Genomic DNA, 72089 nt, shown 5'->3' with positions numbered 1-72089 from the left:
GAGCCATTTGAACCATTTGAAGTTTGAAGCAGAAGGCACAACCAAATCATCATCCTCATGATCTTGAGTGTGACGTCGCTTGTTTCTCACTGTTACGGGTTGTGTCTTGGGGGCAATAGGATTCTGAACCTGTCACGGAGGGAAAGGTGGAAACTCATTTACACGATTATCAGAACTGGCATTTTGTTCATTATGATCTGAAGTAGAAGTAAGTTTCACGTCGGAAGTTGAAGGTACAAGATCAGTAACCGTCAATTTGAGACGCTGCGTTAATGATAGATATAATATAAAAACCCACTGTGGGCAATTATACCACACGTGTCCACTTTCATTACACAGGATGTATAGGCGACACGAGCGCGGTAACCACACACTTGTAAATGTGATGGAATATTGCGTTTGACATGCACTTCCACGGAACGAATTCCACTACAGCACCATAATCTGTGTCCAGTAGACCAACGTTCACGACAGATATTTTTCACGTTACCATAAGGAGTCAATATGTCCTTTAGAAAGCTGTAATCAACCTCCAGAGGACGGTTAAACACACAAACATTGGTATAGTTAATGTCAGAATCTGGGAATGACACCATAATAATGGAATTATAGCGTTGCTTGAACGGGACATGAGAACCACATTGCGAGAGTAATCTTTCAACGTGAAGGGGATCCATAAATTTCGCTTAAAGCACGCACTCGTCTGCGTCAAAATAAGCGGTGTGGACCTTATCAGAGTTCACATAAATTGCATCGACAAACCAATCGGGGATTTATAGAGACCCGGGCTTCAGGTGTCGCGTTGTTTTATCTAAAGTAAAGCTCACATTACCTTTTCGTGGAATGCACGTGGAAACCATGGTAGCCATAGCGGAGCCGCCGACGCCGCAGCAAGTAGACGAACATAGACAGTAAGCCGAAGCGGAGGCGTTACGACTCACTCGGAAGACAGAACAACACTAACAAGGAAAACTTCACACAAGCGACGCTGGAGCATGTGAACTTTTCCGTTCGGCTATCGAAGCGCTACTGACCATTGGTCCATGCGGTGGTATCGTAGTTCAAACTGACTGCGAGGAACAAAATGAAACCGTACATTTTCACAGAGCAACGTAGCAACCATTTCCTTTACCCCAGTTTTAACAGGAAATCTATACTTTGTTGAATATCCTTATCATCTATATATGAAAACAAAAGATAAAACCAAAGAACATACAACGTTTATTAGTACATGGTATAAAATTTATTGTAAATCGATTTAGAACTGTTCGAAATTTTTGATAGCAAGGTCAAACAACGTCTTGTTTTTATTTACTAGTACTGATTAACCCTCTTTCCCTGTAGCGTATCCAAGTTACTCTCAGAATTTCGAACTTCTTCAACCATTTTACGTTGATGGACGCTCTTCCCCAGTCGACAAATCGATCGAATGTGTTTTGATTTTCCTTTAGCATTGCAGCCACTATGAAAGCGCAGCGTCAGAACTGCTTCTTTGGTTGCTCTACATTTTCGAACGCCCAACTTATCGTCATCTAACACATTCACAATTTTCTTTTCATTCTTCTGTCTACTGATCTTGTCTGTAACTTGCTTGCACGACCTGTTAGCTCATGGTGCGATAGGTCTCGCACTTACCTGTTCTTGCTCCATTCGTAATTGTGCAGATGTCTGATGGTATGTCGCTAGTCTCATTCTTGTTTGTTCTCAAGTCTTTGTAAGCTCTATTGAATTCTGAATCTATCATTGGATCTCCTGCCTCTTCTATATCGACTCATGGTTGTTTTCTATCAGGTCATCAGACAATTAATTCTCGTCATTTAGGTCTGCAACAAACTCTTTTCGCCTATCCATTTTCTGCTCTGTGCTATTGACGGAATTGGTATTCCACACGTAAACTTGCCGCCATTGCTTTTAATTACACCGAAGGTTGTTTTTATTTTTCTAGTGCTAAGCAAAACCTAACAACGATCTTTTTTTTATACCTTTTGAAATTTTTCTGGAGCCATTTCTCCTTATCTACCCTATACTTCCTATATATTTCATTCTCTATATATTTTTATGTATTTCTGTATTTCCATCAATACTTTTCTGTTTCATTCTTTTCTCAATCAACTAAAATACTTCTTCTGTTATCCAAGGTCCCACTGTCGTTACCTTCCTGGTATCTACGTTTTCACTCCTTCATCTGTAATTGTTCTTTTTAGAGATGTCCACTAGTCTTCAACTGAACTGCCAAGTGTGGCATTTCGTAACGAATTATCCGTATTATTAGGTCTCAAACGCGTCTCATCATTCCTCAGCACTACGCTATCCCACTTTCTTTCACAATGATTCCTTAGGATGTGTCTCTTAAACTTCAGTCTGGTCTTCATTGCAAATATATTTTGGTCTGAGTCTATATCTGCTCCTGTATACATTTTACAGTGCTATATCTGTTTTTCCAGTTCACTGACCGTGACGTAATCCACCAGGAATTTTCCTGTGTTTCTAGGGCTTTGCCTAGTATACCTCCTTATCCTGCTATTCTTGAAGAGAGAGTATCCGCTATTACAAACTGAATTTTAATGGAGAAATCCTTCTGCTACAGTAGAATTCAAATCCCCTAAGCTTATTAGATTTTTATCTCCATTCACATAGTGAATTACCCACGCAAGATCCACACATATTTACTCTTTCTCTTCATCTTCTGCTTGGGACGTTGGCATGAACTGTTCTTATTGGAGCTGATTTGCTGCTTAATCGGACTTATTTAGTTCCGTCACTGAACTGTTCACAGTAACTTGCTCTCAACCATAACATCCTATTCATAATGAATCCTACTCCGGTTATAGCATCTCCTGTTGCTGTTGATATCACGCTGTACCTGTCTTTGTCTTATTTCCTTTTCGTTTTACTGGCGAAAACTGTATCTCGATTGAACTTTTGCATTTAGCTTTACAGATTTTCTAGCTTCTCTACCACGTTCAAACCACTAACACTTCACACAACGTCCTCTAAATTGTTACCCTTTCGTCGCTTATTCCATCTTTTTCTCATGATCAGTTCCTCTTTAACACTCCCCTCTTGCATATTCTAATGGGATCTAGTCCGGAATCCTCTGCTAGTGGATAGATCATCATGATGCTTTGACAATTAGATGCGACATATTCTGTGGATACACATTATTCAGTGTTTCCATTCCCTTCCCCATCCTCACGTCAATCGCAGCTGATTTCCCACCTTTCAGGGACAGTTTCCCAGCCCAAGGACAGCATAGTGCACTGTACCTCTCTACACTCCTTCACCTACTTTGATGAGCCCGTTAGCACAACGAGGGTAACTTGGTATACAGAAAGTCTTGAGTCATTATTGCTGATTATTTTCGTTCAAAGTGTATTTAGTGACTGCTTTCGAACACAAGACGTTTTGATAACCAGCAAAGACGCTATCTCTAGAATATGGATCATAACAACGTGAAATTTGACTTATTAAATTTTCCTGCCATACTCTATTGGCGCAAGTGAAATTAAGGTATTTGCTATACACTTTGGTGTTGAAATATGAGTGCACAATCAGTACTGGTTGCACAGCACACTATAGATTTGGTTGATTTACGTAGTTTGGTATAATAATGTTTGAGTTACATTGGACAATTGCTAGTTAGTTATAACAGTATCAATTACGCTTGTACACCAAATCCAGTAATTTCATTTCTGTTAATTATTTTCATTAATTAAAACATCAATGAAGACACGAAGATGATGGAGGTCCTCTCTAGCGCCTGTTATAAATTAATTATGTGTAAATTTCCAAATTAGGGGAAAAACATACTGTAAGTTCTATGCTCTTCATAAAAACTATTCTCTGCACATTGATTAAGTAATTTCATAAATGATGTGAAAGCTAGAGGGACATAAGCGGACGATTGGCTTTTGCTGTTGAGAAAATGCGATAGGTTGCACACACTTGCTCTCAGATATCATATCTATGACAGAGCAGTTTACTAGAGCACACCTACTTAACATCATGTTCAAGAACGCCATGTGCACTTATATTGTTCTATACACTGACGCATCCTGCGTAGAAGCTGTTACACTGTTGCTTCCCACAGAAGGAGGAACATTCTGAGCGGAACTGCACGCCTTTTGTGTTCACAATCTTCAGTTGGATGGCTGGAGGCAACTGAGTAGTAGCATCAACTCGAGGGGGCCGGTATCGACTCTCGAACGTGCGTCGACAGCTGCGCCACTGGAGAACAATTGGCAGCTCGTGTGGAGGGACGGGTCCTCATCAGGCGGCGCCTCCCCCGGCGGCTCGAGGCGGCCACCAATCACCCCCCACCCCCTCCGCCACCCACCTCCTCCACCGCCCCCTGCTCATGCTCACTGCGTCGCACAGACAACACCGCCCGCTGTCGTGGCGCCGTCCCCGGCTGGTCGCCCCACAATGTCTGAGCGCCTGCGGACAAGCGTCACGCGCCACTGGCATTGTTTCTCCATCTTTTGCGTCAGACTGCCGTCACTGTGGGGATCGACGTATAGTTCCACGGCACGTGTCACTTGCAACTACTGGCTGTAGCATAATGCTCGTGCCTTTTCTCCACTGACACTCTGTAAGTGAAAAGCAGGATTGTTCGAGGAATGCTGTAATGGAGGATCCACATACGTAAATGTATCGAATTATGGGTGTACATGATCCGATATATTGCATGTTATTTGTGTAAGTATTGTTATTCAACAAGCTCCGCCTTTATAAATGAACTCTCAGTGTGATCAGTATACCTATTTAATATATTCCAGAAGCAGTACACTTATGACTATATTCGTATTTTACTTTCAGGATATGCTAAGCGCTCTGTACACAAATGGGTTTGGTGTATAAAAAGTTGTCATAAAGTTACAGTTCGGAGACCGAGAGGTCCAGGATCGATATGCCTATCAAGTAAAATCTCCATGAGCGTTGAGGAAATCATCCCACTGGTGCACTAGGTTGAAGATACCCATTTGGTAAACCACTGTGTCCTGCTGTGTGATGAAGTTTGTAATTGCCTGCTGCACATCCCTGACCGACAGCATAGTTCGATTCTTCAGTGCCTTTTTCAGTGGATCAAAGGCGTGATAATCGCATGGAGAGAGATCAGAACTATAGGTCGCATGCTCGTGCTCACTTGAGCTGGTCCGTAATGGATAACTTTTATTTTTTTGTGTCAACAGTCTTACGACTTGTTTAATGCGGCCCACCACCAATTTCTCTCCGTCGCCAACCCCTTCATCACGGAGTAGCATTAGCACCCTACGTCCTCAATTATCTGCTGGATGTTTTCCAATCTCTGTCTTCTTCTACAGCTTATGTCCTCTACAGCTCCCTCTAGTACAATGGAAGTCATGCACAGTATCTCCTTATTCTTTACCTTGTCACTCCACCTAATTTTCAACATTCGTTTGTGGCACCACATCTCTAACAGTTCGAGTCCCCTCTGTTCCAGTTTTCCCAAAGCCCATATTTCACTACCATACAATGCTGTGCTCCAACCTTACATAAGCAGAAATTTCTTTCACAAATTACGCCCTATGTTTGACAGTAGTTGCTCCATCCGTCATTGGTTATTTTGGTACCTAGGTAGCAGAATTCCTTAGCCTCATCTATTTCATGACCATCAGTCCTGATGTTAAGTTTCTCGCGGCTCTGATTTCTGCGACTTGTCATTGCTTTTGCTTTTTTTTTCGATTTACTCTCAATCCATATTCTCTAATCATTTTATTATCCAATCCATTTAGCATATCATGTAATTTTCCTTCACATTCACTAAGGACCTTGAATTTTAATTCCACTCCTGAACCTTCCTTTTATTCCCGTCATTGCTTCTTCGGTGTACAGATTCAACAGTAGGACCGAAAGACTACATCCCTGTCTGACACCCTTTTTAATGCGAGCACATCCGTCTTAGTCGTCTTCTCTTATTATTCCCTCTGTGTTCTTGTATCAATTGTATATTACCCGTCTATCCCTATAGCTTACCCCTATTTTTCTCAGAATTTCGAACATCCTGCGCCATTTTACAATATCCTACGCTTTCTCTAGATCGACAAATCCTATGAACGTGTCTTGATTTTTCTTTAGTCTTGCTTCCATCATACACCGCAAGGTCAGAATTGCCTCTCTGGTGCCTTTACCTGTCCTAAAACTGAACTGATCGTCATCTAAAACACTCGCAATATTCTTTGCCAATCTATCGTATATCATTCTTGTCAGCACCTTGCATGCAGGAGCTCTTAAGTTAATTATGCGAGAATTCACGCACTTGTCAGCTCGTGCAGTCTTCGGAATAGTGTGGATTATATTTTTCCGAAAGCCAGGCGGTATATTGCCAGACTCAGACATTCTACAGACCGCCGTGTATAGCGAATTTGTTACCACCTCTCCTAATGATTTAAGAAATTCTGATGGAACGTTAGTGATCCCTTTTGCATTATTTGATGTAAGTACTCCAAAGCTCTTCTGATGCTAATAGTACATTCCCTATCTCCACTAAATTGACTTGTGTTTCTTCTTCTATCACATCAGACAAACTTCACCGTCATAGAGGCCTTCAGTATACTCTTTCCACCTACTCGCTATCTCCTCTGCATTTAAGAATGGAATTCGGATTCCACTCTTACCGTGACCACCCTTTCTTCTAATTTCATCTAAGGTTGTTTTGACTTTCCTGTATGCTGAATCTGTCATTCCGACTATCATTTCTTCTTCGATTTCTTCACATTTTTCGTACAGCCATTTCGTCTTAGCTTCCCTGCACTTCCTGTTTATTTAAATCCTCAGCGACTTATATTTCCGTATTCCTGAATTTCGTTGACGTTTCTGTACTTCCTTCTTTGATCGAACAGCTGAAGTATTTCTTCTGTTACCCATGTTTGGAGTTGCCATCTTTGTACCTTTGATTTCATTTCCAGCTTCTGTGATTGTTCTTTTTAGAAATGGCCATTCCTCTCCAACTGTACTGCCTTCTGGACTATTTCTTATTGGTGTATGTACAGCCTTAGAGATCTTCAAATGTACACTCCTGGAAATGGAAAAAAGAACACATTTACACCTGTGTGTCAGACCCACCATACTTGCTCCGGACACTGCGAGAGGGCTGTACAAGCAATGATCACACGCACGGCACAGCGGACACACCAGGAACCGCGGTGTTGGCCGTCGAATGGCGCTAGCTGCGCAGCATTTGTGCACCGCCGCCGTCAGTGTCAGCCAGTTTGCCGTGGCATACGGAGCTCCATCGCAGTCTTTAACACTGATAGCATGCCGCGACAGCGTGGACGTGAACCGTATGTGCAGTTGACGGACTTTGAGCGAGGGCGTATAGTGGGCATGCGGGAGGCCGGGTGGACGTACCGCCGAATTGCTCAACACGTGGGGCGTGAGGTCTCCACAGTACATCGATGTTGTCGCCAGTGGACGGCGGAAGGTGCACGTGCCCGTCGACCTGGGACCGGACCGCAGCGACGCACGGATGCACGCCAAGACCGTAGGATCCTACGCAGTGCCGTAGGGGACCGCACCGCCACTTCCCAGCAAATTAGGGACACTGTTGCTCCTGGGGTATCGGCGAGGACCATTCGCAACCGTCTCCATGAAGCTGGGCTACGGTCCCGCACACCGTTAGGCCGTCTTCCGCTCACGCCCCAACATCGTGCAGCCCGCCTCCAGTGGTGTCGCAACAGGCGTGAATGGAGGGACGAATGGAGACGTGTCGTCTTCAGCGACGAGAGTCGCAGCGACGCACAGATGCACGCCAAGACCGTAGGATCCTACGCAGTGCCGTAGGGGACCGCACCGCCACTTCCCAGCAAATTAGGGACACTGTTGCTCCTGGGGTATCGGCGAGGACCATTCACAACCGTCTCCATTAAGCTGGGCTACGGTCCCGCACACCATTAGGCCGTCTTCCGCTCACGCCCCAACATCGTGCAGCCCGCCTCCAGTGGTGTCGCGACAGGCGTGAATGGAGGAACGAATGGAGACGTGTCGTCTTCAGCGATGAGAGTCGTTTCTGCCTTGGTGCCAATGATGGTCGTATGCGTGTTTGGCGCCGTGCAGGTGAGCGCCGCAATCAGGACTGCATACGACCGAGGCACACAGGGCCAACACCCGGCATCATGATGTGGGGAGCGATCTCCTACACTGGCCGTACACCTCTGGTGATCGTCGAGGGGACACTGAATAGTGCACGGTAGATCCAAACCGTCATCGAACCCATCGTTCTACCATTCCTAGACCGGCAAGGGAACTTGCTGTTCCAACAGGACAATGCACGTCCGCATGTATCCCGTGCCACCCAACGTGCTCTAGAAGGTGTAAGTCAACTACCCTGGCCAGCAAGATCTACGGATCTGTCCCCCATTGAACATGTTTAGGACTGGATGAAGCGTCGTCTCACACGGTCTGCACGTCCAGCACGAACGCTGGTCCAACTGAGGCGCCAGGTGGAAATGGCATGGCAAGCCGTTCCACAGGACTACATCTAGCATCTCTACGATCGTCTCCATGGGAAAATAGCAGCCTGCATTGCTGCGAAAGGTGGATATACACTGTACTAGTGCCGACATTGTGCATGCTCTGTTGTCTGTGTCTATGTGCCTGTGGTTCTGTCAGTGTGATCATGTGATGTATCTGACCCCAGGAATGTTTCAATAAAGTTTCCCCTTCCTGGGACAATGAATTCACGGTGTTCTTATTTCAATTTCCAGGAGTGTATGTCATCATTCCTTAGTACTTCCATATCCCACTTCTTTGCATATTGATTCTTCCTGACTAATCTCTTAAACTTCAGCCTACTCTTCATAATTACATTGCAATCTGAGTCTGTGTCTGCTACTGGGTACGCCTTAGACTCCAGTATCCGATTTCGCAATCCCTGTCTGACCATGTCGTAATCTAAGTGAAATCCTTCCAAGTGTACCTCCTCTTATTGTAATTCTTAACTGCACTATCTGCTATTACTAGCTGAAATTTACTACTGAACTGAATTAGTCTTTCTCCTCTCCCACCTTGTCCCAAGCCCATATTCTCCTGTAATACTTTCTGCTGCTCCTTTCCCTAGAGCTGCATTCCAGTCCCCCATAACTATAAGATTTTCATCTCCCTTCGCGTATTGTATTACTCATTCAATATCGTCATATACCTTCTCTGTCTCTTTATCTTCAGCCTGAAACGTCCGCATGTATACCTGAACTATTGTTGTCGGTGTTGGTTTGCACTGAGTGGCTCTAGGCGCTTCAGTCTGGAACCGCGCTGCTGCTACGTTCGCAGCTTCGAATCCTGCCTCGGACATGGATGTATGTCATGTTCCTAGGTTAATTAGGTTTAAGTAATTCTAGAATCTGGGGACTGATAACCTCAGATACCTCAAATATTAAGTCCCATAGTGCTTGGAGCCATTTTTTTTTTTTTTTTGGTTTGCTGTCGATTCTGATAAGAATAACCCTATCACTGAACTGTTCACAGTAACACACTCTCCTTTGAATTTCCCTATTCAGATTTTCTAGTTTCCCTACCACATTCAAGCTTCTGACATTCCAAGTCCACCTCGATGAACGTAATCCTTTCGTTGCTATTCATTCTTTTTCTCATGGTCACCTCCCCCTTGGCAGTCATCTCCCAGAGTTCCGAAAGGGGGACTATTCCGGAATCTTTTTACAATGGTGAGATCATCATGGCACTTTTCCGATTACAGGTGACATATCCTGTGAATACACGTTATGTGCCTTTAATGCAGTGTTATCCATTGCCTTCTACATCCTCATGCCGTTGATCATTGCTGATTCTTCCGCTTTTAGGGGAGTCTCCTACCCCAAGGGCAGGAGAGTTCCCTGAACCTCTGTTCGCTCCTCCACTCGTTGTTGACAAGGCCGCTGGCAGAATCAGGGTGACGTCCTATGCCGGAAGTCTTCGGCCGCCAATGCTGATTACTTATGTGCATTTTTAACAGAAGAGATTGGTATCAGTGGCTTCTATTGCTAGACAATAAATAGCTTGTAGTAGTACTTAGGACATGTATACATATATTTTTTTATGCAAACATGCATGTTTTTAAACGGAATAATGCCTATTGACATTAACAGAGGAGGGTAAATTAAAAGCAGGGTAAATTAAAATGTCAGTCGTGTCTGTAGCGATATTCTAGTGTGACTCGTATTCTGAAAAGTATCAACACCAACACGATTTTGTGCCAGTCAACCTGCGTAGTTATCAGTTACGATGGTGTTATATTTGCTTATAGTATGCTTGTGTGTTCATTGAGTGCACTGCGAACTGCTAGTCAGTTAGTGTCTCATGGCCATGCAGTAGGTTGTGAGCGGACGACCTAATTTACCAACGCAGAAAAAGGTGACACGCTCGTGGTGTATGGAGAGTGTAGGAACATACAGTTCGTTGTTGTACAGTGTGTGGAGCAAGATATCCCAATAGACGTCTACCATTTCAGAAATTAGTTATCAGCCTCTTCAACCAGTTATGTGTTACGGATAGTGTAACACCTAGACAACGTAATAGAAGGAAAAAAGTGAGGCAGAAGAAGGTAAATTAATGTTGTTGCTGCTGTTGCATTGATCTGCACGTTAGCTGTGGCAGAATTTAACAAGGAAGTGGCATAAGTCGAGCAAGTGTCCTACACATTCTCCATCGATTAGATACCAACCCTATCACATATGTCTCCATGACTAGCTTGCGTGGAAAGGATTATAAGGATCGTCTACTTCTGTACATGGGATTTAAGACAGGAATCTCCAAATGTATCATGTATCTTGTTTAGTGATGAAACCACATTTCCCAGTTGTGGACAGGGAAACCGCCAAAACATGCGTTATGCGTCTATTTACAATCCTCGTTTGCTATGTCATGTAGAACGTCAGCGATCATGGAGTGTAAACGTGTGGTAGGGGATACTGAAGCAGCAGTTCATAGTCCCATGTAACATCGGCAGAACCCTGGACGTGCATAAGTATCGCTACCACCTTACAGATCATCTTGCATGGATGCTAGAAGACGTTCCTCTGCAGATTAGGATTTACCTGTGGTACCAAAATAATGGCAGTCCAGCCCATAGTGCACGAAGAAGTACAGCATGTCTTTACAAATTATTTCCAAATCGTTGGATTGGAGGACCTGTCTGTAGCTTGGCTCGCCCATTCACCAGATTTGACACTTGCAGCCTTTTTTGCAGTGGGTGAAGCTGAATGAAGCTTTCTACAAGAACATACCAACCTCACCTTATGATATGCAACAACGTATTACTTAGGCCTGCTCCTACATCTCCGCTGAAATGCTTGTATATGTGCAGCAGTCGTTCGATATGAGATTGAAAGTGTATATTGTAGCTGCCGGTGGCCGTTTTAACACAACCTGTGATGGGCAATTATCCCGTTACTGGTCAGAAACGACATAATTAGTGTATGAACTTGTGTTGTTCTTTAGTGTATGCTAACACAGATAGTGTGTAAACGTCGGTGTGGGAATTTTTCAGAATAGGATAGTTTGTAAGTGACTCGCATTAGAATCCTGTAACAAACACCACTGGCATTCTAATTTATCCTATTTGTAGCTTGTTAATTTCAATAGGCTTCCTCTCATTTAAAAACGTCTATGTTTACACAAAGAATGCACTTTCTAAATATTATTACACTATGTTGATTGGCTAACAATACGAGCCTATGCCTATCGATACACTTTTTGAAAACCACACATCAATATCACTTTCCATTTCCGCAATATTTGCAGTGCCAGTTTAAAATGATTCACCCAGTATATCCTCATGGGAATGCCGTTACTCTGAAGGAACGCCCTCAGACGGAAATTTCCCCATGGCCCCTTATGCTTTATACAGGGTGGAGAAAAATTTTGTCACGAAATTTTAACCTTGGATACGTGATGGAAGTAGAAACAACATTTCTAATGTTGTGTAGGTCGACAACGCACCATTTTTAAACCCCGGAAACTTGGCGCCACGCGCTTTAGTTTGCCATTTGATTGTCCTGTTTCCGATCGTAGGTTGACGGGCAGAGCCATGGTTGTCGGTTCACATGTACAAACGTCCCTCGCCCTCACTGCCCCAACGTAATACGCTCACGTGTCGAATAGGTCTTGCTGTTTGTCTCCACCTCCACCGGACGTAAGCTTCGCTTCGCAGCACACACACATCACCTGCAATTTAGTAATACAGTAATCATGGTGGCACAGTATTCGTTTGAAGAACAACGAGATATGATTTTCAACTCAATAAACTTTACCAACAGCCGCATGCTTTCGGTTATTTTATTTTATTTCAAACGCAACCAGTTTTGGCAATTCATTTTGCCACCATTTTGCGTTCGAAGTAAAATAAAATCACCTAAAGTATACTACTGTTGGTAAAGTTTATTGAATTATAAAGTACGTGCCAGCCTACGTTCCCTGGCCGTGATGGACCGAAGCAGACAGGCAAGATTTTTGTTTATAGAGTAGCCGACGGTACAGAGCATGAAGCGCGACGGTTGTATGAGTAACGGTACCCAGCAAGATGCCACCCACGCCCGCAAACGTTTATAGCAATTCATCGGTGACTTGGCGAAACAGGCTCGTTAGCGGGATATCACGGTGATGCTGGAAGACCTCGAACACGACGATGGAATGCTGCATTTGAAGAGACTGTTCTCGAGCGCTTCGAGGGAGCACCTACGACAAGTACTGGAGCTGGTGGTGGACTCGACATGGGGGTCACTCATCTGTTAGTCTGGGAGGTTTTGAGGGATGATGGCCAGCATCCATTTAGTTTCCACGATGTCCAAGACTTAAATCCTTTGGCGGACTATGAACACAGGCTAGGTTTTTGCCAGTGGTTTCTCCGACGTGTTGCACGACATCCCGACATAGCCGCCTTTGTGTTGTTTACCGACGAGGAAACTTTCCACCTGGATGGCCTTTACAACACTTGAAACGTTCGTTACTGGTCAGGGGAAATCGTCACGTTACGTACGTCCACGGACACCAGGAACGATTTTCGCTCAACTTTTGGGCAGGAATTTTGGATGATTGGGGCGATCCGTCTACCTCCTCGACTTAGCGGGGCAAATTACCTTCACTTTTTGCAAGAAACTCTACCCGGCCTGGAGGTACGGCTACCCATGTGATTGCAGCATAATGGGGCGCGCGCACACCTCGTAACAATCCTGCTGTGCGCGGATATTTAAAAGAACTCTTCGACGACCGGGTAATTGCCAGAGGATATTGCCCCCTCGATCATCAGACCTCACGCCACTGGACGTTTCCAAGTGGGGATTCTTCGAGGCTCTGGTTCATCCACCTGGAAGCGAAGCACCTAGAAACGAAGAGGAATTAATATAACGCATTCAACATGCAGCCAATTACATCAGAGTAACGCAAGGAATCTTTGAAACAGTTCGGCAAAACACCTTTCCACGTTACCAAGCTAGTGTCGCGTCAGAGGGTCGCCAGTCAGAGCATCTACTTTAAGTAAACGATATCCTAGTGTAAGTAGGCTGTTTAGGTTTTTTTATTGGTAACGCCGCCGCCAGGTAGCGCTCTGTATAAAAATCACTGGCTGTGCCGTGTGCAGTCTCTGGCTGGTTTGCATTGTTTTCTGCCATTGTAGTGTCGGGCAGCGGCAGCTGGATGCTAACAGCGCGTAGCGTTGCGCAGTTGGAGGTGAGCCGCCAGCAGTGGTGGACGTGGGGAGAGAGATGGCGGAATTTTATAAATTTGTAAGAATTGGTGTCATGAACTGATATATATATATTATGACTATTAAGGTAAATACATTGTTTGTTCTCTATCAAAATCTTTCATTTGCTAACTATGCCTATCAGTAGTTAGTGACTTAAGTAGTTAGAATCTTTTATTTAGCTGGCAGAAGTGGCGCTCGCTGTATTGCAGTAGCTTGAGTAACGAAGATTTTTGTGAGGTAAGTGATTTGTGAAACGTATAGGTTAATGTTAGTCAGGGCCATTCTTTCGTAGGGGTTTTTGGAAGTCAGATTGCGTTGCGCTAAAAATATTGTGTGTCAGTTTAAGCACAGTCTTGTATAATTTTTCAAAGGGGACGTTTCACTAGCTACGAAAAAGACCCTTTTCAGGGTTGTTGATGTGTTTGTTCGCGTTACTTCTTAGCATGAGACTACAATGGATGTGTCGGGACCCCTAAGCCCACACACCGGAAGGCTGGCGTGCTACCAACGAGAGTGCGGGTAGTCTCGGATACATCGCGATCTCCGGCAGGCAAGGCGATCGCGGTCATGCGTTGTCCAGAGCATCCGGCAAGAGGGCAATCCCGCGGCCAATCGGAGCGCGCTGTGCCAAGATGCCGTAGTTTGAAAACTGTACGTTGTCGACCAACACAACATTAGTAATTTTGGTTCCTACTGGCATCATCTGTCTAGGGTTAAAATTTCGTGACACAATTTTTCACCAACCGGTATAAGCCACGTATTCGTGCAGTGATCGGTAACTATGATGCAAAGTTCACAAACAAGAGTAAAGACAGGTGTATTGACAAATACGTCCTCTGGAAATAGTCACTGATGAACTAAATAATTAAGAACACACTCATCGCGAGACTGAATGCCGCCGGAAGGAGTTGTGTGAACGTGACGACGTAAGTATATAAGTGGAACAGTGTCGAATGGGGATGAAGAGAGCGTTATAATTAAACTTTCGGTACTTGAGCCAGTTTCGATGGAAAATTATATGTCGTATGGGGACCCAAAGGAATGATGTTCAGAATGTGTTCTGCAGGGTTTGCGTTCTTATAAGAGTTAGTGGCGTGACTGTTTAGCCATATGGTGATTAAATGTTATCATTTTGCAATTTTTTGAAGACTCACACTATGTCACAACATGTTCATTACTGTGTAAGATATTTTGCTACGAGGAAATCCACCACCTTTGGAAACGTTTGAACTAGTAGACACAAATTGTACTTCATAATGAATGTGGTATAATAGTATCAGTGGAGAACATCTTGCAGACGGTGAACCAGCTCAATCGAGAAATTAATCGAAAGTGTTAAAATCGGTAACAGCATTAAGAATGACGATGTGCAGTAGAATGAGACATGGTGTACCTCTTAATCGCTATGGGAAGGAAATTTTTTTTAACGCCCCGGTCGTACCCTTTAGAACTACCCCGTCATTTGCCTTAATCGATGTAGGGAATCCTAAATCTGTATGACTGGACAGTGAGCTGAACCGTAGCCTTTCAGATTGCGAATTGAGTGTGCAGTGAACCATCTCGCTCAGTCGCTCTTGAAGGCGTACCCTTATATACAACATGTAGTGTTCTCTCAACTAAAACACGGATCTGAGTTAGAATTCTAGATCAGGATAAGACTTTAAATTTTAAGTGGTCACACCCATTTATTACAGAAATAAGTGTGTGTGTGTGTGTGTGTGTGTGTGTGTGTGTGTGTGTGTGTGTGTGTGTGTTCCGTATCTGCTCCTAAACCACTGGACCGATTTTAACCAAACCTGGCACACAAATCCTTTGCCGTCAGACAACAATCGCTGTTGGGGCAAGAATAACCTAATGATCATGGCGTCATAAATAATAAGATACGTGAAAAATTGCTGCATCATGTGTGACTTTCTAATTTCTTGCTATTAACTTTATTCGCGACACATTTCGCAGACAGTCTCCACATATGCCGCTAAATGCAGTTACATTATGTCAGGCTGGGCTGGAGAAGAACAAGATGATTATCGTGATGTTCACTATTGGAAGACGGTCACCAACAAATCACCAGCACGTATCGACCCAAATAAATCGAAGGAGCCATTTCTGTTTTTTGATGGCTTAGAAAGCGGTGGTGTTCTATCAACTAAAGTAGAGCAAGAGAAGCATTGATTATTACTTGACGGTGCAGAAAAATAAGTCCCACTAGTTGCGTACGAAAATATTAAGCCTTACCTAAACTAGGTACGATAATGAGGGAAACGCGTAACATTTACGTAAACATGCCACTCTTACCTAATCTTCATTTAGTTTGCTGGATCTCGGCTGTACGTTACATCAGCAGTAGTGTGCTAAAGAAATATTCGGAGGTTCTCAGACGAGATAATTATACTGGTGAATTTTAACCTGTAAGGTTGATCAGAAGTACTGCCCATGAGCGACAAAGTCGTACGTATTTAGATGAATTTCGTCAGAGGTACTCATAAAGAGACTATACACCAATCGTATTTTTGTAATTTTTTATATTTGTGGTGCGTGAACTTCAGTGAATTGCTGATTTTTGTGCATTTCGAATAACTTTCGAATAACTCCACCAGGCATTCTCTAATGAACACATAATATTCCATTTTATGAAAAATGCACATCTTATTTCTAATTACACACCACCCACAAACAACTAGTTTTTATTGAGAATAGAAATTATAAATTATTTAGCGTTTATAAGAAAAAATTAGTAAAATTGTTTCGATTTAAAAATCACATCTTGCGCTTCGCAGACACGTTCATATTACATGAAAATTTGCTTAAATTTTTTCAAAAGCTAGGATTCGAACTTGGAATTCCCAAACTACAAGCAAGCATTATACCACAGAGCCACTCCACTCACCGAAACAGGAAGCTTCAGTTAGGTTATTACAGACACAAGGGATACACAGGAAACTTTTAAGTAGATTTTCTCGAAATTATTTTATTTCTGCATCGTTCTGCATTGGAATATTTATTTTTGAGTTCTGAAATTCATGTACCAGAAATAGAAAAAAAAAGTGCGACTGGGATGCAATCGTCTTGCAACGTAGAACTACTGTCGTCTGCTAACTTATAATTCATTTAAATAATGTTAGTAAGTGAGCTGCACGAATTTTAATAAGTAATATCTGATTATTACAAGATTTACCTAAATCCGCCTTTTCTCTCTATTCGTATTTTTGAATACACCAATCTTCAGAACACCAGGCGAATTTTCATGGGGTTACCACTTCAGGCTAGCTTAGGCAACATATAGGGTTTAATTAATCAAAATCGGATTAGAGAGAAACGTTATCGTAATTTAAAATTTTATCTAAAATCTTCAGCTCAGCTTGGTAATTCGTATGTTTAATAACCAAGAGTACTGTCACCAAACAACCAATGTTAGCTGTTTCATCTCAGTAACAGATGCGTTTTGGGCAGTTTATGTAACTGCCAGAATTAAGCGCCACATTCTTATCTTTACGAATAGAAACTAACAGCGAATTTACTTGGTTGGAATATACAGATTTACTGCATTCGCTTTATGCATTAAAACTTAGCGACATTTCTTTGCTTCTTCCGATCTGTTTTGTTCATATTATTTGGTAGAAAAAAGTAATTTATCTAGATTCCTTTATGCCTCTCGAGCGTACTCAATTCATTTTGTTTCTTTTATTTTTTAATTACCAGAGCAGCTAAAAGACTGAGAACTGTGTAGTCTCAATACTCTGATGAAAATCTTGAGACTTACTGCAGCTGAAGAACATTAGGCTTTAACTCGCTCTTTGGAAACTGCTTCCGAAACTGCGATCGAGAGCGTCATGCGTAATCGCATTATCTCGCTGCTCCTCAGAGCCCTTCGTTCACTGAGGTTAAAGCTACTTTCCTCCAGCGAAACACCATGGAAACGGAAATAATGATGGGATGTGGAGCTAGAGAGTGAGTTTCTATGCTTCAAATCCCACTTATTGCTAACAGTTTATCATTCCACTTTAAACTTTTAGCCATTCCCAGTGAGTTTAATTCATACTATGACCATAAAAAAAGTACAAAACCAGACATCGTGTGTTGGGGATATGGACCTTAGAGTCAGTTCCTTTTGGTATGGCCAGCCTCTCCCGTGTTAGTGAAGTGAAAAAGCCATTCGTTCATGTCCCCAATAATACTACTTCAAACATTACATATAATTCTAAATATACAAAGTTTCAGGCAGCGCTCTACATAAATATCAGGGCAACCCATCTGTTTCTGCGACAGTATTATAATATTATAATAAAACAACCACTTCCCTCCTAAACTGGAAGTAATAAAAGCAGCTTCAAAAATTGGTTCATATGGCTCTGAGCACTATGGGACTTAACATCTATGGTCATCAGACCCCTAGAACTTAGAACTACTTAAAACTAACTAACCTAAGGACATCACACAACACCCAGTCATCACGAGGCAGAGAAAATCCCTGACCCCGCCGGGAATCGAACCAAAGCAGCTTCTTCCTTTCTAAAATCGTTTTGTACATGTGGTGGTACTTTTTAGTATATTTTGGTGTAGTTTATTATACATCTATTGGAGGACTATAATGGAAATTATAGCCGAATTTTCAACTTTTGAAATTATTGGCGTCATTTGAAATTTTGCTAGCGATGAATTTTATTTGCTCCCCTCCTACATTGGTGATACTAAACTTTCTGTGATGATAGTACACATAATCAGATTCAGTACACTTTATGTATTCCAAAACTGTTGTAAAGTAAACGTTATATGTTCTTGCATTTCAGGTGCATTTTTTCAGATACTTTAGAATATTGTGACATTTGGCACCGATAGTAAGTGAAGTAAAATAATAACATAACCTCATCTAGGTCTCAATTATTTGCAATAATTTTCATCGATTACATTTTTGTAGTGACACATTACCTTCGCATCTCTCCCCTGGCACTTAATTATATTTCTCAGTCATGTTTGAACATTCCAATCTGGCCAAAATATGTATCTCGAAAACGACACTGAGATACATGCGTAAATATTGCACGTGATGTTGCTGATATAATTTGCAGACATTTCAGAATACTGCGAGATTTATGAAGAACTATAAATATGGAATAATATTTATTTAAGCCTCTATTGTGCCTTACACCAAGTTTGATCCATAAATCGAACCTTGAACGCTTTAACCAGCGCAGGTGTCTCTCGCTCAGAGTAACATCAGCAGTTGTTCCTATTTAGTATTTTTAGTGTCTGCAGAATACTATTGAAAGCGAAACGCATTATCAGCAATTACGAATTATTAATTTATCAATTACATTGGATAATCGCATTTCAATTTTTAACTATTTATGAATAGCATTTTATATACTAGTTCCCATATTCCGTAGCTGATTGTATACAGCTTTTGATGATATTTGTCAGTGCAGATGTTGAGTCATTGTATAAAGAATTTTTCTTAAGTCAGCAATGCAAACGCAATGGACACCATTTTCATCATTTTATGTGACATAGATACATTTTCATGTGTGTGATAATACTTTTGAAGAATATTTCGGATCGTTTTTGGTACTTTCGAGAGAACCCCAGGTGGGCTACATTGTACTTGACTCTCTCAGTTTAACAGCTTGCATAATGCTGAGCTGTGACTGGAGGAAATGGGACGGAGGTAGGACATCATGCTGTGTGTAAACATCACTGAAATAATGCGACATGGAGCCATTCCTACATAACACTTTGATATTACGCCAGAAAGGTGTCTGTGTATACATACATTTTGGCTTTCGGAGAAATAATGTAACCTAACACCATTTCATGCATAATAATAATAATAATAATAATAATAATAATAATAATAATATAATGCTCCTTAATTACAGAGTATGCAAATTCTTCGATACAATGAATATCTTTCACTTTTGCGATTATAACGCGTACCTTTGGCTTTCAAGACGAGGTAACTTAACTTTTTACTGCAGATATGGTGCAGTTTCAACGCTTCATATTCATTGGCTATAGAGTTGTGGAGGCTGGTAAGGAAGGAGGTATAAACCACAATTCAGATACGTGAAGTAATTCTGCTGTATTACTCGTCTCAGTTGCACATTTATAGTTAGATAACAACTTTCGATCACTCTTGATAGTCCTGAAATCTAAAACTAAGTAAATTTGGCTATGTACCACTTAATATCTTAAAGAAAGTAGAAAGGAAAAGAATTGTACATTAATGTACGATTTACCTAAGTAGTTGCATCAGCATCTGGTCTTATCTGTTCAGGACCACATATAAGAGTACTGTGTTTTACAACTACAGTCAGTGATTCAGAAAGGCGTATGTTGAAGTTAGGGGATAGGAAGGAAGTGGAAATGGAGTGAGGCTGATTGAGCGGGAGACGAACCGAGGCAGGGAGGCTGTGGTGGAGATGACATGCTAAAATTATAGAATTTGTAATTATGTGAAGGTTTCTCGTTGACACTATTGAGGAATAGTGATGATGTAATTTGTAAACGGCATAAAATAGTGAAATTACAAAATAGGGCGCGGGAAACTGGGAGTGGGAATAGAACAGAAAAGAGAAGGGAGCGAGGTATATTGGCAGGGATGCCTTGAGTTTCTACATCTACATCTACATCCATACTCCGCAAGCCACCTGACGGTGTGTGGCGGAGGCTACCCTGAGCACCTCTATCGGTTCTCCCTTCTATTCCAGTCTCGTATTGTTCGAGGAAAGAAGGACTGTCGGTATGCCTCTGTGTCGGCTCTAATCTCTCTGATTTTATCCTCATGGTCTCTTCCCGAGATATACGTAGGAGGATGCAATATACTGCTTGACTCCTCGGTGAAGGTATGTTCTCGAAACTTCAACAAAAGCCCGTACCGAGCTACTGAGCGTCTCTCCTACGGAGTCTGTTAGTAGGCTGTTTAGGTTTTTTCATTGGTAACGCCACGTAGGGCTCTGTATGAAAATCACTGGCTGTGCTGTGTGCAGTCTGTGGCTGGTTTGCATTGTTGCAATAGTCGCTATTGTAGTGTTGGGCAGTTGCCTGTTAACAGCGCAAAGCGTTGCCCAGTTGGAGTTGAGCCGCCAGCAATGGTGGATGTGGGGAGAGAGATGGCGGAGTTTTGAGAGCGGATGATCTGGACGTGTGTCCATCAGAGACAGTACATTTGTAAGATTGGATGTCATGAACCGATATATATTATTACTTTTGAACACTATTAAGGTAAATACATTGTTTGTTCTCTATCAAAATCTTTCATTTTCTAACTATGCCTATCAGTAGTTAGTGTATTCAGTAACTAGAATCATTTATTTAGCTGGCAGTTGTGACGCTCGCTGTACTGCAGTAGTTCGAATAAAGAAGATGTTTGTGAGGTAAGTGATTCATGAAAGGTATAGGTTATTGTTAGTCATGGCCATTCTTTTGTAGTGATTTTTGAAAGTCAGATTGCGTTGCGCTAAAAATATTGTGTGTCATTTTAGTGATGATCAGAATAAGTATAGAGAGAAATGTCTGAGTACGTTCAGTTTTGCTCAGCTGCTTGAAAATCAAATAACGGAAGGGGTTTATCAGCACAGCAATTCATTAATTTTTCTAACGGGACGTTACATATGTCGACCCTTAGTCGAGGATACCTCACTGGAATCTTCTGATTTTTTCCTTATAGTTTGTGTAAATAGTATAGCTATTGTTTATTGCTAGCGCGTAATTATAAAGAGAATTTCCTTTGTAGTTGTAGTTTTTCATTGTTGTACAGTAAAACAGTTGTGGCATGTATGTAGATTTGCACAAAGTATTTCACAGCTGCGCTTGCAATTAAGGAGGTATTATTTTGAATGCTATCGATCGGTCGGCAACAGTTCGCCTCAGGAATCCGAAGTGACAGGACACAATCTTGCAAATACTTTAGATGTAGGTTTTGCATCCTCTCCATTTTCTCAAATAAGTCAAGAAACATTTTTCTTATTTTGCTCTTCAAATTGTGCTTTTCTAAGTTGTCGTGTGAAATATTCTGACAATAATAGCGTGTGAAAAACGTAACACTAGGCTCCCAAGTAAACTGAGAAATGACAGTGAAGACGAAAGCAGTGTGTTAGCGCCAGCATGTGATGAATTAACTAATGTTCAAACTAGTAATTTGGTATCTGTGCGTAGGGAAATGGAGCGGGCTGCAAATAATGGTGTGGACAGTGAACAGGAAAGCATTATCGGTCGGTCGGCACCAGTTCGCTTCAGGAATCCGAAATGACAGGACAAAATCTTACAAATACTGTGGATTTAGGTTTTGCGTCCTCACCGTTTTCTCAAACAAGTCAAGAACCATTTTCTGATTGTCAAAATGTGAATGTTGCCGGTGCAAATGCACTGCCGAAAAGCATAGAGGAACAGATTCCAGACACTAATACATTATTATTGCAATTAATGCAACAAATGAAACAAAATCAGAGACAAACACAGCAACAGTTAGACACAATGGAACAAAATCTTCAAACGTTAGACACAATGGAACAACACCAGAGACAGACACAGCAACAGTTAGACGCAATGGAACAAAATCAAAAACAGTCGCAACAACAGCTTCAAAAGTTAGACACCACACTTGAACAAACACGTGAAGGTTTAACTGCTGAGTTACTTAAAAAATCGAATCGAAATATAAAAAGTCTGTAATGACGTAAAAGCACAAATTTGTGAGCATTTCCAACCTATTTTTTCGCGTCATGAAAATGCATTACAGAATCACGAAGCAGCCATAAAGGAACTGCAAACTATTGTTCATGAAAATCACGACACCTTGCAAGCTAAAATAGCCTCAGTTGCATCTACCGATTCGGTTACGCAACTTGCAAAAACTCAGGAAAACGTAAAGGACACAGTAGATACGATTTCAACACAAATGGACACTCTGAAACTTTGTTCAGAAAAACACACTGAGGAAATCAGTCCACTATCGGAGAAAGTAGCCGAATTTTCGGATCAGTTCACTAACTTATCTGCATAGGTGGATGACGATATGAATGACACAAGACCCGTATCCTTCACTGACACAGAAGAGTATGAACAAATTAGAAAATTCACACAAAATCAAAATCAAATCAATACACAGTACAAAAGAGAAATCTGGGAAGTACAAGAACAGTTGACACAGGTAATACAAGAATTACATATTTCAGAGGAGACTCTCGCTCCTACACCAGAAGAGGGTCTTAGAAATACGGAAAAGTCACAAAATAATAACACAGGGCATTTCGGAAATTATGAAAGAAATTGGCAAGGCGCACTGAATTTTGAGATTGAACCGCCGAAACGAAGTAACAATGACCGATATGCGACTCGCCGACGTGATAATTTTGACTATCAGTTGTTCATTACTACACGTAAATTCAAAACATTTAAGAAATTTGGCAACGACATTCATCCACAAGCATGGCTTCATCAATTCCCTCATTGTTTCCTCCCAACAAGTCATTGGAGCACATGTTAGTATTCATGTGTGGCTACTTAGAGAATGAATCCGCTGTAAGAATGCGATCGGTCATTAACGATTGTCACAGTGAAGAAGAATTTTATCATGCCTTCCTCTCAGCATGTTGGTCTCAAGCTACACAAGACCGAGTAAAACATAGCATCATAGTGATAAAACATTTCTAACAATCGGAATTTTCTAGTCTTGTCAAATATTTCGATGAAATGTTACATAAGAATCAGTATCTTTCAAACCCATACTGCCCCTCAGAACTCATCCGCATTTGCTTAATCAAATTACCTGAAAGTTTACGACATATTATTTTGGCAGGACTTTGCAAAGACGACATGTTAGCTTTTCAGGGACTCTTACAAGAACTGGACAATCGCGGAACGCGAAAACAGGAATGCAACAGTTACAGGTCACATCTGTCACAATTCCGTGATGAAAGAAATAATATCTGGACATGACAAGGCTATTCTTACAACGTAAATCGTGACCAAAACAGACACCACCCGTATGACAACCGTTGGCAGAGTAGTAATGATTACAAGGATAGATCAACTCTCCGCGGTAATGGCTATCACAGAGAGAATGAGAGAAACAGACAATATGGGAACCAAAATAATTATTATCAAGGTAGACAAAATAACTTCAGATGCAACGGTCCACCTCGCAGTTACGATTCCGGGAGAAATTCTCCACCACATGACCGACTAGAAAGAAACTATCGAATCCATCGACATGACGACAGACGGTATAATCGTAACGACAGACCTGAATTTCATCAGAACTGGTGGGACTCAAACAGGGCAGGACCCTCTCGGCAAGGTGAATTTGTAGAAGTTACACCTCCAAATCCCAATAACGACGCGCGCCAACAAAGAGACAGAAAATGACCCACACCGCGGGCAGCCATGTGCGCCGGCTGGCTCAGAGAAAAATAACATAGTCGTTTACCTTGTGAAAAGTTTTAGCATTCCCTACCGGAGTATACAACATGATGATTGCTTTGAAGCTGAAACTCTGCACACTAGAAAGGGTAACAGATTGCACCACATTTCACGTGTAAAATCGTTTATTGAAAGATAATCTGCTTTTTAACTCAGTCTTTCTATAACATTTTTCACTTCACGTTACTGGTACTATTTGTCACACTTAGAAACTTTTAACATGCAACTATGTTTTAAAATTAACTATCCAGTCTAGAACCTAGGGAACATATTTAGACAGTAATTACGAAAGCATTGTTATAGTGAACAGACGACACAGTGTTACTGTGTGTGTACATTTTTGCTTGTTAATTGCATGATTACGTAACGACTATAAGGCTTACATAGTACATATACCTGTACTGCTAATGACACTGTAATGCAACATTTTGGTTTACTTGAAAATAGATTATGGATTTAAAGTGCGTTCTGAGAGGTACCAGATGACACAGTGGTTAGTGTATTTGGCAGCTACATGATTATATCTCGACGCTCCTAATGAGTGACACAATTTAAATTATTGCTTTTTTGCTGTATCTGTTTTATATCTGCACATTTTTTTTTGAAATATTGTGGAAAGTAAAACATGTAACTTTTGTGGTGTAGGTAGAATGAGACAGCCTTTTCCATAGCACAACAATACGTTACAGTACAGTAAATACTTCATCACGGCAATAAGCGTAATAACTACGATATCTATACGCAAAGCATTTCACTTTTGTTTATTACGAGGTAGGTACATTGACTTCTACATAAAATTGCTTATGAACGACGATAATTAAGACACTTGGCACATTTTTTACCCTTAAGTAATGACAGAGATTTTCTTATAACAAGACGCACAGTTTAGCGCCACAGTACACGTATTTGAGTGATTAAATTTGTACTCAAAACATTTATTTTTAAAGATTTTTGAATTACAAAGATGCAAAGGTTTTCCGTGATACATTTCATTCCATTGCTATAATTTGTAACACATGAGGGTATAATTAATCCTCAGGGGGATACACGGCATGTGCTTGGCAGGCACAAGGAGCCCTAGCTAATAAAGTATTTGCTTATACAACTTTATGCATCGGTACCATATTTCTCTAACACATAAAATATACAGCTATCTGGTCATTTAACTGAGAGAGACAAACATTTTTTACTATGTCAGTGACACATTTTAACAGAACTACACGGTTGGATAACTTACGATAACAATGTGTATTATGCTGTTGAGCTTTGTTTATGATCAATAAGCTGTTGCTGGATGAGGAAACTGATTATTCTACGTATTTATTATGATGAAATGTTGAAGTGTCGACACAAGATTGACGTGTCGATGAATATGTATATGTGTGATAAGGTGAGGAATAATGAGTAGTGGTTAGGGACTGATTTGTGAAAAAGGATGTTGGAAAGCAAGAACTGTATTTTAAGAGTTATTAAATGTGTGTATACGCTTGAATGTATCACAATGCCGACGAAAATTTTTTAACACTGTTATATTTATTGGATTTTGTTTCTACACGTTTGTAACCCAAATTCTCGACCTGTGAAATTTTTTATATCAGACTGTCACTTTAGTACAAACTGCTGTCATAAATATTTCTGTAAGAAGACTAAGGGACCTTGACATAATGCAATGTGGGCACGCAGCTGTGCCACCTGCCTTGAGAAAAAGCCATTAAGTGGAGAAAAAGAAAAAGAGGCCATTATCCTCACAATTGACATTTCTTTGTAGAAAGCATCGCAAATACGACACGCTCAAACTTGAAAACATATGACTACACAGTGGAGCTCTTAATTTATGATATTTACCAAAGTACCTAATGAAATGATGAGAAACATTTTACATCTAATGTCTTTCTAGTTGAGAGATTGCTCATTTTGTTTAATATCTAGTTTCTAGCTGCACTGCAGCATTGGTTAAAATAAAATTTAATAGATGTGCTAATATAGATATTTTATGCCTACAGATCCAGTAAACAGTAATTTTATGATCTACTTAAAAAAAACGAGGGACCACAAAAAGACATTTTCCTTCACAGGAATTGCATACATAATTTTTGTCAATGACTGGGTAACTAGTTTCATAGAGTAAGTTAAGGTGATGCATCATTCTAGTGCTAAGGTGTGACATAGTTATTAGACATTTCCTATTTTTACTGTAATATTTTTTCCTCTTGAGCCTTGTCATGTTTAGGTATAAGTTATAGCATTTGCTGCTGTTGTTTGCCAGGTATAATTCTACTGAATTTTACATTGTATTAAGCCAGCTTTACTACTGATTTATTTGTCTTTTTGCTGCACATTGGCTCATATTAATGATAATGTTGCATTTGCTTTGCTAATTTATATTTATTGCTACTTGCTTTGCCAATTTGCATTTTTTTATCATTGTTATTTGTGTTAACTGTTTTGTGCTGCTGCTTTACCTCATACCTTAGTTCAGAATCTGAGCTCAGTAGATTTAAGTTAGCTTAAGAGGGGGTAGGCTACATAAGAGAACGAGTTGTGTTGAATTGGAAGAAATGCATTGAGAAGCTATAAGAAAATGGTTTGACCAAAAAAGAATTTTTAAAGAGGATATGAACAAAACAGTAGGCTTTAGGGAGAAGAGGTATAGATAGGACTTTTTGGGAATAATGACGAATGAAGGGAGAAGTTTTGTTCGGAAAATACTGCAGTAAAATAAACCCTGTCTTTTCCTTTTGTGATATCCCACTATGTGTTTGTGTACCCTTGTCTATTTGTGTTATTCCTGTCTTTATGTGTTTATCTGATAAGAGATGTGTTGTAGAATTTTTCTAATAATGTGTTATTTACTTTGTAAAGATGTTTAGACATTATTTATTCTGTTTTGTTTTAATGCTCACGTGTTGAAGTTGAAGTTTCGAAATTTATTCAAACATTTTATGTATTTACTTATGTCATAATTCCTGTAACACTGATGTATATGTTTATTTCTATTCCTTTGTAAAGCCTGTACTACTACAAATGCTTTCTGTAGTGTTATGTTCTTTAATGATGTATTTTGTACCTTTGTCATTGTATTCTTATGGTGTAAATTTGTAATTGTACAGACACCAGTTCGTCAAATAAAGTTTCATTTCACTGCACATGTTTTTGTTGGTCATAGTACACGCAGAATATGCGAGGAACAAAAAAAAAGGGACTGTTAGCATTTGCACGTGTGTTGATAATTCAGCAAGGAACTGGTTCTAAAATCAATTCAAAAAACTTTGTGAGTGCACAAGTGGTGGTTTATGGACTTGCTATATTGTCCGCACCTTCAGAGACGCAACAGATGGCTGCTGGCCGTCTCTACAAGGACTGGAGTGGGTCTGCACCTTTGATGGCCCACCAATACCATACTCTCTACCAGAACTACAGTTGGGGTACTCTGTTATGACCTACCTACCTACATTCTTCAAAACTTAGAGTGACTCTGCTGTGGGTTTGCTCTGTTGTCGCCCATTACCTGTCTGCATGTCAAGAGTCAGCACTGTTTTTCCGTTGGAAGAACAACACTACTTCTTCAAGACTGCATGGAAATACACTACTTCCATGTGCATTTTCTTTTACTCAGACTTTGAGAAAAAAAAAAACACTGCAATTTTACTGTAATGAATGATCAGGACTGTCTTTATGGACTGTGAAAAACGTTTGCTTTTGACCAACATTGTATCATTAAGTGTGTGCATTTGATTTCTTTGATATTGTAATTATGAAAAAATGTTTTCAAATCATTATTGGCCAATGCCCAAAACAACTTGTAAAATTTTTTGCGGAGAGCATGGGGGTTATGAAAGTAGAATGTTTAGGTTTTTTAATTGGTAACGCCACATAGCGCTCTGTATGAAAATCACTGACTGTGCTGTGTGCAGTATGTGGCTGGTTTGCATTGTTGCAATAGTCGCTATTGTAGTGTTGGGCAGTTGCCTGTTAACAGTACGTAGCGTTGCGCAATTGGAGGTGAGCCACCAGCAGTGGTTGACGTGGGGAGAGAGACAGCGGAGTTTAGAGAGTGTATGATCTGCACGTGTGTCCATCACAGACATTATATTTGTAAGAGTGGATGTCATGAACTGATATATGTATTATGAACACTATTACGGTAAATGCATTGTTTGTTCTCTATGAAAATCTTTCATTTGCTAACTATGCCTATCAGCAGTTAGTGTCTTCAGTCATTAGAATCATTTATTTAGCTGGCAGTAGTGATGCTCGCTGTATTGCAGTAGTTTGAGTAACGAAGATTTTTGTGAGGTAAGTGATTCATGAAAGGTATAGGTTATTGTTAGTCATGGCCATTCTTTTGTAGTCATTTTTGAAAGTAATAATACGTTGCGCTGAAAATATTGTGTGTCATTTTAGTGATGATCAGAATAAGTAAAGAGAGAAATCTGAGTACGTTCAGTTTTTGCTGAGCTGTTTGAAAATCAAATAACGTAAGGGGTTTATCGGCACAGTAATTCATTAATTTTTCTAAGGGGCGTTACAAGTCTTCCACTGGAATTTATCTATCATCTCCGTAACGCTTTGGCGATTACTAAATTATCCTGTAACGATGAGCGCTGCTCTCCGTTGGATTTTCTCTATCTCTTCTATCAACCCTATCTGGTACAGATCCCACACTGCTGTGCAGTATTCAAGCAGTGGGCGAACAAGCGTACAGTAATCTACTTCCTTTGTCTTCGGATTGCATTTCCTTAGGATTCTTCCAATTGATCTCAGTCTGGCATTTGCTTTACTGACGTTCAACTTTATATAATCATTCCATTTTAAATCACTCCTAATGCGTACTCCCAGATAATTTATGGAATTAACTGATTCCAGTTGCTGATGTGCTATATTGTAGCTACATGATAAGGGATCTTACATCCTATGTATTTGCAGCGTATTACACTTGTCTACATTGAGATTCCATTGCCATTCGCTGCACAATGAGTCAATTCGCTGCAGATCCTCCTGCGTTTCAGTACAATTTTCCATTGTTACAACCTCTCGATATACTACAGCATCATCCTCAAAAAGCCTCAGTGAACTTCTGATGTCATCCACAAGGTCATTTATGTATATTGTGAATAGCAACGGTCCTACGACACTCCCCAGCGGCACACCTGAAATCTACATCTATATCTATATCTACAGCCATACTCCGCAAGCCACCTGACGGTGTGTGGCGGAGGGTACCCTGAGTACCTCTATCGGTTCTCCCTTCTATTCCAGTCTCGTATTGTACGTGGAAAGAAGGACTGTCGGTATTCTTCTGTGTGGGCTCTAATCTCTCTGATTTTATCCTGATGGTCTCTTCGCGAGATATACGTAGGAGGGAGCAATATACTGCTTGACTCTTCGGTGAAGGTATGTTCTCGAAACTTTAACAAAAGCCCGTACCGAGCTACTGAGCGTCTCTCCTGCAGAGTCTTCCACTGGAGTTTATCTATCATCTCCGTAACGCTTTCGCAATTACTAAATGATCCTGTAACGAAGCGCGCTGCTCTACGTTGGATCTTCTCTATCTCTTCTATCAACCCTACCTGGTGCGGATCCCACACTGCTGAGCAGTATTCAAGCATTGGGCGAACAAGCGTACTGTAACCTACTTCCTTTGTTGTCGGATTGCATTTCCTTAAGATTCTTCCAATGATCTCAGTCTGGCATCTGCTTTACCGACGATCAACTTTACATGATCATTCCATTTTAAATCACTCCTATGCATACTCCCAGATAATGTATGGAATTAACTGCTTCCAGTTGCTCACCTGCTATTTTATGGCTAAATGATAAGGGACCTATCTTTCTATGTATTCGCATCACATTACACTTGTCTACATTGAGGTTCAATTGCCATTCCGTGCACCATGCGTCAATTCGCTGCAGATCCTCCTGCATTTCAGTACAATTTTCCATTGTTGCAACCTCTCGATACACCACAGCATCATCTGCAAAAAGCCTCAGTGAACTTCAGATGTCATCCACCAGGTCATTTATGTATATTGTGAATAGCAACGGTTCTATGACACTCCCCTGTGGCACACCTGAAATCACTCTTACTTCGGAAGACTTCTCTCCACTGAGAATGACATGCTGCGTTCTGTTATCTAGGAACTCCTCAATCCAATCACACAATTGATTTGATAGTCCGTATGCTCTTACTTTGTTCATTAAACGACTGTGGGGAACGATGTCAAACGCCTTGCGGAAGTCAAGAAACACGGTATCTACCTGTGAACCCGTGTTTAAGGCCCTCTGAGTCTCGTCGACGAATAGCGCGAGCTGGGTTTCACACGACCGTCTTTTTCGAAACCCATGCTGATTCCTACAGAGAAGATTTCTAGTCTCTAGAAAAGACATTATATTCGAACATAATACGTGTTCCAAAATTCTACAACTGATCGACGTTAGAGATATAGGTCTATAGTTCTGCACATGTGTTCGACGTCCCTTCTTGAAAACGGGAATGACCTGTGCCCTTTTCCAATCCTTTGGAACGCTTCGCTCTTCTAGAGACCTACGGTACACCGCTGCAAGAAGGGGGGCACGTTCCTTCGCGTACTCTGTGTAAAATCGAACTGGTATCCCATCAGGACCAGCGGCCTTTCTTCTTTTGAGCGATTTTAATTGTTTCTCTATCTCTCTGTCGTCTACTTCGATATCTACCATTTTGTCAACTGTGCGACAATCTAGAGAAGGAAGCACAGTGCAGTCTTCCTCTGTGAAACTGCTTTGGAAGAAGACATTTAGTATTTCGGCCTTTAGTCTGTCATCCTCTGTTTCAGTACCATTTTGGTCACAGAATCTCTGGACATTTTGTTTTGATCCACCTACCGCTTTGACATAGGACCAAAATTTCTTAGGATTTTCTGCCAAGTCAGTACATAGAACTTTACTTTCGAATTCATTGAAAGCCTCTCGCATAGCCCTCCTCACACTACATTTCGCTTCGCGTAATTTTTGTTTGTCTGCTAGGCTTTGCCTATGTTTATGTTTGCTGTGAAGTTCCCTTTGCTTCTGCAGCAGTTTTCTAACACGGTTGTTGTACCACGGTGGCTCTTTCCCATCTCTTACGATCTTGCTTGGCACATACTCATCTAACGCATATTGTACCATGGTTTTGAACTTTGTCCACTGATCCTCAACACTATCTGCACTTGAGACAAAACTTTTGTGTTGATCCGTCAGGTACTCTGTAATCTGCTTTTTGTCACTTTTGCTAAACAGAAAAATCTTCCTACCTTTTTTAATGTTTCTATTTACGACTGAAATCATCGATGCAGTAACCACTTTATGATCGCTGATTCCCTGTTCTACATTAAGTGATTCAAATAGTAAGGGTCTGTTTGTCACCAGAAGGTCTAATATGTTATCGCCACCAGTCGGTTTTCTGTTTAACTGCTCAAGGTGTTTTTAGATAAAGCACTTAAAAATATTTCACTGGATTCTTTGTCCCTGCCAGCCGTTATTGAGTCTCACAGTCTATATCCGGCAAATTAAAATCTCAACCCAGAACTATAACATGGTGGGGAAATCTACTCGAAATATTTTCCAAATTATCACTCTTACTTCGGAAGAATTCTCTCAATTGAGAACGCTTCAATCCAATCACACAATCAGTCTGATAGTCCATATGCTCTTACTTTGTTCATTAAACGACTGTGGGGTACTGTATCGAACGCCGTGCGGAAGTAAAGAAACACGGCATCTACCTGGGAACCCTAGTCTATGGCCCTCTGAGTCCCGTGGACGAAAAGCGCGAGCTGGGTTTCAAACGATCGTCTTTTTCGAAACCCATGCTGATTCCCACTGAGTGGATTTCTAGACTCCAGAAAAGTCATTATACTCGAACATAATACGTGTTCAAAATTCTACAACTGATTGACGTTAGAGACGTCTATAGTTCTGCACATCTGTTCGACGTCCTTTCTTGAAAAAGGGGATGACCTTTGCCCTATTCCAATCCTTTCGAACGGTACGTTCTTCTAGAGACTACGGTACACCGCTGCAAGAAGGGGAGCTAGTTCCTTCGCGTACTCTGTGTAAAATCGAACTGGTGTCCCATCAGGTCCAGCGGCCTTTCCTCTTTTGTGCGATTTTAATTGTTTCTCTATCCTCCTGTCGCCTATTACGATATCTACCCTTTTGTCATCTGTGCGACACTCTAGAGAAGGCACTACAGTGCAGTCCTCCTCTGTGAAACAGCTTTGGAAAAAGACATTCAGTATTTCAGCCTTAAGTCAGTCATCCTCTATTTCAGTACCATTTTGGACACAGAGTGTCTGGACATTTTGTTTTGGTCCACCTACTGCCTTGACATAAGACCAAAATAACTTAGGACTTTCTGCCAAGTCAGTACAGAAATTCACTTTCGAATTCATTGAACACCTCTCGCATAGCCTTCTCACACTACATTTCGCTTCGCGTAATTTTTGTTTGTGTGCAAGGCTTTCGCTATGTTTGCTGTGAAGTTCTCTTTGCTTCCGCATCACTTTTCTAACTCTGTTTTTGTGCCACAGTGACTCTTTTCCATCTCTTACGATCTTGCTTGGCAGATATTCATCTAACACATATTGTACGATGGTTGGAACATTGTCCACTGATTCTCAACACAACCTGTACTTGAGACAAAACTTTTGTGTTGAGCCATCAGGTACTCTGAAATCTGCTTTTTGTCACTTTTGCTAAACAGAAAAATATTCCTACCTCTTTAATGTTTCTATTTACGGCTGAAATCATCGATGCAGTAACCGCTTTATGATCGCTGATTCCCTGTTCTGCGTTAACTGTTTCAAGTCGTTTTGGTCTGTTAGTCACCAGAAGGTCTAATATGTTATCGCCATGAGTCAGTTCTCTGTTTAACTGCTCAAGGTAGTTTTCAGATAAAGCACTTAAAAAAAATTTCACTGGATTCTTTGTCCCTTCCACGTGTTAAGAACGTTTGAGTCTCCCAGTCTATATCCAGAAAATTAAAAGCTCCACCCATAATTATAACATGGTGGCGAAATCTACTACAGATATTTTCCACATTATCCTTCAGATGCTCAGCCACAGAAGCTGCTGAGCTAGGGGGCCTATAGAGACGTCCAATTACCATGTCTGAGCCTGCTTTAACTGTGACCTTCACCCAAATTATTTCACATTTCGGATCTCCGTCAATTTCCTTCGATACTACTGCACTTCTTATCGCTATAAACACGTCTCCCCCTTCACTGTCCAGCCTGTCTCTGCAGTATACATTCCAATCTGAGTTTAGAATTTCATTACTGTTTACATCTGGTTTCAGCCAACTTTCTGTCCCTAGTACGATGTGGGCCCTTTCTATAGACGCTCCTGCAGTTCACTATTAGCAGATTAATATTGTTACTCCCTGTTGCGTCTCAGGAGGCGTCTTGTCGGGCCTAGGAAGGGAATTCTCTAACCTAAAAATCCCACAAGTGCACTCCACACGTACTCCGCTGTCCTTGTAGCCACTTCCCACGTGTAGTGCACGCCTGACCTTTTCAGGGGGACCCTATATTTCTCCACCCGATAGTGGAGTTCGAGAAACTTTCACCTCAGATCTCCGCAGAATCGTCTGAGCCTCTGCTTTAAGCCTTCCACTCGGCTCTAAACCAGAGGACCGCGATCGGTTCTGGGAATGATACTACAAATAGTTAGCTCAGATTCCACACTGCGAGCGAGATTTTCCGCCTCACCAACTCCGCCAGCCGCCTGTATGAACTGAGGATGACCTCTGAACCCAACGGCAGGAGTCATTGGTGCCGACATGAGCAACAGTTTGCAGTCGGGTGCATCCAGTGGTGTCTATCGCCACTGCCAGGGCCGCCTCCACATCTCGTATGAGACCCCCGGCAAGCAGACAGAGTGACCACTGGCCTTCTTCCCCGACATTTCCGCTATTTCCCTAAGGGGCTCCATCACCCGCCTAACGTTGGAGCTCCCAATGACTAATAAACCCTCCCCCTCCCTGTGTGCCTGCTCGGACCTTGCTGAAGGAGCGGCCACATGTCCACTCACAGGCAGAGCGGGCGATGCCACACGGCCAGCCTCCACATTGATCCTCCGCCTCGTGCGCCGCGAACGCCGCTGAACCCGCCACTCGCCTAGGGGAGTGGCGCGCCCGGTACCCGCGAAGATGTCTCGACAGCAGATACAGTGGGTGAAGCATGTAACACCTGGGGTGTACCAAGCGACGCACCAGACTCCCCACTGCCGCTACACTTCGAGGCAGCAGCCTGCAGACGGCTGACCGCGGCCATCAGCACGTTCAGCTGTTCGCGAACAGTGGCCAGCTCCTCCATCATCCGTACACAGCAGTCACACATCTTATCGATCCTAAGAAATCAATCTACAGTAGAAAGTTAATCAACTTTTAACTAGACTGCTTATTCTATAATGGCGGCAGATAGTTGACCACACTTCTTGTAGGAAACAATGAAAATAGCGCTACCTGTCTCTGGACTGTATTCAAAACAAACACTAGTACTACTGGCACTATGGCTGACTAAAGGGACTCTCTGTGACTGTATTCAAAACAAACACGAAATCTATGGAACACTTACTAGCACTCGACAATTAAAGCTTCGTAAAAGCAAAAACACACGGAAGAAGAAGTGACAAGCAAGAAAAATACAGTTAATACTTACATTAACGTAGCTCGCTGCACAGCAGACGTGACACAGACGGTAGTTAACATTATTGCCTGACAGATTCACAGTACCAATTTTGGTAAATTTTTTAAGACTAATGACGTTATTCGCCTCACTCTGGGGCATGGTGGGAATAGAAGAGCATCGAAATTCACGGCAATAGGTTTATATAAAGTGTGGAAACTGTCCAGAAGTTTATGTAGCTCGAACAGGTAGGGCGTTTGAAATACACTTCACAGAGCACTCTACAATTCATAATAGTAAATCAGTATTTGGTGAGCACCTAAGGTGGAAGTATGCTGTTGGAACTATTGATACACATTTGAAAGTACTGCACAATGAACCTAAAGGATATCTCCAGATAATGTTGGAAGAAACTGCGATTTATACACACCGCCTGAAAGTACATTCTATAAGAAACATCAAACGCGTTTTTGAATCGTTCACCTGACCACAATGCGCATGTGACCAACGACCCCGCCAACCGCACAGGCTCACGTTCTGTACTTTCCGAGCAGCAGGCCGGCGTGCAGACTGGCTTCCGTACACAGCCCAAAACTGTGCGCTGTACAACGCCACCAAGCAGAAGCAAATCCAGTCAACTATAACTGTCACGCCCTCTTCCCTAGCTGCTGTACACAGTTTCACTTTTATAATACGTTTTGTTCATATTTTTCACCGTTTTACACTTTCAACGTTTTTAAAATTAATAGTATTTAACTATGCTTGACGTAGTTTTATGTCCTCGATATAATTCTTTTCTGCGAGTCGGGGCGTGGAACGTCAAAAGATTGAACATCGATAGGAAGCTAGAAAATCTGAAGTAGGAAATGCTAAGGCTCAATCTAAATAAAGTGAGGGTAAGTGAAGTGAAACGGAAGAAGTCAAGGGGTTATGGTCATATGAGCATAGGATAATACAAACAGCAGAAGACAATGGTATAACGAAAGTCGGATTCGTTATGAACAGGACGGTAGGGCACAGAGTGAGTTATTGAGAACAGTTGTGTGATAGGGTTCTTCCCACCAGAATTGACAGCAAACCGACACCGTCGCGGTAGTTCAGGTATACATACCGACGTCGGAAGCTGAAGATAAAGAGATAGGGACAGTATACGAGAATACTGAATAGGTAAATCAGTACGTAAACGGAAAGTCTAATACTCATGGGGGATTGGAATGCCGTTGTATGGGAAGGAGTGGAAGAAGAGGTTATGGGAGAATATTGGCTTGGTCGTGGGAATGAGAGAGGTGACAGGCTAATTGAGTTCTCCAATAAACGTCAGTAGGTACGAGCGTATACTCTGTTCAGAATCACAAGAGGAGGAATTACGCTTGGAAAAGGTCAGAGATTGGGGAAGATTTCAGTTAGATTACGTAGGTACAAGGAAGGTAAATTCGAATAAAGGAAAACAGAAGAAATACTTCTGTTGATCGACGAAGGAAGAAAATACAAAATCGTTCAGGAAAACTCAGGAATACGGAAATACAAGTCACTGAAGAATGAAATAAATAGGAAGGGCAGGGAAGCGAAGGCGAAAAAATCGGAAAAGAAATGTTTGTAGGAAAGAACGACTCAGGATATAGAGTAGCCAAAACAACCTTCGGTGAAATTAAAAGTAAGGGCGTTAACAGTAAGAATGAAGTGTGAATTCCACTATTAAATGCAGAGGACAGAGTGGATAGGTGGAAAGAGTGAACTGAAGGCCTCTGTGACATGATGTAGGAAAGGGATAGGCGATACAGTATTAGGATCAGAATTTAAAACATCTTTGGGCGGCTTAAGTTGAAATAAGGCAGAAGGGAAGATAACATTCCAACAGAATTTCTGAAATCATTGGGAAAAGTGGCCACGAAACTATGATTGATGTTCACGTGTAGAATTTATGAGGCTGGCGACGTACCATCAGACTATCGGAAAACTTCATCCACACACTTCCGAAGTGAGTGAGAGCCAACAGGTGCGAAAGAAGCCCACAATTAGCTTAACAACTCATGCAGAAGTTGCTGACGAGACTAATATACTGAAGGATGGAAAAAATTGAAACTAATTTAGATTATGTTCATTTTGGCAGACTAATTTAGACGAGGTTCATTTTGGCATTAGGAAAGGGAAAAACTCCAGAGGCAGCTATGAAGTTGCGATTGATAATGGGATTAAGAGCGAGAAACGTCAAGAAACGATCATAGCATTTGTCGAGCTGGAAAAAGAGTTCGACAATGTCAGTTAGTGCAATATTTTCGAAATTCTCAGAAAAGTTGGGGTCAATCTACAGGGAAAGATAGGTAGTAAACAATATGTACAAGAACCAAGAGAGAAGAATAGGAGTGGAAGAACAAGAACAAAGGGGTCACATCAAAAAGGGTGCAATGTAGGGATGTAGTCTTTCGCCAGTACTATGCTATCTACGCGTCAAAGAACCAATGATAAAAGTAAAAGAAAGAATCAAGAGTGGGATTAAAATTCAGCGTGAAAGGATATCAATGGTAAGTTTCACTGATGCACAGCTATCCTCAGTGAGAGCGAGGAAGAAACGCGACTCTTCTAAATGGCATGAATAGCCTATTGACCACAGAATATGGCCTAAGAGAAAATCGAAGTAACACGAAATAATTAGAAGCAGCAGAGATGAGAACACCAAGATACTTAAAATCAGAATTGGGGGTCACAACGTACATGGAAGTACGGTACTCTGCTACCTAGGCGGCAAGATAACCCAGGACAGACGAAAGAAGAAGGGCATAAAAAGAAGACTAGCACTGGCAAAAAGGGCATTCCTGGCCAAGAGAAGTCTCTTAGTATCAATCATAGGCCTTAATTTGAGGAACAAATTTCTGAGAATGTGCATTAGAAGCACAGCATTGTATGATAGTGAAACACGGCCAATGGGAAAACTGTTGAGGTTGACAGAGATTCGAATACACCGAGCAGACAGTTGAGAATATAGTTTGTAATTGTTACTCTAGGTTGACACAGGACAAGAATTGGTGTCGCGCCGCATCAAACCTTTCATAAGACTAATTACTCAAAAACATAAAAAATAGCGACATCTGTTCATTTCACTATTTATACACCTATTGTTATAGGCCTATGTTTCATATTTTAACGAAATAATTTTTATGCAATTTTTGTTTCTATGCTTTTAGAGTAAGGCCTTATAACTATATTTTCCAAGTTCCCCACTTTCAGTATCTTAAGATACTAGTCCAGTTTTCACTACTTGATTTACACTCTTATAATTTACTACTTTACACATCCATAGCATCACTTCCACCATCCCTCCCCTGTCTCTCACTTACTTTCTTTACTCACTCCCAGTCTCCCTCGATCCAGTTTACAAAATTTCATTATTCTGTGCCATTTTACATACCCATTGTTCTAAAATCTTAGTATTTAAACGAGAGACTTGTACATAATTATATCCAGCATATACATCTTTAAAACTTTGACCGACGTGGCAAAACGCAGTATTCTGATATATGGTTCCCAGTAGACAACATGGGTTGCGGACACAACAACGTATGTGAATTCTATATTTATGTACAGTTATTTTCTTTTCTATTTATTGTAAAATATTAGATGGTGCTTATCTAGTTTTACTTTGTTGTAGAACTGAAGATGATCCAGAATGATATACACTTATAATCTAATTAAAAATCTGCAATTGAGCTGAATCTATAAATGAGAATTACCTTACATTTCAGAACAGTTGCTGAATCTCTCTAGACTATTATGTAGGCTAAAGCGAACAATTAAGAGAGCTAAATATTTATAATATTATTTTTATTTATCCTAGCGATTAGCTGATTGATCAATTTTATTATTGGTAATATCACTGCTGAGGGCGATAATGGGATCAGCTCAAGGTCATTAATGACGTCATGCAAACCTTTCTGATCATGTGGCTATCACAAGATCACCTTCAAGGTGATTTAAAATTAAACATGAGATAGTATTGGGATAGCATTATAGCTGCCTCCTACGTATTGGAGTATAATATCCAGGCTGTGAGGTGGCCTACAGCTTCCTGTAAGGATGTAGAAGTCCGACATCTTCTGTCCACAAAGATAGAATATCCTGCATTGACACCCAATAGTCGGAACACGGTTATCTTTGAGTCAATGTACCTTCTCAGGCAAGCAGAACAGCCATTTGAATACATATTTTGCCAATTTAAGAAAATGGGAGCACTATGGGACTTAACTACTTAAACCTAACTAACCTAAGGATCTCACACACATCCATTCCCGAGGCAGGATTCGAACCTGCAGTCGCGCGGTTCCGGACTGAAGCGGCTAGAACCGCTCGACCACTCGGCCGGTGAGTAACATTTATTAAAACATTAATATTACACTTATCTGGTATATTACCAAACCCTCATAATAAAACCTTCATAGAAGACCAATACAATTAGTGTCCACAGCAGGAACAGTTTTGGGGAACAAGCAGTAACAGAAAGACATTAAAGTCCACAATACTTCATCTCCACTTTAGTTCGACAGCAACACCCGGTGGGTTCTCAGACAGTTACTTCCAAACATATGAGATATCACACATAACAACCCAGTAATACTAACAGGACAAGTACGGCTCCAAAACGAGCCCAGGTAATATTTTAGTGTGAACCTTTCATACTTTACTAGTCACTTCATGTCCACATATCTCTCTATATTATATCTTTCTACTGAGGGTCTCACTGCATTCTTATTTGTAAATTCCGCTGAATAGCAGTAAAAAAATGGTTCAAATGGCTCTGAGCACTATGGGACTTAACATCTGTGGTCATCAGTCCCCTAGAATTTAGAACTGCTTTAACCTAAGGACACCACACACATCCATGCCCGAGGCAGGATTCGAACCTGCGACCGTTCCGGTCGCGCAGTTCCCGACTGAGAGCCTAGTACCACGAGACCACCGCGGCCGGCGAATACCAGTAACAGAGTTGTTAAAATATGAAACCAACAATACCATTACTAAAATATAATTCACTCATTAATGAAATTAAAAGAACATTAATTTAGGACATAAAGATATAAAACAAACGTTTACGTAACTTGAAAACATCGGTGAAGTTGCTCATGCTGTTGCATATTTTGTCAGCAGCGTGGTACATTTCCACTCATCTAACTGCCGTTACTTGTTTGGGCGCTTCCGTTTACTGTACTCACATATAACTGGTAGTTATTATATCTAAGGTTCGTCTGAAAAAGAGGTACTTTATGATACAGTTCATGCTGCCCAGCAAAATATAGAAAAATTCGCTTGAGGTCAGATGACACGATTTGACTCCACAGTTAGCCACAAATGATTTGATACCAAAAGTCCACTATAACCCAATCGCCACATCATCATACTGTGGTCTTTATACTCGCACCAACGTATACACACTAAACCGATAGGCAAACAAGCACCAATAATGTCTGTTCCATTATGTGCCTTCTGTAATGCTTAGGGTGCTACAAGGCAATAATCAACTATACCGCCCAAGAGTTTGAGTCAGAACACAGTGACAATAAGCGATGAGTAATGTCCGTTCAGTACAGAACTACTCAAAGAACCTATCACATAGCAGTCTCTTAACTCGACCCATCTGTACTACAGAACGTGCAGCTGCTCCCATTTACCACGTTCAGTCAAAGGCCACATGCCATCATGTCTGTGCTAAATGGGCTTCGCTACTCTGTGAAAGCAGTGACTAAGAATCTCCACAGACCTAACCACAGTGATCACTGCAAATCCCCACGCCAGTCAGGGAACACCGACAACTGTAGCTCCAATTGTCACACCCACGTTGCTTTGCGTTCTGCCCTATGTACAGCTTACACTTTCTTGTTATCGCTCCACCCCATCTAACAACCATCCTGAGTGCCACCGCCGTTCTTCCAGCGATGCAGGACACGTAATCTATCGACCGCCACAAACCTATTGGTAGGCAAGGACGGAACAACCGGGGCACTATTTGGAACCATTTCCCTCCTTTTCGTGTGTTTCTTTCAATTACCTTCAGTACTACGCCATAGCAATTCTGGGATCTCTGCTATTTGGCAGTGACAAATTATGCGAAATTTTACTTGGCAGTAAGTTTCGTACACGAGTACAAACACAGATATTCTATTTCCTGCTCTCTGCGATCTTAAGGTACAATTTATTCTGTAACACAATATCACCCACTACCTTCTGCTATATTACTCAAGTCGCAAAACTGTGACAACTCACTAAAATTTAGCCATCATGATGGGACTGACCGACTACTGTGTGAAGTCAGCAGCTGCTACTACACTCCTGGAAATTGAAATAAGAACACCGTGAATTCATTGTCCCAGGAAGGGTAAACTTTATTGACACATTCCTGGGGTCAGATACATCACATGATCACACTGACAGAACCACAGGCACATAGACACAGGCAACAGAGCATGCACAATGTCGGCACTAGTACAGTGTACATCCACCTTTCGCAGCAATGCAGGCTGCTATTCTCCCATGGAGACGATCGTAGAGATGCTAGATGTAGTCCTGTGGAACGGCTTGCCACCCGTTTCCACCTGGCGCCTCAGTTGGACCAGCGTTCGTGCTGGACGTGCAGACCGCGTGAGACGACGCTTCATCCAGTCCCAAACATGCTCAATAGGGGACAGATCCGGAGATCTTGCTGGCCAGGGTAGTTGACTTACACCTTCTAGAGCACGTTGGGTGGCACGGGATACATGCGGACGTGCATTGTCCTGTTGGAACAGCAAGTTCCCATGCCGGTCTAGGAATGGTAGAACGATGGGTTCGATGACGGTTTGGATGTACCGTGCACTATTCAGTGTCCTCTCGACGATCACCAGAGGTGTACGGCCAGTGTAGGAGATTGCTCACCACACAATGATGCCGGGTGTTGGCCCTGTGTGCCTCGGTCGTATGCAGTCCTGATTGTGGCGCTCACCTGCACGGCGCCAAACACGCATACGACCATCACTGGCACCAAGGCAGAAGCGACTCTCATCGCTGAAGACGACACGTCTCCATTCGTCCCTCCATTCACGCCTGTCGCGACACCACTGGAGGCAGGCTGCACGATGTTGGGGCGTGAGCGGAAGACGGCCTAACGGTGTGCGGGACCGTAGCCCAGCTTCATGTAGACGGTTGCGAATGGTCCTCGCCGAGCCCCAGGAGCAACAGTGTCCGTAATTTGCTGGGAAGTGGCGGTGCGGTCCCCTACGGCACTGCGTAGGATCCTATGGTCTTGGCGTGCATCCGTGCGTCGCTGCGGTCCGGTCCCAGGTCGACGGGCACGTGCACCTTCCGCCGACCACTGGCGACAACATCGATGTACTGTGGAGACCTCACGCCCCACGTGTTGAGCAATTCGGCGGTACGTCCACCCGCCTCCCGCATGCCCACTATACGCCCTCGCTCAAAGTCCGTCAAGTGCACATACGGTTCACGTCCACGTTGTCGCGGCATGCTACCAGTGTTAAAGACTGCGATGGAGCTCCGTATGCCACGGCAAACTGGCTGACACTGACGGCGGCGGTGCACAAATGCTGCGCAGCTAGCGCCATTCGACGGCCAACACCGCGGTTCCTGGTGTGTCCGCTGTGACGTGCGTGTGATCATTGCTTGTACAGCCCTCTGGCAGTGTCCGGAGCAAGTATGGTGGGTCTGACACACCGGTGTCAATGTGTTCTTTTTTCCATTTCCAGGAGTGTATATCGTGTACTCTGCGTACTGCCCACATCGTCGCTCCGATCGACTGCGGCCTTTGTGTCGACATCGACTGCGCCTCGCCTTGCCTCACCCTGCCTTGCCTTGCCTTGCCACGCCTTGCCGTCCACTCTGGCGCCGCCCGCAGCCTCGGCGCGCTAACAATCGCCGCTGCTGCCATTTTTTGCGTTCATTAGGGGCGGCGCCATTGTGGGCGCAGGGAGCAGGGGCGTCCTCATCACCGGCGCTGGCGTTCCAGCTCCAGCTCCAGGTCCCAGGCACCGGCCTGCCCCACTCCCCTCCCCCGCTCCTCCAACCCGTCCTCGACAGTCGCGCCTCGCTCTTCGTATCACGCTTGGCTTTCCTTTTCATTTCCTCTCACGGAGCTCTCAATACTCGAGCCGCGCGCCACGAATCACCAGCAGTTCGCCCTTCCCCCGCAGCGAGCGCGGCATCCAGCGCCCTGGCTCGCCGAGCATAACGCTGCAGCTGCCTCCTTCTCTGCCGCAGTGTTGCATTTCGTGACACCGGCCACCCGTTCAAATACTGTACGATAATGAGCCGGTCATGATAGCGCTGGCATTTCTCCCAATATTACCTCAAAAGGATGGAATCGCCTAACCCTCGAAAGTAGGTGTTGAACATATCTGCACACTACCAGTTCTGTCGTTGCAGGGTACTTCATGTCTCTTCCAGTCGCTGGTGTTCCATTAATACTAATTTTACACAGGACAGTCCAGCTGATTGGGGTGCTATTTTCGGAGAAACTGTGCTCAATTGATATTTCGAAATCAAATCAAGTACCGGGTGGTTATAATTACGATGCAGCTGCTCATGGAGGTCCAGTGTGGACTGTAAGTATGGTATGCAGCGGAACTTATGCTAATGCGCTACTGAGGAACCGATTTAAACTGAAAAAAATAATTACAGCTGTACACTCTTTGTATGACGATATGACAACCACACCATCATTTGGCAGTCTGTAAGAAAAGTGAACAGTAAGCTTTCAAGAAGAGAGACCGTGTGCTGTCAGTGGAACTGTTTTATGTGAACTGCAACCATCACAGTGCTGCATTGAGAAAGTATGGTGAACTGAAAAGGCTGAGGATGAGCTCGAAGTCATTAAACAGTTTAATTAAGATGGCAATAAAATTCGTAAACGCAAAGGAGGTAGTTGTCTGGGATGTCAATCTGCAGAAGCAGGAGACTGAAGAAACCTGATTCAGTCTTTGCGGAAAATTGCTCTAACAAAATCCGCAAATACATAATAGATGTAGAAATCATACACATAGAAAAAACGGGGGCAAACCACAGTCAGTTAGAATTACTAGAAATTAAAAACAGATGTGTACATCCTCACATCTATTATTAATTGGGCAAACCCGATTCAGTTATTCACCTGTTTTAGGTGATATCACAAATCCTGCATAGAAGTGAAACTTTGGGCCTCAGTCCATAAGTAGATAAAAATTCTAGTCTCATATATAGTTTTATTCCTAGGTATGTTTACTCACGTTATTGTAATTTGCTGAACTGTGTAATTCCATACGTAATTTGCCGAAAACTGTCATGGAAGTAGTTTCCCTTTAAGCCAAGGATAGATGCATTAAGCAGTTGAGATCTTTATCTTTGCCTTATTATCATGTTTATCTTTGCTTTATCATCTTTGGAATCAGTAATGTACTTGGAAATGAGCTTATAACCAGAAACCTAGATTATCCAGTAACTATATTGAACTTTGTGTTACAAGGCATAAAACGTTGTTTGTTTAGTAAATTTACCATGTTTTACCAGCAACCCACAGATGATTCAATTAAAATGGAATGGCAAAAAGATGCTATAACGAACAAATTCATCACTAATTGGGCCGTGGGGTGATTGCTGGGGTCGCCTTTCGAATTCTTGGAGACGCTAGCTCGATATTTCATGCAATGTCCGTCTGGTTTGAAGCCACTGAGATCTTTGCTCAAGGTTATTGATGGAGAACGGGGTGTGTTGTGGCGTGGCGACTTGGAGAGTGGTAAATGAACGAGGAGGACGGTATGAGAGGTCCGCTCGGCGAGTAAGGCCAGCACTTCCTCAAGAGTCTTGGGCACGGACTCCGGCGAGTGGTTTCTGGGCATGTTTGGGGGTAAATTAGGATCTGTAGCTGTCTTCGTGTTCGTACGTAGCCTGGCCAGACACGTCTGGGACATGGCACACCGATGAGAGAGTTGAAGCCAGTTTCGCTGTGCTGAATTGTGGGTCCCCTTTGGAAGCGGAAAGCTTCAGCTTCGATTCGTGAACTCCAGTTAAATTTCGGATTTTGAGGTCTTAACTGTTATTTTGTTATTGATACATATAGGTCTGTTGTGAACATTGTAATTTCTTAGCTAATCTGTTTCACCACCAGTTGGTTCCTTGAATTGTGCCTGTCGTTTGCTTTTCCTGAGTCGATACTGGCTTGCCTATCTTTTATTTGGTGATTTCATTTAACTGAACTTAATTCTTGAGGTTACCAGCACTAGAACGCTTGTAAGCACATTGAAGCTATAACTGAGTGAGAGAAAATATAAAAAGTTAATTCCAAATAAATTACAGCCTGAGAGAAGTTCTGTACAGCGTGAACGTATTTGATTAAAAGTTTAAGGTGAATGAAAGGGAAAAGAAGCGTCAGCATCCGGGATTCAACGATCGTGCTACTGGTGTTTCTACTTTAATTTGTTTCATAAATTTACATCAAGATCATTAAAGACTTGTACTATTTGTTTGAACAGTTATACTTGTATAAAGGTATAAATACAATTCTCCTGCTATTTTGACGTTTTATTCACAGGTTATAATGCTTTTTATGAAGTTCCCATTGGCTGCAGCTGACATAATGCAGCCTTCCTACAATATTCAATTCATAACAGTACAGCCACTAGCAGCAGTTACCGTTGCGACCACGCACAGCTATTCACCGTGCCGCAAGCTCCAACCAAATAGATAAATATCGCGCTATAGTACTTCCGATCCTCAGTACACGTTATGTAAGGATCCAGCCAAAAATCGCGTTTCACTATTTGTGTTCATTGTATATGTTACGTAAAGGCCGACTTCCCTAATTAACATGCACTTTCATATGTTTGCAGAGCTGGTAATCTGAAGAAGGCCGATTAAACATGCGAAACTGGTCATTTTAATATATGAGATATTCAGCGATACTGACTGTTTTTACTACCCGCTTTTGTTACCCCCCTACAGTGTAGGTGAAAATTAAAAATGCGTTAAACTGAAATGTGAATATATAGATACGGGAATCGCCAATTTTCATTGTCTCCGCTTGATTTTTTCGAGGTTTTAGTGAAAAATTATTGACTACCTCTCCCATTTGTCAGTCAAACTTAGATATATTATGCAAGTCATTATAAATTTCAACGTTGCTGCCAGTGGATAACGATTAGAGCGTAACCGTGATTTTTTTTTTTCGATACTTCTCTTTGCGGGATCCTCTGGGGAGCAAGTAGTCCCACCGCATCCGCCCCCGGTATTTGCGCACAAACACCAGCGTACATATTCAGAGAGCCCGGAGCCCGCGTGCGCATATATATCTCTGGAGGAGCTATTAATTCCAGAGGACCGCGCGGCGCCATGAATAAAGCGGCGCTCCGCAGCGACGCACCACGCACTCGTCGCCGCTGGTCCTGCCGGGCAGCGCCCGCGGAAATGCAAACTCGCCGCTTACCACGATGTAAAGAGTTTAAGGGCCATTATATTACGAGCGCTTCATATTTTTGGTCACGTCCACCGCAGGGAATCTATTTTAAAGCCGCGGATCATAATTCTCTCTGCCAACAGCCATTAGCGGCCAGCTTAGGTTCTGTTCACAACTTTACTCAGCCCCGTCCACCCCATTTCCACCGCATTCACATCAGCGGTTGTTTATCAGTGGACGCGTGCGTGTGCGTGTGTGTGTGGGTGGGTGTGAGCGGGTGAGTGGGTGGGTGCGTGGGTATTTGAACACGTGAGCCTGCTGGTCAGAGGATTTTCGTGTCCAACAATTTAGCAGCAACAGTGTAACATCGTTGAGTCACGGAAAAGTGCAGCCTAGAGGCGTAACAAAAACGTACTGTTTAACGCACGAACATACATGGTGACTGTGCTTCCAAGGGAAATTTGTATATACGTCGCAGTAGAAGACATCTACATTGTCTCTGGTATCCAATAATGATGAACTTGATTAACGATGAAAGAACTTTTAAGTCATGCAAACCCATTCGACAATAATTCCGTAATTACTACACACAGATTTTCAAAATATTACGTATCATTTTAGTTGTAGAAATTCCGTGAATGCACAGATAACTTTCTCGCTTTATTTAGACGCTTTCAAAGCCGGTGATTCCCCTGACTCCATCAGCCGAAGAGTCAAAGCTTTTGGTGATAAATTATATTGTACTGAATATGCTTACTTTTGTAGTTCACTGTTCAACGTTCCACTCCGCCTCTTATTGCACGCATACTCAACAATCCCATCACACTTTATGACATCTGAGATGATATTCAACAACGAACGAACAAGGATCGCGCTACCAGTGATCTCCCATCACGAGAAAAACGAACGTGAAAAAAATTAGAAACGTTTTAAACCTTTCTATTTTTGGTGAAACAGATATTATTGATGTCTTGATGCAGAACATTGTGTAGCTTCTACCGATAAGTTGGAAAGTACGAACAGGAAATTAAGTCATAATGCCTGGGTGGTGACAGGTTTTCTGTATTGTGAAGAAATCAGGAATCTCTGGCACGAGTTAAAATGAAGCAGGTAAGTGACTAAGTTTGCTACAGGACAATTCAATCTTTATATTTACAACATATCATTGTTTATTGTTGCGAGGCTATTCATCTGTTTCTCACAAGCTCCTTGGTCTACAATATATATTGTTTTTCCTGTATAAGCTTGTCACCAGTGTTTTTATATTCTCAACGAGTTCAGGAGATCACGCAAAGCTCGATGAACGGCAAAAGGAAAGGCATATCAGTCATCAGATATGTTCCAAACTACTTTAGGCGTGCACCAGGTGTTTGTCCACTCTTTCCTCTCAGCCCACATGCCCAAAACTTCTGCACCTGCTCTCCACGCTCGATGAACGCCAAAAGGAAAGGCATATCACTGATCAGATATGTTCCAACCTACTTTAGGCGTGCACCAGGTGTTTGTCCACTCTTTCCTCTGAGCCAACATGCCCAAAACTTCTGCACCTGTTTTCGGCGTTCAAGGCTGCGGTGGCACCACTTTTCTATCCATCTGGCCTAGACTCCACAAATACCGAACATCCATCTAACTTAATCTCAACAAATTCGATCGCGCCTGAAGATAAAATCTTCAATATTCCAATCTCGTAATACTCTACCATGCCAAAGCGTATAGGACGACTCACCTAGTGCTTCCGTCGTCATGACTTCTAACCGTATGCTACGAGTACCATCCTGCATTGAACCTCTATCGGCCACTAACATGGGTACCCCATCTGCTATCCCTCCGACAACGTCCACAATAGAATAAAGACACTAATTGGCTGAACATGGGTAATGCACATCTTCACTCTTAACCACCTTAATCCAATGTGTCCTCTCGTATCCCAGTATTGTATGGATATCCATCGGAATTGTTTCACTCCCTCCTAAACCTTCAACACCATGCACTCATCCTTACCTTTGGCATTAAAAAGAACTCCCCACTCATAGATACTTTGTCATGTCATGATATTTCCACACATCCTCACTCACATTCATTACATACTGTGCCACACTCTAGCGTCTACTTTTCGTCCCTTCCTTTCTACGTTCGTTTTCTTACTTCCACAACAATCACAGAAAGGCAATATCCTAGAAACATCAACTTTTTCACCTGCAAAAATCCATCCTGCAACACTGACGCCAGCTTCTCAAACGATGTCCTTTCTTCGTTAACCAGTCTCTCTGTCACTCTTACAAATCTCACACACAACATTCCATGCAGGAAACGTACCAAAAGTCTGAGCCAGAATAAGAAAGAGTAAAATAATACACTGTAGTGCCAAATAAACTGGTATAAGCATGCGCATTTAAATACAGAGGTATGTAAACAGGGAGAACACGGCGCTGCGGTCGGCAACGCCTATGTAAAACAATCTCACAGATGTTTGATCCGTTACTGCTGCTACAATGGCAGGTTATCAAGATTTAAGTGAATTTGAACGTGGTGTTACAAGCGGCGCAAGAGCGATGTGACACAGCATGTCAAAGGTAGCGATGAAGAGTAACTTTTCCGTACGACCGTTTCAAGAGTGTACCGTGAGTATCAGGAATCCGGTAAAACATCAAATCTATGACATCCGTCATTATAAAATCCATAAACTCTGACTTCTAATATAGACTGTGCGGCTGGTGCCGGCAGAGGTTCGAATCCTCCCTTGGGCGTGTGTGTGTGTGTGTGTGTGTGTGTGTGTGTGTGTGTGTGTGTGTGTGTGTGTGTGTTTGTCCTTAGGATGATTTAGGTTAAGTAGTGTGTAAGCTTAGGGACTGATGTCCTTAGCAGTAAAGTCCCATAAGATTTCACACACATTTGAACATTTTTTTGACTTCAAATGATTCTCTTGGAAGACATCCTGTATTCCCTTTTAACTGCTTTAGTACATGACACAATATATAGTCCAGGAGTACCATAACGACAACATCAAAGTACATTACAGTAGATGACACTAAAAGTTTTTGAACTAATTTATAATAGACGTTGATAAAGTCTCTGCTGCCAGCAATATATGGTTTTCAATCTTAAATCATGTATGAGCTAACTCCGTGCTATGCTGAAGTATAAATCTTAGTCATGGGTACTTTTAGTAGCTGTGTCAAGTAGAACTCTTTGATTAATTGGTTGCTCTTGTATCCTGAAACACAATGTTGACATTATACAAGGACGTAACATAGGTTAACAAATGAGATTAAATCACTGTATAATTTTTCTTTTAATGTGATTCATCTTCACTGAATGGAATTCTAAACCTTGCAGCATTGCCACATGAAGTACTTTCTCGTAAACGATGAAATTTACACTATTCTAACATATTTATTTATTTACATACTTGATCACATTGGATTGTAGGGAAGTAGGCTTTCGTCTAAGGTAAGTTTCTGTGCATATGAATCTAACTTCACCAAAGACATAAATGACCAAACCGAAATGCCGACATTAGCCACAAATGGACTAAATTCAGAGGTGAGAAGTGAAAATTTGTGCCCGACCGGGACTAAATTTTGCTTTGGCTAACTGGGTGCGCTCTCCGTCCGAAGAAAATTCCCAACTTGTCGCACACTAGCGTCCTCCGTTCATCACCCACTTGGCTCGCAGCCTCACGCTGATTCCCGCAAGATGGCGGACGAAGACTGCACCGGCACTGCACGATCTTCAGTTTTCTCCAAGGCGCACATATTTATATGTGTGGCGTCTGTTGTGTTAGCAGAAGAGCCAACACCGTGTTACGGGTGGAGGCCGAAGTGCACGCGTTTTAGCTCACGCAGGCTGGCGTGAGGAGGGAAGAACTATACTGACGTGAGGTCTGGGCATGACTAGGAATGAAAATTAAGAAAGCGTACGTAATTAGTTTGATACTTAACTTTCATCCATTAATGATGAACGTCGCTCTTGACGGTACATGATTCACAGGTAACTGAATATGGCGCCTTGCTAGGTCGTAGCAAATGGCATAGCTGAAGGTTATACTAAACTGTCATCTCTGCAGTTGAGAACGTCTGTAGACAGTGAACCATCGCTAGCAGAGTCGACTGTACAACTGGGGCGAGTGCTGGGGAGTCTCCCTAGACTAGACCTGCCGTGTGGCGGCGCTCGGTCTGCAATCACTGATAGTGGCTACACGCGGGTCCGACGTATACTAACGGACCGCGGCCGATTTAAAGGCTACCACCTAGCAAGTGTGGTGTCTGGCGGTGACACCACAGCGTCTGTTCTTCCGGAGATGTACACTACGGGATCAGAAACAAATGATTTTTGATCTTTCGGATTTGTGAGAAAGAACAGACTCCACGTTGTGTGTGTCTTGGTGACAATTAAAGGTCATTCAGTGCAGATGCACTCTTCGTGCGATTTCTTGTGGAGACAAGTGTGGGCCGGCCAGAATGGCCGAACGGTTCTAGGAGCTTCGGCTGGAACCACGAGACAGCTACGGTCGCACGTTCGAATCCTGCATCGGGCGTGGTTGTGTATGATGTCCTTAGGATAGTTATGTCTAAGTAGTTCTAAGTTCTAGGGGACTGATGACCTCACACGTTAAGTCCCACAGTGTTCGGAGCCATTTGAACAATTTAGATTAGTGTGAGGCTGGGAGCGAAGTGGGTGATGGACAGAGGACGCTAGTGTGCGACAAATAGGGAATTTAATTTTGAACTCAGGAGCGCGCTCAGATGGCCAAAGCAAATTTTCACTTGTCGTCCGTTTGTAGCCAATGTCGACATTTCAGTTTCGTCATTATGTCTTTAGCGACGTAGTCGCTAGTGTGTGACAGGTTGCGAATTTGGGTTGGCTGGGAAGGGTGCTCAGATAGCTGAAGAAGGAAATCTAGGTTCGAGTCCAGGTCCTGCAGAAATTTTCGCATGTTCTTATTGGATTTATTTCAATAGCTGATTGCGAGTAACATTGGAATTTCAGTTTCGTCACGTATCTATATGGCTGCGAGGTAAAAATTATATATATGGATAGGCAATGCTAAGCATGTAGTGTGTGACAAGTTGGGGATTTGGGTTGGACGGGAAGCGCGGTCGGATAGCCGAAGCGCTTAACGCAACCACTCGTATAAAGCGGGAAATCCGGGTTCGAGTATTAGACTGGCACAACTTTTCACTTGACCCCATTTATTTCAATGCCCATTTGCGCCAAACGTAGGAACTTCACTTTCATCATGTATGATGCAGGATTCTAAACAAATGGTGTCTGTTGTTTTGGACATATCAAAAAGAACAGGTGCCACTCCTATAAAGATGTAAATAATGGCTGTGAAAGCATGCGCTGTATGATCTAAAGTATTGCTTTTCAAATTGTGTAGGCATCCATCCCTAGAGGCGTGTGGGGACGTATAAAAGGAGTCGCAGCTAGGGAAAGCGGTATCAAAGCGTTACGTTCCTAAAAAAAGTAGCTACTTAATCAAGACAAGCGTGTTAGTACTTACAACGAACTGTCTACTTGGTACCCAGTATTCCCTGTGTTCTCTGAAATTCATCTTCGTCCTTGATCAGCAGCCTGAATGTAAGCACAGTAACTGTCCGTATCCAACTCGAGCGCTGGAATTCGTAGTGGAAGAGTACAGCACACATGCGAAAGTTTGGCCGAATGTCGTACGTCGGCTCGATTCCAAACACTTGGTGCCAACTGTCTTCTGTATAGGATTTCACACAGCTTGAACGATATAATAATTATTGCCAGCAGTGGCTTTGTTTCTAAGCAGCGTTGGCGCTCGAGTCTTAGTTGGACAGATTTTCAGTCAGTATCGATCAGACAAGCAGTTCAGCCGTGTGTACTTCTGATGTGAAAGCGATCTGTCTACTTGGAAAGCTATTTTTGTCTTTACTTCTTAATGAGTTTGTCGTATAAACGCAAATACAGTGATGATTACATTAAATACTGTTTTGTTGCACTACAAAACAATAGCGTCGACCAGCGGCAATGTGTTGTTCGTGATGCAATACAAAGCAGTGACGCCATGAAACCTTCACGTCTCGAACGGCAATTGTGGACTATACATAGCGCTTTAAAAGAAAGGCGATGGAGCTTTTTGCTGCAAAATGTGCGAGTCTGAAACGTATGAAGTTAGAGGTTGCTAGATCCATTGCTCAATCTTCTGAAAAAGTCATCCTGGCTTCCCATGAGTTTTTGCTGCTTATCGCAAAAGCTAAGAGAAGTCCTAGTGTCGAAAAAATACTTGTCAAACCCTGTTTCACGAAAGCAGCTGATATTGGTCTTGGATCAGAAAGTAAATAAAAACGTTCACAAATATCGGTTTTTGATAATACTGTGAAACGTCAGACTGATGATGCGGTCGAAGACATAAGAAATCGGGAAGTGCAGGTCGTGAAAGTATCAGATATTTCGCAATACCGTTAGGCGAGAGTGCAGATGTTTCAAATTGTTGTCAACAGTTAGTTTTCACTCGATACATAGAAAACGAAACAATTCTAAACAGAAGTAACTACTTCTTCCAAAATAATTCATATTGTATATAATACATCTCTCGCTATAGCTTAGGCCCATTTTTCTCAGAAGATTGAACCTCATGCACCATTTTACACTGTCTGACTCTTCTGAGGCAGACAAATCCCATGAACATGTCTTGACTTTTTTTTAGTCTTGCTTCTATTATTAATTGCAACGTCAGAATAGCCTCTCTGGTCCCTTTATCTCTCCTAAAGCCAAACTGATCGTCATGTAACACATTCTCAATTTTCTTTTCCATTCTTCTGTGTAATATTCTTGTCAGCAATTTGGATGCATGGGCTGTAAGCTGACTGTGCGATAATTCTCGCATTTGCCAGTTCTTGCAGTCTTCGAAATTGTGTGGATGATATTTTTCCGAAAATAGATACTGTGCCACCAGACTCATTCATTTAACACACCAACGTGAATAGTCGTTTCATTGCTACTTCCCCCAATGATTTTAAAAATTCTGATGGGACTTTATCTATCCTTCCTGCCTCATTTGTCCACCAAAGATCTTTTAAATTCTGATTCCAATACTGGTTGCCTTATCTCCCCCACATCGACTTCTGTTGATTTTTCTGTAACATCAGACAAATCTTCCTCCTCATAGGCGCCTTGAGTATACTCTTTCCTCCTACCCTCTTGCTCCCTTGCATTTATCAGTTGCACTCTTAATATTATCACCCTTGCTTTTAATTTCACCGAATGTTGTTTTGACCATCCTATATCTTGAGTCAGTCCTTCCGACTATCATTTCATTTCCGATTTCTTCAAATTTTTCATGCAGCCATTTCGTCTTAGCGTTCCTGCACTTCCTGTTTACTTCATTCCTCATTGACCTGTATTTCTGAATTTCCTTTAACATCTTTGAACTTCCTTCTTAAATCGATCAACTGAAGTATTTCTTCGGATCCCCATCTCTTTTTGCAGTTAGCTTCTTTGTGCTTATGTTTTTCTTTCCAACCTTTGAGACTGCACGTTTTAGAGATGTCCATTCCTCTTCAACTGTAGTGGCTGCTGAGCTACTGTACAGCCTTAGAGAACTTCAAGCGCATATCATCATTCATTAGTTCATTGGTATCCCACTTCTTTGGGTACTGACTGTTCCTGACTAATCTTGAAGTTCAGCCTACTCTTCAGCACTGCTGCATTGTGATCTAAGTCTATATCTGCTCCTGGGTACGCACCTGTCAGACCATGATGTAATCTAACTAAAATCTTCAGTATCAGCCGGTATTTTCCAAGTATACCTTCCCCTCTTGTGATTCTTGAACAGAGTATTCGCTATAATTAGCTGAAATTTATTACGTTATCGTTTCATTGGTTATTCAGTCTTTCTCTCATGATCACCACACGCTTAGCAGTTCCCTCCCGGAGATCCGAATGGGGGACTATTCCGGAAGCCATTGTTACTGCAGAAATCATCGTGACACTTTTTCAATTACAGACCACATCTGCCGTAGATAAACATTATGTGTCTTTAACATAGTAGTTTCAGTTATCTTCTGCGTCCTCATGTTGTTGATCATTGCTGATTCTTCTGCCTTTAGGGGCAGTTTCGCGTCCCAGGACAATAGAGTGCCCTAAACCAGTCCGCTCCTCCGCCCTCTTTGACAAGACCGTTGGAAGAATGCCAATTGCATAGCCAGTTGCAAACTGAGAAACACGCTGCCTTTGCAAGATGTCAATCGTCACTGTGCGTGGGCTGTGCTGACGCGCTCTCCACTCCCAGAAGGCTTCATGATCAATGTAATTCCAAATCCCATGCCCCGTACTGCGCTTGCACACCGTCTTAAATCCGGTGCACGTGGCTCTCGCTCCCTCTCACGAAGGGTCAAGGACGTTCCATACATCACAAGTTAAGGTACCGATGCCACAATACAGTATATCGATTTCAAAGTTTCAATCTCCTCCCCACCCACGCTCACTCCTTGAGTCGTAACCTTAGGAGGGAAGTCCACTTTCCGCAACCCTTTACAAACCATGATCTGTTTAGGTCTTACTAATTTAAGCTGATTCACAAGTGACCTGATTTGCATATGCGTTAGTTGTCTTGTAGCAAGAAGTTGACAAGTGACTAGCTCTTCACGATCTTAAAGAAACCGGGGCAAGAGTTTCCCCACGATCCCCTGAGCCCCTCTATTTTTCCCCCAGAAATTCTTCACATAAATAACACCCTCAACGCCACTGAAGCTGAGCGTCTCACCCGCTTGTACCAATGAGTTTCTCTCCCATTTGCAACAGAAATGTTATTTTTCGCCGTTTCTCGTTTAACTTTGATATCCTCAGAGTCGATACTCACAGGTAACAGATAATTCAACGACCACAAATTACTCAGCAGGGAATTAAGGAAGATCGCGAACATTCGTTTGCCAGGCGTGATGTAATGTGTTTCACGGTAGTCGCCATTAAAGCAAAGATTAAGCTAGTTCACGGAACAGATCTTATGTTTCCCCAAACGAGAGTGGTAAGTCATTAAGTAAGATTTCAAATATGCAGGGTTATACGAGGTAGCTATCACGTGAGAAATTCAATTGTTAAAACAAGATCTTTGAACTAACGTAGCGCGAATACGGGATCGTCGTGATTTATTAAAGCGTTAGATGGTAAGAAATTGGGAAATATGTCAGCGTGCTGGATACTTAGGGTGCTGTCATTCCTTTACTCAGCAATAACCACCCAAATCTCGTAAAGGCATCGACCACCATTAAAATGTACCTCTTACCATTTTTGGTACATGCAAGGTGTCCCAAATAATCAAATGTTTACCCATGGGCTGATGCTCCTTGGTAGATTCCATAAAGCCCTTGTGGTGGTTGTGATAGGCTCAGTGGTCTTACAACCTTGAGACTGGTCAACTCATTTCTTAATCTCATAGCTCACGATACTTCACGTCAGGTGTTCTTTAACCTACATCTTGGTACTATAAAGCTAAAGTTGGTCCCCACATAATGAGCCATGAAAGTAACTAAAGACGGCAGGGATTAAGCTGTAAGGAAGACACATCATGATTTTCTTGTCGTAACGAGTGTGGTAACACAGCACCCTCTTCTCTAACGAAGAGCCATCCACTGAGTCACCCTCCTGTTTAGGCCGCATTTCACCCTAACCCCTATCTTGTTGCCCCTCTTGAAGATCAACAAGCAGTGAAGGAATCTCAGAGAGAACTGCTGAAGGCGCTCCCTCTTGAAAAATGCGACTACTTCAAACTGGACCGAGCATGGATCAGCTCATCGCCTCGATATCAGTTTCTAATATAAATTTATTGTGCCTCAGGTAGAATTTAAGCAAGATGAGCGCCAAAGCTTCCAACTAATAAACAGAATGATTTACCGTAATAGCTGGAGAGGCTCTCAAAGCAGAAGTCAAAAGGCATGTTCTTGTAACAAAATAGTGGCAACATCAGAATTTGAAGCATTTGTGTGAACAACAAATTGCAACTTGTCACCTGGAATGCTCAGTACAGGAGCATTGCTAAGTGTGTGTTTCAAAGCTTCACAGGCTGCCTTCTGGGAATCTCCGCGCTGAAATTTCTCATTTTCCCGCCATAGTTGATTAAGTGAAGTCGCAATTTGGGCAAAGTTAAGGATACATTTTGTGAAAAATTCACCATGCCTATGAACCAACCAACTGCCTGCTTGTCGCTGGGCAATGGGACCTAATAAATAGCTAGAGTGTGGTCCTGATCTATATCAATCACACTGGCATATGCTTCATGCCCCAAAACTAAATTTTACTGCAGGCCAATGTCTGAGCTTTAATCACAGTGATTGTGGCGCTCCAAAGGGAAACTTAAGTTATCTATATATCTGTGACAGTACTGTCGAACATGGGAAGGCTAAACCAAAGATAACGTTGAATCCCTAAGTTCCGTTGATCCTAGTATGCCGATGCTACTCTCACCATAATTGTTTGTGCAATTGAGCAGACACTTGATGGCCTGGGTGGCTTCCATCAAGTGCGCACCCAGAAGCGCTCTGCTGTGAACTAGGACATTGGTCTCCATCGCTCTCTGTTTCAGAGGAGACCTACCTTCGAAGTGTAACGTCCTGGTTCAGAGTGATGCCAGCTATCTTGTATCGCATCAGAAGCCAGACTTCCTACTCATTCCTTTTCCTAAGTGCAAATCCCTTTTTTTTTTATTTTTGTTTTTTTTGTATTTAGAAGTTAACATGAAGACTGCCTTCATTTTGTGCCTAGGAAATTTCGTCTACCAGTCCTTAAGAAAATACAATCTCTATGTCAATGATGAAACTGTTTTGTTGTTAAAAATCTCCCACTAGAAACTGGGAAAAGCCTCAAACCTAACAAGCTCCCTTACAGTTCAACCATTCTCAAAAAGAACCTCATAGTGACGACACAGAACAGCCACCAATCAGTGGTATTTTTAGCTGCTTGCTCTAGTCATGGAAAGAATTAAGACAAAAAAGTAAAATTTCTTTGAGTTGAGTTTCCATATACTTTAGGATGGCTAAGAGATATTTATCTGAGAGAATGTTTCTTTGGCACAGACCCGGCTGCCATCCTCTGCTTCACCAAATTCCTCATTGCGGAATGATTCACTCAGGAAACGTTTCTTCGGTAGGTCGCTGAATGTAAAAAGCTCTTTCACCAGGTGAACCTTGCCTTTTAGTGACTCATATTGTTCCAGTCATTCATTCTGCCACGATGACGCCGCTGGGACTGCGAGTGGTTGTCTGCATTCACGGGGGAAATGCGTACAACTGCTACCTTTACCTGGAACATTCACACACCAATCCTCATAACACTTTGTCCCTTACTGCGAGTCTCTGTTCCACTTGCGTTTCACTCTGAATGTCCTGTCCCACGACGGGCAGCACGGCTCAGTTTGAAAATTCACCCAAAAAAGTCATTATAGTAGCATGCACTAGGGTAAATATAGTACAACAAAGAACAGTAAATGAAACCTCCCCGAACACAGTTATCACTGTACCCAACACGAAAAAAGTGTGTTTGCATGATCTGCATAAACTTCATTAAATCGAATCTACATATCAAGATAAATCAGAAGCGACGAGCCGAAACGGCTTGAGAATTTTCAAAGAGACATTTTTCAATCTCAGTTTCAAAATTTAAGGAAACAAATAATCATGTTAAATTCACAGGATACTGTGACAAAACTAAATAACACGTCAGTATCATACAAATGTAACACCTTGTACAATATCTTAGATAAAGTAGTTACAACGATGTGACTACTTCTAAGTGATATTCTTCATAGTCAGAGCACAATACGTACTACGCAGTCTCACTCACGTATTATACATACGATAATGGCAAATGTCGTATTTTCTCATTTTCGCTTTTTGCTCTATACAGTAGGCACAGTTTTCCTATTTGAAACTGACACATCTTCAGTACCACCTGTGAAATGTTTTATCACAACAAAAGAAACATATTCAATGCACAAGCTCACTTATTTCATTTCCGTATCAGAAAGATTCATTTAACCCATGTAAAAACCCACGCTATTTTGCTTATTTTCAGTTTTTGCTATTTTCACCGATGATAAGCAGGCAATGTGCTTTCCACTTTTCTGCCATATGATAAAGTCAATATGAAGATGGATCCGGGTTAGAGCCGCTGCAGAGAGAAAAATATTTTACTGTTCCTCTTGGTCATGATAAGCCGTGACTATCGACGGCTCAGTCCATCGTTTCCGCATAGCTCTGATATCTCGACTCGGCCTGCGGAGTGGATGAAGGCAGTCGATAGCGTGTGAAGCCGTGATACCTGAGGAAGTAGCCACTACGGAGCCTGCGCCAGGAGGACAAGTATCTCTTGATGCAATAATTTACCAACAGCCGTATGTATTGTAGAAATTTATTTTGTGAACTTCTTATGTGCTACCAGTTTCGGCATTACATTGATGCCATCTTCAGGCATCACACGTCGTAGTCGTAAAATCGCTATACACGGAAGGAGCCATATAACTGGATTCGTGAATCAAATCGCTTTGCAACAGCTCTTGGTGGCGAGCCGTTGTCCCACAGTCCACAATGGATCAACAAAGATTAAAAAGGACGACAAGTTGTGCTGCCAGGGCTTGTGTTACGCCCGCTGCAGTGGTGAACATGGTGGTGCATGTCCGGCTAAAATGTTTAACTGAATGAGCTTTGCGCATTTCTGGATTTAAGCTGAATTTAGTGGTTTACGTTGGTGAGACCTCTGTTAATTTGCCATCCGCAATGGACCCGATCTAGGTATGCCTTCGTACCTTACATCTATCGTTCGTAGGAATAATCCCTTGTTTGCGTTCGTGTTCACCATTATCTGGTCATTTCAAGTACCGTGTTCAAATCATTTGCAATTTTTATCTGTTGTCTTGTCCAGGGGATTAGTACATTGCTTTGGGCCGTTGGGAAATTCCTGGGATAGGTTTACTTCTATAAGAATTTTATTGTGTTTAAATTAATTGAATATTTTACCCAGGTAAATTACTTTCTTGAAAAAATTATGTACTACATTCTTGATTTTAGGTTTGCTAGGTATTGTCGAATTTCATATTTTACAATTGACATATGCAGGAAATTGCTTTTGAGTAGGTCTTCAAAATTACTGAAATAGATGTTGGTTGCTAAATCTCTTCGTTCATTTAACATCGATTCTGGTTTTTTGATTTTGTGGACCTATTCTACAGTCATTTTCTACATATGTCAATTGTTTCCTGCATATGCCAATTGTTTAATACTTATATCTTTTGCACAATGAAAAATTCATCTTTAACCACACCATGTACAAAAACATGTGTGAAGAAACCTCCTGGCAGATCAAAAATGTTTGCCCGACCGAGACTCGAACTCAGGACTTTTGCCTTTCGCGGGCAAGTGCTCTACCATCTCAGCTACCGAAGCACGACTCACGATCGGTACTCACAGCTATACTTCTGTCAGTATCTCGTCTCCTACCTTCCTAACTTTACAGAAGCTCTCCTGCGAACCTTGCAGAACTAGAAGAGTTTACAAACATGGGTATGCGAATGTGTCTCTGACACGAAGTGATATGTACGAAAACGACGGAGACAAAGACTTATGCTTGTGCTAAAACATTAATAACGCTTTTCTTGGAATATTTGGTAAGTTTACACTGTTCATCTTTTGCACTATGTAGCACATATTTTCCGCGTTTGACTTACTAAATTCGTAACCTAACATGAAGCCTTTTCGTGACAGGAATATTCACTTCAGCCCATTCAAGAGAAAAAATAAAGCATCTATTAAGACGAATTACACCTGATGATGGACCCAAAGGGCGCCAAATGCATCTTGTACTGAATAAAACAAGAAAAGTTGTGACTGAAGGCGTTTGTTAATTGATACCTCGAGTGTACTGAATACAGTCATGTTTTTACGCTGCGAAATATCGATATAATTAAATTAACTAGCAGTTCCTTTTGATTTAATGTGTTAAATTTTTCACACCACCAAAGAACCATAGACTTTAGTGCCTGACATAAATTACAGTTTAATACCTGTACCAGTTCTTGAGAACAAAGGGTCTTAGCAGTCAGACAGGCGTATGGACGAGAGTGTGATCCTAGAAAGTTTCCTACTTCACCGATTGAGTTTTTGTTGTTGTTGTTGTGGTCTTCAGCTCTGAGACTGGTTTGATGCAGCTCTCCATGCTAATCTATCCTGAGCAAGTTCCTTCATCTCCCAGTATCTACTACAACCTACATCCTTCTGAATCTGCTTAGTGTATTCATCTCTTGGTCTCCCTCTACGATTTTTACCCTCCACGCTGCCCTCCAGTACCGAATTGGTGATCCCTTGATGCCTCAGAACATGTACTACCAATCGATCCCTTCTTCTACACAAGATGTGCCACAATCTTCTCTTCTCTCCAATCCTATTCAATACTTCCTCATTAGTTACATAGTTACATGATCTACCCAACTAATCTTCAACATTCTTCTGTAGCACCACAGTTCGAAAGCTTCTATTCTCTTATTGTCGAAACTATTTTCTGTCCATGTTTCACTTCCATACATGGCTACACTCCATACAAATACTTTCAGAAACGACTTCCTGACACTTAAATCTATACTAGATATTAACAATTTTTTTTTCTTCAGAAACACTTTCTTTGCCATTGCCAGTCTACATTTTATATCCTCCCTACTTCGACCATCATCAGTTATTTTGCTCCCCAAATAGCAAAACTCCTTTACTACTTTGAGTGTCTCATTTCCTAACCTAATTCCCTCAGCATCAACAGACTTATTTCCATACATTCCATTATCCTCGTTTTGCTTTTGTTGATGTTCATCTTATATCCTCCCTTCAAGACACAGTCCATTCCATTCAACTGCTCTTCCAAGTCCTTTGCTGTCTCTGACAGAATTACAATGTCATCAGCGAACCTCAAAGTTTTTATTTCTTCTCCCTGGGTTTTAATACCTAATCCGAATTTTTCTTTTGTTTCCTTTACTGCTTGCTCAATATACAGATTGAATAACATCGGGGAGGGGCTACAACCCTGTCTCACTCCCTTCCCAACCACTACTTCCCTTTCATGTCCTTCGACTCTTATAACTGCCATCTGATTTCTGTACAAATTGTAAATAGCCTTTCGCTCTCTATATTTTACCCCTGCCATCTTAGAATTTGATAGAGGGTATTCCAGTCAAGATTGTCAAAAGTTTTCTCTAGGTCTACAAATGCTAGAAACGTAGGTTTGCCTTTCCTTAATCTTTCTTCTAAGATAAGTCGTAGGGACAGTATTGCCTCACGTGTTCCAACATTTCTACGGAATCCAAACTGAACTTCCTCCAGGTCGGTTACTATCAGTTTTTCCATTCGTCTGTAAAGAATTCGCGTTAGTATTTTGCAGCCACGACTTATTAAACTGATAGTTCGGTAATTTTCTTATCTGTCAACACCTGCTTTCTTTGGGACTGGAATTATTATGTTCTTCTTGAAGTTTGAGGGTATTTCGCTTGTCTCGTACATCTTGCTCACCAGATGGTAGAGTATTGTCAGGACTGGCTCTCCTAAGGCCGCCAGTAGTTCTAATGGAATGTTGTCTACTCCCGGAGCCTTGTTTCGACTCAGGTCTCTCAGTGCTCTGTCAAACTCTTCACGCAGTATTGTATCTCCCATTTCATCTCCAACTACATCCTCTTCCATTTCCATAATATTGTCCTCAAGTACATCGCCCTTGTATAGATCCTCTATATACTCCTTCCACCTTTCTGCTTTCCCTTCTTTGCTTAGAACTTGGTTTCCATCTGAGCTCTTGATATTCACACAAGTGGCTCTCTTTTCTCCAAAGGTCTCTTTAATTTTCCTCTAGGCTGTATCTGTCTTACCCCTAGAGAGATAAGCCTCTACATCCTTACATTTGTCCTCTAGCCATGCCTGCTTAGCCATTTTACACTTCCTGTCGAACTCATTTTTGAGACGTTTGTATTTCTTTTTGCCTGCTTCATTTATTGCATTTTTATTTTTTCTCCTTTCATAAATTATATTCAATATTTCTTCTGTTACTCGAGGATTTCTACTAGCCCTCGTCTTTTTAGCTACTTGATCCTCTGCTGCCTTTACTACTTCATCTCTCTCTTCTACTGTATTTCTTTCCCCCATTCCTGTCAGTTGTTCCCTTATGCTCTTCCTGAAACTCTGTACAACCTCTGGTTCTTTCAGTTTATCCAGGTCCCTTCTCCTTAAATTCCCACCTTTTTGCAATTTCTTCAGTTTTAATCTTCAGTTCATAACCAATAGATTGTGGTCAGAGTCCACATCTGCCCCTGGAAATGTCTTACAATTTAAAACCTGGTTCCTAAATCTCTGTCTTACCATTATATAATCTATCTGATACCTTTTAGTATCTCCAAGCTTCTTACATGTATTCAACCTTCTTTCATGATTCTTGAACCAGATGTTAGCTATGATAAAGTTATGCCCTGTGCAAAATTCTACCAGACGGCTTCCTCTTTCATTTCTTAGCCCCAATCCATATTCACCTACTATGTTTCCTTCTCACCCATGACTATTAAATTTTCGTCTCCCTTCACTATCTGAATAATTTCTTTTACTTGATCATACATTTTCTCAATTTCTTCGTCATCTGCAAAGCTAGTTTGCATATAAACTTGTACTACTGTAGTAGGCATGGGATTCGTGTCTATCTTGGCCACTCTAATACGTTCACTATGCTGTTTGTAGTAGCTTACCCGCACTACTATTTTTTTATTCATTATTAAAACTACTCCTGCATTACCACAATTTGATTTTGTATTTATAACCCTGTATTCACTCACCTGACCAGTAGTGTTGTTCCTCCTGCCACCGAATTTCACTAATTCCCACTAAATCTAACTTCACCCTACCCATTTCCCTTTTTAAATTTTCTAACCTACCTGCCCTATTAAGGGATCTGACATTCTACGCTCCGATCCGTAGAACGCCAGTTTTCTTTCTCCTGATAACCACGTCCTCCTGAGTAGTCCCCGCCCTGAGATCCGAATGAGGGACTATTTTACCTCCGGAATATTTTACCCAAGAGGACGCCATAATCATTTAACCATACAGTAAAGCTGCATGCCCTCGTGGAAATTACGGCTGTAGTTTCCCCTTGCTTTCAGCCGTTCGCAGTACCACAACAACAAGGCCTTTTTGGTTAGTATTACAAGGCCAGATGAGTCAATCATCCAGACTGTTGACCCTGCAACTACTGAAAAGGCTGCTGCCCCTCTTCAGGAGCCACACGTTTGTCTGGCCTCTCAACAGATACCCCTCCGTTGTGGTTTCACCTACGGTACGGCTATTTGTATCGTTGAGGCACGCAAGCCTCCCCACCAACGGCAAGGTCCATGGTTCATGGGGGGGGGGGGGGGACGTTAAAACTTCTAATCGAGCAACATAGAGGGCTTTCTCGAGAATATATGCTAGCATCTTAGATGGAATCACGCCGACAACAGAAGGGCAAGCATCTTTCGCAAATGCGTATGCTGACATTAGATTCACAGAAGCTGCAACCGATTTGAGGCCACTCTGAAACCGATGTTACGGAAACATGGATTTTTTTTTTCTAAAGCCATCCTTGTCGTCTATGTTTCTGTATCAGTGACAGAGCAGAGAGACAGGTCGATAGTCAGCTAAGTTACTTCTTTGTCTGGTTTTATAATTGCAATTACATTAGGTTTCTTTACATTTTAGATAGAATTCTACGTTGCTGCATTTTACTGAAGGGTATCACAAGAAATTATAGTCATGTAAGGAATTCATTTACTGTATTAATGACCAATAAATTACATCTAACGACGAGTCGTCAGATTGGTCAAGGATCTTCTGCTGTCGCAGGAGAAAGTGCAGCTGCGTGGAGTGTGATCGGACGAGGGATGGCATTGAAGCCTGTTGCCGCCCTCGGTCCGCCATGGCGGGTGTCGAAAGCAATTTGCTGCAGAGGCGAGGGAGTGCCGGGAGACGGAGCAACAGCGTGGCTTCCTGGGAGACGCGTTTGCACGCGTGTCAGCACCAATAACTGCAGAATTCACATTGACGGCAGGTCACCGCACAAACGTCATAAACAGAATACCTGCGCAGCGTCTGCTCTTGCATATCGAGTTTTCCTTCCTCGCCTATGTACCTGTTATCCATACACTGCGCCTCAAATTTTGCACATAACTGTGAGAAAAGTCATGTGCAACGTGTTTTAAAACTTAGACGTAAATCTCTCCAACAGCAACCATAACATGGATTAGAGATTTTTGGAAAGCCAACAGGCATTGATGTGTTTATCAACAGCTATTTTTTTCATCCAGACCAGCACGAGCTCTAAAATGTGTCGCCTGCATTAAATTTCACTTGAACCAACCGAAGAAAGAAATTAATTGAAATCATTAGAAACATAGCCACAAAAAATGTATAGAAACCAGCAGAATATTTAATACACTGCATTTAGGAAGCATTTCCTAAAAAATAAGCAATATGTTTTAAAACGATCTTTTATAGAAACAACAAACTTCAGCAGACAGCATGACTTATGGAATAATAACCGCATGCAAAAGATCAGGCATATGTAAATGCAGCTGCCAAAGTTTCCCTTCCTAATCCATGGAAAAAAGTAAGAGAAGCTTTGAGTCTTGGTTCAAAAAGCATACAGATGCCATATGTTTGAATAACATGTCGAAATCCTCATTTTCAATGCACACAACCCTCAACAATCACGGAATAAAAAATATTGAAGACGAAATCCCAATATTGCGTCATATTGAGAAAAGTAGCTCTAAGAGTATACACGAAGAGATTGAAGCGTGTGTACATGAATCACCTCACAATCTCCTCAATGAACAGACTGAGCCAGCCAGTGTCGCCTCTCTTAATTTCATTCACCTGTTTTGCTGTCTGATAGAACTTAAATAAACACTACTCTCTTTGACAGTAACAACATGCAGTCACTAACCGAAGACGACATAGTACACTAATATTACAGCTTGCTTAGTTCTGCGTTATTAATGTAGTCCAATTAATTCATCTAGCACTGTCGTAGTATTTATTCATGTGCAGTTATCTCTCATCATTTACTTTATTTGCTGTGTATAGCAAAATATTAATATAATGTCATATCAGTCACATTTCCTTACAAAATGGTTTCTTTATTCGTTTACCTGAGCTATATTCAGTTCTCATTGTGAATTTTCTATTGTCTCGTCGATATACATATTCATACATCTCTGAGAGAGAAATTCTTTAGCACTGTTATAGCCATGTCAATATACATTCTTCTATGTAGAAAAAAAAGTGTGTTTGTGTGTGTGTGTGTGTGTGTGTGTGACGCTTTACAATATCTACATACTTATAAGTCAAAAAGGTCCTTCATATACTCTTCACTACTGCATCAGCACAAGCAATCAGTATTGCAACGTAATGACGCGACGTTTTCAACGTATGTAATCTAGAACTGAAACAGTTTCACTTAAATAATATGTATACATTGTTTTCAGTGGTTATTATGGATAATTACAGTTAAATATACCGTTTCTCACATTAATTGTATGGCATAGCCCCCATTCAACGGCATTTTCAGCGTAAGGGGGAATATAAAATGAAAACCTAAGTGAAACGTGTATTTTTACATGAACAGCCGTCTGATGATAAATCTGTCGGTTCGATACCGGTGAGGGAACTGTTTATATTAATAAATAGCGTTATTAAAAGTATCTGGATGCTGCTTCCTTCCCTGTAAGGATCACCCTGTATAAAATTACAGGACTTCGGAAGCAGAGAGACGTCACAGATTAACAATATGGAGAGCAAAACAAGGAAAACAAATAAGACATTCATTAGATTGGTACTTCCTGCAAGACACAAAATAATTGTTTCATGTACGACTGGTGAAAGTATTAGATGCCTTTAAATCTTCAAAGGATGGTGGTAAACAGAATATCTTTGTGAAATTATTAGATGACTTTAAATCCTCGAAGAATGGAGGTAAACATACAGAGACAGATCGAAGCTTGGCAAAAGTACAAGAATCAGCGTTCTACCAAAATTCTTTAATTTATATAGAATACTTTTAAAAGAAAACCTGACTATTAACACGGTTCTTTCACTCCCCGAGAAACAAGTTAGTTTCATGAAAATGAACAGATGACATATTAGCGTGTAATAATTCAATCAAAGCATGCATAGAATGTAACAATGAATTCGTCATTCAGATATTATGAACGCTTTACATTTTGCTAAAGGGCACTGTTACGTAGTTTTTGAGAATTACAGCATAGTAGCTGCAAGATAAAACACGAAGCATTTAGATGAAAAGGAAAAGTGGATAGAAGTGGTTTCCATACTCAGATTCTTCTTGTTGTACGGCCTTTGATCACATGTTTAATACAAAAATCTTTGATTAAAACCCTCGTCGCTACTGCTGGGGAGGCCGAGTTGGCACTGTTGTTACAGTAGGCCGAGTTTGTGAGTTCGTGAAACGGCTTCTGGTGCAGCACACCACTAAGACAATTTATGCCTGCCACTATTACACAGTTATGCCCCAGGATAGGAGAAAGAAGGTTCTAAAACACTCCAAGAAATTAGAAACAAAGGCTTTGTGAGTTGTTCAATAATAAAGTGTGCAACACTGCATTCAATATAACACAAAACTGTCCTCACGGGCTAAGTGAAAATAATAGAAGGTAAACATCACAGTACATAGCTAATGCAATATACAACAGCTGTCTGTTCACTGCGAAGAATTCTCTACACGACGTTCCCTGTCAGCAAGGGACAATGATCTATAGCCAAGTGCGTGAGCTGCTCTTGTCTCTTCCGTGTAGGCTTCTCTTCCTTGTCCGGTCTTTGGCGGACTGTACTCGACCGGCAATTGGTCAAGGTGAAGTTGATATGTTCATCCTCAGCGCCGCCGATTGGCTGGTGGAAATCGCGCAAGTAGCGAATCTCTATGTCGCTGGCACCAGCTCACATCTTTGCGCCTGTGCTGCTTTCCCCTGGCTGTGTCTTGTTCGGACGACACAGCAATAACAAACCAAAAAGGGTTTGCTTTTAACATTTATCTCAAGTACACAGATACATTGACATTCAAGCGAAAGTACACAGATACATTGACATTCAAACGAAAGAAACAAAGTTCTGCTTCTGAATTAATTTTTTAATGCAGAATTGAAAACTACTGGGTTAAAATCTTCGACGTGCGCAAGAATTCAGAACGGTACCATCTATGACTGAAATGAAAGCCATTTTTATTCAGTATGTTAAGAAACGGTTTAGTCCTTATGCAACGAGCGGCGGGATTCGACTGCAGCGCCCGTGTGCTTAGGTGGGGAACTGCGGCACCGCACCGGCAGTCCTCGGGGTGCGGCGCATCGCGGACGTGCTCGGGGTTAAGTAATACCTCTCCAGAGAGGGCTCTAAATCTCACGAGAACATGTAAATAATAGCTCTGTCGCAGCCAGTTATCGCGATGTTCTTGTGACAAATTCACTGCCGACTACGCAAAACATATTGCCTCGGGGAGAACTGCACAGCCAGTTTTACACCGGCACGGCATCTTGCGACCCGTTAACTGAGCACGACTAAAAAAAAAGAGGCGAGACAGAATGGCAAAATGTTACGAGAAAAAGCTGTTGGCAAACAAGCAAAACACCTCTCATAACCAGGTGGAAAATTCTCACTTAAATAAGGAAAATAATATGTTCACTAAATATCTATTTTTTGGCTCATGCAATTATTTTTTATATAATAAGTTAGGCCTTCGCGGCTGTTATCGATGTTGCTTCTTCTTTACTGGCAGCGTACCAGGCGTTTATAAACTCCTGAGCCAACGTTTCCGCTGGAACACCGTAACTTTTCCCAAACTAAAGTGGCATCATCAGTGGCGTTACTGTAATGTTTGACTAAAGAATCCGCCAGTGTTTCGCGAGTGCTAAATATGTATAGGAATTGGATATAAATACTAAGCTCACCCCCCCCCCCTCTCTATCCATCTACTCCCCCGTTTCTCTGTCCACTTCCTCTCCACATCCCCCTCTGTCAATCTCATCATCTGTCTCTGACTCTGATCTTGAGTGGCAATTGGACTCAGTTAAAAGGAATAGGTATATAGTGGGGGTCATTGATGTATGGGGTATGACAGAGAACACTTCAGTTGCTGGACCAGTAAGGATAGTAACTTCTGTTACAGAATTTTCCGTAATTTTTATCTGGAAACGGATATTTCTACAAAGTTTTGGAAGATTCCGATTCCGTAGTAGTATTCCAATAGTAAGCTAAACCGACGGCGAGGGTAAAAAAACCAGAGCAGCACATTTTGTTTCCAACCGTAAGTACTAGCGGACACAATCTGTTTAATCGTTTACGTATTATTACCATAACTGAAAATGACTGCGAGAAAGAAAATGACAGCGCATGTTTTCACAGCACTACAATGTAAACGTGTACATTACCGTTTAAAAAGTGTATAGTGCCTTCTGTCTGAATCTTTATTAGTGTATTGTGCAAAGATTTGAAGTAGATCGGTCGAGAACTTCTTGTTGACTTTCGCTAACATTTTTTTCTCATTATGTACGGTATAATTATATATGTGGATGGCGCTGGCGACCACGGGGTCCCGAGCTGAGTCCTGACATTGCTTCCACTTACTTATGCCAAGCTTCTCACTTTTATCTTTTCTATTTGGCCAACCTCGGCCAACTCTTCTTTTTTTCCGACCCTGACGCTATTAGGTTGCAAGGGCTAGCGGTCTTCCATTTCCAACCTATACTTCTACTGAGCCGAATATCTCCCAGGATAAGGAGATTACCTTCTATCAATTGCCAACGGCCTTCTACGAGGGCAGATGAGCGGCTGGAAGGAAGGGCACTCTCTTGCCCTTGGGGTGGGAAACTGCTCCTAAAGGCGGAGGAGCCAAAAGGAGGCCATCGGCAGGAGGCGAACAGCTGAGCGTGTTGATGGCCGCGGTCAGCCGTCTTCAGGCTGCTGCCTCGGAGGGTAGCGGCAGTGGGGAGTCTGGTGCGTCGCAACGTACACCCCATGTGTTGCATGCTTCACCCACTGTCCCTGCTGTCGAGACATCTTCGCGGGTACCGGGCGCGGTTGGGAAACCCTCTCCCCAAGGGGAGTGGCGGGTTCAGCGGCGTTCGCGGCGCACGAGGCGGAGGGTCAATGTGGAGGCTGGCCGTGTGAGTGGACATGTGCTTGCTCCTTCAGCAAGGTCCGAGCGGGCACACGGGGGGAGGGGTTTATTAGTTATTGGGAGCTCCAACGTTAGGCGGGTGATGGAGCCCCTTAGGGAAATAGCGGAAAGGTCGGGGAAGAAGGCCAGTGTTCACTCTGTCTGCTTGCCGGGGGGTCTCATCCGAGATGTGGAGGAGGCCCTACCGGCGGCGATAGAGAGAACTGGGTGCACCCGACTTCAAATTGTTGGTCATGGCGGCACCAATGACTCCTGCCGTCTGGGTTCAGAGGTCATCCTCAGTTAGTACAGGCGGCTGGCGGAGTTGGTGAAGGCGGAAAGCCTCGCTCGCGGGGTGGAATCAGAGCTAACTATTTGTAGTATCGTTCCCAGAACCGATCGCGGTCCTCTGGTTTGGAGCCGAGTGGAAGGCTTAAACCAGAGGCTCAGACGATTCTGCGGAGAGCTGGGGTGCAAATTTCTCGACCTCCGCTATCGGGTGAAGAAATGTAGGGTCCCCGTTAATAGGTCAGGCGTGCACTACACGCTGGAAGCGGCTACGAGGGTAGCGGAGTATGTGTGGAGTGCACATGGGGTTTTTTTAGGTTAGAGAATTCCCTCCCTAGGCCCGACAAGACGCCTCCTGAGACGCGGCGAGGCAGGAGTAGGCAAAATGCAACAGGGAATAACAATATTAATGTGCTAATAGTAAACTGCAGGAGCGTCTATAGATAGGTCCCAGAACTGCTCTCATTAATAAACGGTCACAACGCCCATATAGTACTAGAGACAGAAAGTTGGCTGAAACCACATGTAAACAGTAATGAAATACTAAACTCAGATTGGAATGTATACCGCAGAGACAGGCTGGACAGTGAAGGGTGAGGCGTGTTTATAGCGATAAAAAGTGCAATAGTATCGAAGGAAATTGACGGAGATTCGAATTGTGATATGATTTGGGTGAAGGTTACGGTTAAAGCAGGCTCAGACATGGTAATTGGATGTCTCTATAGGCCCCCGGGCTCAGCAGCTGTTGTGGTTCAGCACCTGAAGAATGATTTGGAAAATATTTCGAGTAGATTTCCCCACCATGTTGTAGTTCTGGGTGGAGATTTTAATGGGCCGGATATAGACTGGGAGACTCAAACGTTCAGAACGGATGGCAGGGACAAAGAATCCAGTGAAATATTTGTAAGTGCTTTATCTGAAAACTACCTTGAGCAGTTAAACAGAGAACCGACTCGTGGCGATAACATATTAGACCTTCTGGTGACAAACAGACCCGAACTATTTGAATCAGTTAATGCAGAACAGGGAATCAGCCATCATAAAGCGGTTACTGCATCGATGATTTCAGCCGTAAATAGAAATATTAAAAAAGGTAGGAAGATTTTTCTGTTTAGCAAAAGTGACAAAAAGCAGATTATAGAGTACCTGACGGCTCGACACAAAAGTTTTGTCTCAAGTACAGATAGTGTTGAGGATCAGTGGATTAAATTCAAAATCATCGTACAATATGCGTTAGATGAGTATGTGCCAAGCAAGATTGTAAGAGATGGAAAAGAGCCACCGTGGTACAAAATCGAGTTAGAAAACAGCTGCGGAAGCAAAGGGAACTTCACAGCAAACATAAACATAGCCAAAGCCTTGCAGACAAACAAAAATTACGCGAAGTTAAATGTAGTGTGAAGAGGGCTATGCGAGAGGCGTTCAATGAATTCGAAAATAAAGTTCTATGTACTGACTTTGCAGAAAATCCTAAGAAATTTTGCTCTTAAGTCAAAGCAGTAGGTGGATCAAAACTAAATGTCCAGACACTCTTTGGTACTGAAACAGAGGATGACAGACTAAATGCCAAAATACTAAATGTATTTTTCCAAAGCTGTTTATCAGAGGAAGACTGCACTGTAGTTCCTTCTCTAGATTGTCGCACAGATGACAAAATGGTAGATATCGAAATAGACGACAGAGGGATAGAGAAACAATTAAAATCGCTCAGAATAGGAAAATCCGCTGGACCTAATGGGATACCAGTTCGATTTTACACAGAGTACGTGAAGGAACTTGCCCCCTTCTTGCAGCGGTATACCGTAGGTCTCTAGAAGAGCGTTGCGTTCCAAAGGATTGGAAAAGGGCACATGTCATCCCCGTCTTCAAGAAAGGACGTCGAATAGATATGCAGAACTATAGACATATCTCTAACATCGATCAGTTGTAGAATTTTGGAACATGTATTATGTGCGAGTATAATGACTTTTCTGGAGACTAGAAATCTACTCTGTAGAAATTAGCATGGGTTTCGAAAAAGACTGTCGTGTGAATCCCATCTCGCGCTATTCGTCCACGAGACTCAGAGCGCCATAGACACGGGTTCACAGGTAGATGCCGTGTTTCTTGATTTCCGCAAGGTTTTCGATACAGTTCCCCACAGTCGTTTAATGAACAAAGTAAGAGAGTGATTTCAGGTGAGCCGCAGGGGAGTGTCATAGGACCGTTGCTATTCACAATATACATAAATGACCTTGTGCATGACATCGGAAGTTCACTGATGCTTTTTGCGGATGATGCTGTGGTGTATCGAGAGGATTTAACAATGGATAATTGAACTGAAATGAAGGAAGATCTGCAGCGAATTGACCCATGGTGCAGGAATGGCAATTGATTCTTAATGTAGACAAGTGTAATGTGATGCGAATACGTAGAAAGATAGATCCCTTATCATTTAGCTACAAAATAGCAGGTCAGCAACTGG

This window comes from Schistocerca gregaria, chromosome 5 (assembly GCF_023897955.1).
Source record: "Schistocerca gregaria isolate iqSchGreg1 chromosome 5, iqSchGreg1.2, whole genome shotgun sequence".
NCBI classification, from domain to species: domain Eukaryota; kingdom Metazoa; phylum Arthropoda; class Insecta; order Orthoptera; family Acrididae; genus Schistocerca; species Schistocerca gregaria.
Note: the sequence above shows the minus strand (reverse complement) of the source record.